The sequence below is a fragment of the Ascaphus truei genome, chromosome 5 (genome assembly GCF_040206685.1).
Source record: "Ascaphus truei isolate aAscTru1 chromosome 5, aAscTru1.hap1, whole genome shotgun sequence".
NCBI classification, from domain to species: Eukaryota; Metazoa; Chordata; class Amphibia; order Anura; family Ascaphidae; genus Ascaphus; species Ascaphus truei.
The window spans coordinates 298,009,610-298,081,698 of record NC_134487.1 but is presented as its reverse complement, the minus strand read 5'-3'; the positions used below and the strand labels follow the sequence as shown (position 1 = coordinate 298,081,698).

The 72,089-nt window shown below is 49.5% G+C and overlaps 1 long non-coding RNA gene across 1 annotated transcript; it reads right to left on the bottom strand.

Annotated features, from left to right (window-relative positions):
- Positions 1–41,921: 41,921 nt before the first annotated feature.
- On the bottom strand, positions 41,922–65,012 carry LOC142494610 (uncharacterized). The gene is made up of 4 exons (XR_012801562.1): positions 64,805–65,012; positions 63,257–63,389; positions 54,086–54,190; positions 41,922–43,322 (listed from the first exon to the last, which is right to left on the bottom strand). It is a non-coding gene; the product is annotated as an uncharacterized LOC142494610 (long non-coding RNA).
- Positions 65,013–72,089: the final 7,077 nt, after the last annotated feature.

Genomic DNA, 72,089 nt, shown 5'->3' with positions numbered 1-72,089 from the left:
CGCCTGTTCATTGAGCGTCCGGCCAGTTGAGGGAAAGGCGGTGAACTAATGAGCATAAGTGGCTCACCCCGATCGTATACAGGAGACACAGGGTAAGACCTTTATTCCCAGCTACAACACAAGAGTAACATCACTCATATTACCTTTCATGTGTCTTTTCGCTCAACCAACTCGGCTAATTCTATTATCGATACCTTCGTACTTATGCCACTTTGTACTACCCCATTATCCAGATATTAGAAAGATTTTGCACTATAGTGCTTTTCCTTGAGCTTGCTTTTGGCCTTTTTCACAACTGCATTATACTTTAGTAGATTATATTCAATTCTGAGCCAATAAAGCTTGACTTGCGCCCTTAGTAGCTAGAAGGTTGAAATGTAAATTGACCCATCTCCACAGTGGAGACAAAAGCGAAGTGTAAACAGACTATTTTGATAAGGTGACATTTCCCAGAATTTAAGACTAGATAAACCAGTCCTTACGAGAAGTGCTTGGGCTCTGGATCTGCCGTCCGATGTACAGACACGGAGCCTGTATCTGGCATGGAAATTTCCATTACAGATGCTTTCATTGAGCATTTTCCAGAATAAAAAATAAAACTAGAGCTTTATTTCTGATAAGTCTATTTTCCATCTCTAAAGTGATTCAGAAATTGATTTTTTTCAAACGGTTTTATAACTGCACGATGCACAAGCAGAAAGGAGCGGAGATTGTATTGATTTTTTTTTTGTATTGATTTATTTCATTATGAATTCCACATTATTGCCTTTCTCAGCCCTACCGGTGATCCAATAAAACACATTGTTTTGCAAGCGCTTCTGGCAGGGAAATGGTCAAAGGGAATCAACAAAGAGAATCTTTTCTCAGGGAACCAGAAGTGGACACTTAAATGAACACCAGCCTATTAAACCTCAGGGCTGTCAGTATACTTCTTTCTCACGATATATGAGACTAAAATCAGTGCTAAACGGAGTTAAGAATGACTAGATGTTCCTGATATTTATGTGATAATTTGTATGGTATTACCCAGAATCCTTTTCTGCAGTTTAACCACCATTTCACAGGGCAATGGGGTAAATGAAGCAGACTTGGAGAACCTGGGAAAGATGTGCAGATACACTCTTAATTAGAGACGGGCCAACCAGCCCAAATCCGTTTCGCGGAATTTCCCCCCAAAATCCGTTTTGCAGTGTAAAATCCGCAAACGGATTTGGCCGGTTTTAACCCGTGCGGATTCATCATAAACCGCCATTGGGTATAACCCGTGGCCGGATTTGTAGGATGCAATCCGCGGATTCAGCAACTCGGCAGATACTTAAAAATCCGTCAACAGATCGCGGAATCCGTGTATTGGAAATAGTAATAAAAAATCCGCAAAACGCAAATCGCCCATTTTGAGATTAATCCGCTGAAATCCGCGGGCCAAATGAGCCGGCCGATCCGCTGCGGATACAGATCCGCCTAAAGAATCCGCCCATCTCTACTTCTAATCATAAGTCCTTTGTCTGCTGGAGCAGAAGGTTTATGTCGCGTTAGGAACTCCCCATAACCTTATTGTGTCCAGTTAGCAACCACTACCAGTTTCACAATGAAGAGTTCATACCCAACCTCTGATGTGGCCTTAAAATGGAAGAACAGTCTTTGAGTTAAACCTGGGGGTGCACGGAGCTGCACCTTTGGGTTGTGACACGTGCCCTTATTGTTTTCTGATCTGAGCACCTCCTTGGGCACAGATATTTTCGAGTTCCCCTTGCCTTTTTGTCGCATTGTGTATTTTGGGCACTTCCTGTACTGCATTACACAGAGCACAGAAGCACTCAAGCCCTGTGGATTTTTGTCTTTGTTTCACATTTTGGTTATTAGTCACCAGTCTTTCTTCGGAGAGAGTAAAGACTATATGCCGGTCTGTAATCAGCCCTCTCTCCTCAGAGAGAAAAGATGACGTGGGGACAGTAGGCTTCGGCCGAAACAGCCCTGGTCCTTGGACCCTTCTATCCGAGAAGGGAACGAGTAAGAGGAGTCGGATTCTCCGGATGAAGACTCCATGGAACAAGCCAGAAATGTTCTGGGGCTTTTGGCTGAAGATAAACTGGACAGATTAAGGCCTGGACTGGACAGCTGTGAAAGCCTTACTGCCCAGGCAAAAAAAAAAGCTGTCTTTGAGTGGGTTTTGTTATTTTGCATTTCATTGTCTTAGACCAGGGGTGGGCAACTCCAGTCATCAAGGCCCACCAACAGGTCAGGTTTTCAGGATATCCCTAAGGTGGCTCAATCAGTAGGTCAGTCTTTTTAAGGATATCTGCTTCAGCACAGATGGCTCAATCAGTGGCTCAGTCGAACCTGACCTGTTGGTGGCCCTTGAGGACTGACCCCATGTCCAAAACCTTGCTTACACAAGATCTGCATCTAAAAGTAACTAAAGAATCTATGTTCACCGGAGGCGGAGACCCGCACAGTGTTTTTCTTGCACGACACTGCCCAGAATCATTGTCTATATTTAAACCCCGGTATTTTCTGTGACAATGACAGGTTTTGCGGACGGGTGACAGACATGCAGGTGTACGCTACACCTGCTGCTACTTTCAGTGGGGCTGGTTCTGCAGGAATTCACAGTGTCACGTTTGAAAGTAAACACATTACTCTGGCTGACGCAAAAAGGGAAGTTGAAGTTAACTTTCAGTACAGATAAAACCTTAGCGTGGCGTGAGGCCAGGGTGGAAATGGAACGGGTACACGGAGGTGTCCCCAGGCACTGCTGGGTAATATCGTTACAGATCACTGTTTATAGCTGAGATAAAGAAGACCTATTTATAGGTGGCTTGCAGTGGTGACCCTATGTGAAATAATGTTATCAATGTGTGATATCTCTGTAATGAATCTGTTTTAAAGCAGCAGTCCAAGCTACCGTTCTTTGTTTTATATTTTGTTATTTTTTCCATTTAATATGCACATCAATACAATCCACACATTGATAAGTAATTAGCTAAGTTGCCGATCGATCCGGTCTCCTGTGATCGATCAGCGATGATTCGGCTCGGGGGTTCACTAAATGGCTGTCAGTGCAGCAGAAGAGGACCAAAGATGCAAAGTTCTGTGTGGACGATCATGTGACCAGGCAGTCACTAGATACAATTGGTGCACTGCTAGAGAGAGGGCAGGGCTCAAAAAGGGGTGTGCCAGAGCCTGTTTCAGAAGAGGAAGGGGATGTGACTTTGTAAATGGTTGCTATAGAAACAACAAATTATTTTTACATTATAATACATTAAAAATGTCATTCTTTAAAAAAAATGCTACAAGTACTTTCTCATGGATCAGAACTGATTTACTAAAAAACACACGTGTAGGATATTGCTTGGTCTGCAGCTTTAACAATGTAATTTGTAATGCTTGTGCATTTACAATATTTGATGTGCACATTTTTAATGCAACTGACACATCTCAGAAACTATAAGGGCGCACATTAGTAAAACAGGTTGATAAAATGTTATTTCAAATAAATACACAGGTTCCTCTCCTCATTATTAGGTGGAAACCTTTGGTTGCCAGAAAGAGCAATGCAGTGCGTGGGTTATCTCCTTATTCAGTTTGCTTTGAAGCCACTTCCCAATGCCGGAGAGCGGTTCAGCTCAATTCAAATGACTAGGCCAAAACTCTTCCCTAGCGCAGGGGAGAGGCTTCATAGCATATTGCATAGAGGAGTAAGAAATATTGACTGAAACAGTTTTTTGTGGGAATTGTTTTAAATATGGCCAATGTAGATTTCCCAAGCATTGGCAGCTCGGATCATTATAGCTGTTAAAAGACTGCTCAGCTATGTGTAAAGGCCCATATTTACTAAACAATGCTATATCGTAAAACACCTTCCGACGCTGGAACGTGGAGAATAAATAAAGGAACAAGCGCACAAGTGGTGCCCTTGTGCCTTTCTTTTTCTCCTAGTTCTATGAGATGACGAGCCATCTTCTGTGGATAGCAGCAGACGTTCTCACATTTCTACACCTTAATTACGGGCATAACTATATCAACTTGTTGTAACACACTTTGCTGAATCATCCAATCACGTGGAATATACAGTATGTATATAAATATATATATATATATATATATATATATATATATATAAAATGTGTTTTTCACTCCACTTTCATACTATGTGTATTAATAACACTTAAAGTTTAAATCAGTTGGTGCGCTGCATTTTTCTTCACTATTTCAGACGCTGAACGTACCTTACAGCCCACTCACTTCAAATGTAAATAGTGTCACACGACAGAGGGTGTTTAATTCCTGGTCCCTCTGATATACTGTATTCTGCTCAGTGGGACATAGGCACAGTTTAATTGCACTGGGGTATACAGAACAGAATACTACAACTTTTTGATTTAAAGACCCAAAGTACCTCTAATTTTTGTGTGAGAACATTGTTATTCCATATTCTTTTTTTAAAGAAAGAAAATAATTTGGGGGAAATGTCCATTTCCTTTTCTGTTTTGGGGCGCTTGGTACGCGTTGCGTTGAACCCAGGGCCGGCTTTAGGGTACATTGATAGGTACGGTCAATCAGGGCGCCAAGCAGTTGGGGGCGCATTGATGGAGTGTGCTTCATAGCCTATCGACAGGCGACTTGGGCGGCACATTTTGGGGGGTGGTGGCGGAGGCAGCGTGTGGGGGGCAGGTGCAGAGCGCGCTGCTGTCAAAGCTACAATATCTCCCTACTGCACACCACTAATCAGGGTAAGGAGGGCGGCAAAAACGGAGGGGTGTGGGGTGCAAAAACAGGGGATTGGGGGATGAGAGAGAGAGAGAGGTGAGTGAGGGTGGTGGGAGAGAGTGAAGGTGTTGAGAGAGGGGTGGGGGAGAAAGGGGTAGGGGTGAGAGAGGGATGGGGATGTGAGGGGTGGGGGTGTGAGGGGTGGGGGAGAGAGGGGCGAGTGAGAGGGGTGGGTGAGAGAGAAAGGTGGGGGAGAGAGTGGTAGGGGTTAAGAGAGAGGGGTGGGGGTGTGATAGAGGGTTGAGAGGAAGAGAGGGGTGGGGTGTGTGAGAGAGGGCGTGTGAGAGAGACTGGTGGGGTGTGAGACAGAGGGGATGGGAGGTGAGAGAGAGAGGGGGTGGAGAGAAAGGGGTGGGGGGAGAAAGAGAGAGGGGGGTGAGGAGGGGTGAAATAGAGGGCGAGGTGGAGAGAAAAGGGAGGGGGGAAGAAAGAAGGGTGAGGAGGGGAGCATGTGGGGAGAAGCTGGTGAGGAGGCATGGCTCATGCAACCACTGGGCTGCCTAGGGTGGCACATTTTTTTGGGGGGGGCAGAGGGCGAGGCGGGTGAGGGCGGCAGGATTACTCGCTGGAGGCCGGGAGCAGTCGCAGAGCGGAGGAAGAAGCTCGCACTGCAGAAGGAGGTGAGAGAGGGTGAGGGAATGAAGGGGCTGGGGGAGAGAGAGGATTGTGTCAGGCCGGAGCAAGTCCAGCAGCATATATAAGAAATTTGGGGGGAATTTGGTTTGGGGACGGGGTGCCGAAAAAATTCTGCCAAGGGTGCGGAAGGAAGCTAAAGCCGCGATTTCTTATTTCTTATTTGTATATGTAAAGCAACCGTTTGCTGATCCTGTTATAAATCTGTCAAAATCCTGATTGTGTGACTAACATAATGGCTGCCTTTCAGTTTCAATGAATCCTTCAGTCAGTGTAACTCAGCAGCTACAATGTATTCTTATATTACTAAGGTAACAGGATCTATTGTTACAGCTCAAACTGCTGGGAATATTTGCAACAAATGATCCCAAACAGGAAAGTGTTGCAAAGATCTTGCACTGCTGGGGAGGTGGGCTAAACCTGCTATAGAAATCAAAGGATGCTCAGTATATTAAACCTCATTAAAAATGGCATTAAGAGTTGAATAATATATTTTTTTTAAATGCAGTAAGTATCTAATACTACAGAACTGATTTCTTTCAAAGAAACAAAACCCCCCCTAAGATTTCACGTTTTGCTGCTTTAAATAAATCCCCTCTCCCCCTTAGACCCCCACTTCTTCCCCTCTCCATAATTTACACCCCCAACTCTCCCCATCCACTCTCCCTCCCGTACACCCCCACGTCTCACACTTCCCCCTCTTATACTCTCCCTCCTCCATCTTTCCCCCCCCCCTTCTCTCTCACTTCCCCCCTCCCTCTCTTACTCCCACATCTTATCCTTTCTCTCCCCATGTTTTCCTTCTCCCCTCACTCTCTTACACCCCCTCCTTTCCCCCTGCCTCTCTTGCACCCCCACATCTTATCTTCCCTCCCCATGTTTTTCTCACCCCTCACTCTTACACCCCCATCTCTCCCCCTGCCTCTCTTACACCTCCCCCTCTTGCTCAGTCACTCCACCCCTCTCTCGCTCGTTCGTTCACTCTCCCGTCCTCCTCTCTCACTCAATGCCTTTCAAATCCCACTTCCTCTCTCAAATAACCCCGCCTCACACTCAATCCCCCCTCCCATCCTCACACTCAATCCCCCCTCCCATCCTCACACTAAATCCCCCCTCCCCTCCTCACACTCAATAACCCCCTCCCATCCTCACACTCAATCACCCCCTCCCATCCTCACACTCAATCCCCCCTCCTCACCTGACACTCAATCCCCCCTCCCTTCCTCACACTCAATAACCCCCTCCTCTCCTCACACTCAATCGCCCCCTCCCATCCTCACACAACCCTCCTCCCCTCCTCACACTCAATAACCCCCTCCTCTCCTCACACTCAATCCCCCCTCCTCACTCAACCCCCCTCCTCACTCAACCCCCCCACCTCACACTTAATCACCGCGTCCTCACACTCAATCACCGCCTCCCCTCCACACACTCAATCCCCCCTCCCCTCCTGACACTCAATCACCCCCTACCCTCCTGACACTCAATCACCCCTCCGCTCCTCACACTCAATCCCCCCTCGCCTCCTGACACTCAATCAACCCTCCCCTCCTGACACTCAATCACCCCTCCCCTCCTCACACTCAATCCCCCCTCCCCTCCTCACACTCAATCACCCCCTCACCTCCTCACACTCAATCCCCCCTCACCTCCTCACACTCAATCCCCCCTCACCTCCTCACACTCAATCCCCCCTCTTCCCTCCTCACACACAGCGGTGGGGCTTGCAGTGAAGGCTGGGCTGCAGCTGCAGATATTGGGCCTGACCTCTGTCCGGACTCAACTTCCAATGCCGCCCCCCCCCCCCCCCCCACATCCACCAGGCCCGGGACAGATGTCCCAGCTCTTCCCCCCTGTTGGCGGCCCTGATTATAGGAACCTATTGAAATCGACTTGCCAGACCTCATTCAGCACTCAAGAGGTTAAGCATAAAGCAACAATGTAACACCCCCCCCCCTTTAAAGCCCTTAAAAAGGGATGTGGTGGAGCTCACTGTGGAATTTTTTTCAGCTGTTTTAAGAGGAAAATGAACAAGAAGTCTGGACTGACTCACGCCCGTGTCTGGGGCGGCCAGAACACTTGTATCATTGTGTAACTCCTCAAACGCTGTGCCAGAAAATGAGCTCCTCTTACAATATTAGGGAGTGAGGTCATCCAGTGAAAATGCCACTCAATGTCAGACTCCCAGCCTGTCTGCTGATAGGAGACGGGGTTAGTGCAGCTTTGGTTAATGTTTCAGCTGGACAGACAGTCATGTCATTGCAGGAGAGCAACATTTACAGTGAATGCAACAGCATTTATTTAGCATCTAGAGCAGCGCTTTTCAACTCCAGTCTACAAGATCCCCCAACAGGTCAGATTTTCAGGATATCCCTGCTTCAGCACAGGTGGCTCAATCAGTGGCTCAGTCGAAGACTGAGCCACTGATTGAGCCACCTGTGCTGAAGCAGGGATATCCTGAAAATCTGACCTGTTGGGGGATCTTGTCGAAGACTGAGAAATTGATTGAGCCACCTGTGCTGAAGCAGGGATATCCTGAAAACCTGACCCGTTGGGGTGTTCTTGGGGACTGCAGTTGAGAACCCCTGGGTTAATGCATGTTTCCTGAATTTTTCTTGCGATCTTCCACACAAACCCTATTTATTTTTAGTCACAAATATGTTTGACATTTTTTTAAAACAAAATCAGTTCGAACTAACTAGTCTCTGAAACATCAAAGTAAACCAAAAGGCCCAGACACAGGTAACAGTGCTATATCCCAAACGTTCAGATACACGTCTTGTTGCTGTCTTTTTCCGTCTCTGATTTAAACAATCCAGTAGATCGATATCAAGGGAGTAAGGACAAGCCAAAATGTAACGGGCTGGATAGAATAGATAAGAACTGGGAAGGCAGCCATATAATATACAGATAATACTGGAAAACTTATAAAGACTAAAGTCTGTGGGAGGAGGAAAACATAATTATAATAACTATTTCATATAGCACTTTTCACCCAATGGGACACAAAGCGCGTCACAATTACAGTATAGCGCGCGGTATGCAGCACCTAGAAATTTTTACATACGCAGTCCCTGCCCAGATGAGCATGTTTTTGGCGCCTGAGGCACAGGGAGATAAAGTGACTTGCCCAAGGTCACACGGGGCTGACACCAGGAATAGAACCAGGTTCCCCTGATTCATACTCTGTGTCATTGTTTACATCGTTACTTGCTGAGAAGCTCCTTATTTAAAATGAAAGCACAGACTTGCAAACATCTCAAACCGGCAATACCACCTAACTAACGCTCTTGTTTTGACAGCATACAAACCAGGGGACCATCTTGAGCTGACCCTCTTGAGTTGATTTCAGTTCCAGGGATTTCGGAGATATTTAGCAGTTACGTTTCCAGTCTCCTCACTGGGATTTAAATGGCCACCCGAGCTGAATAAGTGAGGGGGCGACATGGCGTCATGCCGAGGACCACCTCTGGGTTGGTTGTTTAGTGGTTAATAGGCTAGTTTGGGCTAGGAGGAAGTGAGTTGGCATGCCTAGGTTGGGTAGGGGGGTATTTAAAGGAATTTTCACCTGCAATCCAGTCTCTTCCTCTGAGAATTTGGTGGATAGGCCTTGCCCAATGGGGTTTGGTTTAGCAATATGTTTTGGTTTTATTGGGACTAGGTGCATGCAAGGTAATAGGTTTTATTAAAACAATTACAATTCATGTGTGTGGAGGCATTAAAGTTATGTTGTGTCTTTGCATCTTGGCGGGATGGTGTTCGGTTGTGGGTGGGGTCCTTGTTGGTTTGGCTCTGTTGTTGGGAGGTTGGTGGACCTCTTGAGGTGTGGTCATGGGGAAAGCAATGTCATGCTAGGCTAATGTGGCAGGTATGGGAGTGACTTCCCAAAGTAATTTGTATTTGTAGTGTCATCAGGCTTGGGGTGGCCATTGGCGATATGATGTTTGAGCCATGGGTATCCCATGGGCTTGTGTTTCAGTGGTCAGAGGAACAGTTTTGTTGTGATGTGTTTTTTTTTTAAGATTGGGCAAGAGGAGAACATATTTGATGCTGGGTAAGTCAAGGATTATTTACTGTAAGAACAGTCAAAGTGTGGGATTGACTGGCGATGGCGACTATGATGGCAGATACACTATGTGTTTAACAAAATGTTAGACATATTTTCTAGAAAGGAACGTTATACGGAAATACACCAAATAAGACACAGGAGGGATGTGGACCCAGGGAGAATCTGATTTAATGGAGTCAGGAAGGAATTAATTTTTCCCCTTATGAGACACAATGGCAAGTGGCTCACTGGTGTTTTTGTGTTTGCCTTCTTCCGGATCAATATAAATACAAATATAGGATGAGTATCTCACCCAATAACATTTGGGAACCATATCTTAAAGCACTGCGGTTACTTCCGGGTTTGGGATTTAGAACGTGAGCGGTTCCAGCCTGCGCTCCTTGGTAAGTGCGCGCCCCCCACCAGCTTACATCCGGCAACGAGGGTGTTTATGTATTTTAGTCTGTTATTGTTTTATTTTGGCACTTAGGGCTTTTGCCATTACAGGGTCCTATAGTGCTGAGTGTTTGCTCATTTTTAGCAGTCCAGCAGCGGTTTAGCAACCGTTTGTATGGAGGAGTTGTGGTCTATTAGGACCCAATTTTAATTACTTTCAGTGTGATTTTATTATGTATGTTATGTTATATGATTAAACTGTGCTGTATACCATACAGTTCTCATGTGAGTTCTGGTGGGTCACAGTTACCCGTAGTATGCCCGTCACTCTATGAGCCAAGCATAGCCTATTAACCTATTTGATTAATACTGGTTTTCGTTATCACTGGTCTTTAACCCCCGGTGCGCTCTGTGCGCATTTTTTTGTTTATTTTGGGGACTCCATTTCTGGAGCCCCCTTCTAGGAGTACTTTGAGGAGGTGCTCATGCACATTTAGCAGCAAGGGGGGAGCTACATCATTGGACAGCTCGAGCGCAGATAGTTTATCTGCAGTCTCAGGTGATAAGTGCTGCATGTGGTAGGGGTGAGGAGCTTGTTCTGATAGACGGGTAGTTTGCCCAGAAAGTATTTGAAGGCAAAACGGGAAAAATGAACCTTGCGCCTAGACTGAAGTGATGGCCAATCTAGTTCTTTGAGCATTTTGCAGTGATGTGTGTTACATTGAAGGACAAAACGGCATATTGATTGTAGAGGGTGTCTAGTTTTCCAAGGTGAGTTTGAGGTGCTGTGCCATATACTATGTCCCCATAGTCTATAATTGGCATTGCATTTTCTCTGCGATGCGCTTTCTGACCAGTAGGCTTAGGGAGGATTTGTTCCTATAAAGAACACCTAGTTTAACATAGGTTTTGGATGTCAGGGTATCAATGTGCAACCCAAATGTTAAATGGAAGTCAAACCATATGCCCATATATTTAAAACCAGTGACAGAGACTAGACTGGTATTAGAGTTGGTTCTGATCTGTAGCTGTCACTGGTAGCTTTAGAAATGTAGCCTTAGTCCCAAATACCATAGTTACAGGTTTGTCAGTGTTTAAAAACAGTTTGTTTTGGGAAATCCAGATTTCAAGTGTTGAAAAATCGGATTGAAGTACGTGTCCAAGGTCAGAGAGGCTATGGCTGTGTGCATATAACATTGTGTCATCTGCAGACATGTGTATTGAAGCTCCCTTACAAGCTGTAGGAAGATCATTAATGAGTAGTAGTCCCAGAACAGAGCCTTGCGGGACCCCACAGGTGACATCCAAGGGGTTAGAGTTAGAGCCCAAGATAGACAGATATTGGGATCTACCCGATAGGTAGGAGTGACAAAGCGTGGTATGTCAGCAGGTCCCCTGGTGTGCCTTGCCAGGCCTGTGATGTACCTGGTACATTATTGCGGCACTGTAGAGGTTAACAATGCGTGAGCACTTCATTTAATGACCTTGAAAAAGGTGAGAAACATCGGATGTAATAAACCAAACTGCTCACTTTTACAGCCCACACTTCTGGGTCTCCTTTACTGTTTAACAGATACACAGAGGAACATTGGGACTTATTTTCTACTCCGAGCAAAGTACGAGCGAAAACCCAAGATTACCAACTAGTCCAGCCGGAGCGGCTGCCGGCACCCCTTACAGAGGTAAATATCTCGGGAAGCAGGGGTTCTCCGGAGGGCTGAAATCAATGCGGGTCAACTCCAGAAACCCCCTGCTTCTCCGGAGGGCTGAAATCAATGCGGATCAGCTCCAGAGACCCCCTGCTTCAAACCTATTATTTAGTTTTTTTAAGCTGTCCCTTGGAGTGCTGCTTTACATCCAGGCGCGGTGCAAAATGCAGATACAAGTTCTGTCTAACCAGTATATACACATTTCTCATGTTTCAACTGCGTATGAGTTTTTTATTTCAAAGTCTCCGTGAGTTAATAGAGGGGATTGACATGACATACTTGTGTAAACCATAAATACATATCGGAGGTATAGGTTCTAGACATCATTTAATCAGAAAGGAATTCAGTCTTGAATACTTAGGAGATATTCTTTGATATTTTAAGGCCCTGCCTTAAAAAAAAACCCCTCTTCTCTTTTCTCTGTCTTAGTTACATCATTTGTTACTCCTGTCTCTTTGACACTCGCCCCCGCCCATAGATATAGCACATCGAGCATATAGCATTAATGCCACGTATCCCGTAAGTAATATTTTATTCCATAGAGACTGTGTGAGCTGTGCCTTGCTGATTAAATGATGCTATAAACGGGAGAAATATATAGTCACGTTGTTTAGAATTGAACACCTACCCCTAGCATATAGTATGCTATATAGCCATATACTGTATAGCAGGGCTTACTTATCCAGTTCTCCAAAGGGGCCGGGTCAGAAAACATTTAGGATCAGATGGGCCACAAGATTATTATAATGTCATTTTAGATGCATTTAAAAACGTAAAAATAATAATATTTCAAGATTTTGCTAGCATGTATAATGTCTGTACTATATACAATGTATATATATGTATATATGCTTTAATTTTATATTAACTTATAAGTGAAGTAGTGTGTTTTAATCTAATTTCCTGCTAGTTGTTGGGGCCGCTGATACTCCCGAGGGCCAAATCGAAACCCTTTGCGGTCCGCCTTTGGCCAGCTGGCTGCCAGTGGAAGAGCCCTTTTAAATGATAAATGCAAATAGCTGGATGTGTTGACATTGGGGGGTTGTAGATTCCAAATTATGCTCAACAAATGTTCTGTACTATGACTATGAGAAAATACTTGTAGCATTTAAAAAATTAAATTTTTAATGTATTATAATAAACAATATATAATATAACAAGCATTTTTTTTTCTATAGCAACCATTTACAAAGTCACATCCAATTCCTATTCTGAAGCAGGCTCTGGAACACCCATTTTAGAGCCCTGCCCTCTCTCCAGCAGTGCACCAATTGTATCTAGTGACTGCCTGGTCACATGATCTTCCTCACAGAGCATCTTTGGTCCTCTTCTGCTGCACTGACAGCCATTTAGTGAACCCCCCGAGCCGAATCTTCGCAGATCGATCGGCAACTTAGCTAATTACTTATCACTGTGTGGATTGTATTGATGAGCATATTAAAGGGGGAAAGAGGGGGACGGGGGGACAGGGCGACGGCAGCTTGGACTTCTGCTTTAACAAAGTCCCAGCTCCGGGTCGGTAGCCTATTCCTGGAGCATCCTGTGCTGTTCATTGTAGGGAGGCCGTTCTGTATATAACACCTTGTGAATTGCTCCATTCAGCTGCTTTTCCCAGCACACAGAGCTGCTTTACATTGGCCTGGAGACAGTTTTGGGTGGGACGATCACGATGACTTTGGCTCACTCTCTATTTTCTCTACATGTCTGCGCTTGGGGCTGAAAATAGATACTTTGTACGTTAACTTTTGCAGAGTGCCAAATAATAAGCAAACTATAAATACTAGTGCATAACTGGAGCCGGGATGGACGGCCTTTTTTTCATGCACTGCAGCTGTATGGAGAGTTATAAGGCAGAATTAATCTCATACCATTCTCAGATGCCGTTTCTCTTGGCAAGTTACATTATTCATTGACATTAAATGACGCACTCACCCATGTTACAACTTCTTTCACAGTTTTATTAGTTGTGGATAATTTTATGTATTTGTAAAATCTTTGCAGGTTTTCAGACTGTAAATATCACAGTGATAAATATGAATTAATACACACTACATGAGGAGTGGGCAACTCCAGTCCTCAAGGGCCACCAACAGGTCAGGTTTTCAAGATCTCCCTGCCGAAGACTGAGCCACCTGTGCTGAAGCAGAGACTGATTGAGCCGCCTATGCTGAAGCAGGGATATCCTGAAAACCTGACCTGTTTGTGCCCCTTGAGGACTAGAGTTGCCCACCCCTGCACCACATACTGCTTGTGTTAGGGTTACCTGGGAGCGCATAGCTACGTGAGGATAGAATGTTGCCATGATTCCAAATCCTATTGAAGAATATTGCGTTATAATGCGATTTAGCAATATTAAGAAAGGCCTTCCGCATTCCACGTTTTGGCTATCTGAGCCCCAGAATGGTGTGCTCCATGTAATCATTAGCATATCATTCCCCAGGATCACTGGCTGTGGTTTTATCACCATATGACATGTGACAAATGGGGTGAATGCTACGTTTTTAGGGGACCTCGGGGAGACAAGTAAAAGGCACTCCAGAGTTTCTTCTTTATCCTGTTCTTTGTACAGTAGCTTGGGGGGTGTCATTGTATTTCCTTCAGCAACTACTAACTCTGTCACAATGCAGAATTAACACCCAGATTCTAATTAACGAGTTCTATGAGATGTGCTCCTTATGTGAGTTTTTTGATTCTGCAAAGGTGGCAGCCAAATGGGGTCATTGCTTTAAGGGGATTATTGGGATATCATTCTGGCAATTCCTAAACCATACCTATTGTAAGAATTCTGCCCGATCCGTGCCGGGATTTTTTCTGAGGTTCAGGGTTTTCCAAGTTGCCTGCCCTTTCTACTTACTTTGGCCATTTTGGGTAGTGGCAGTCTGCTATATAAGGCTGCAGTTCCTAATGGGAGTCGCCGAGCAAGGTTCTATGTTTGCAGGTCCTGTTGTCTACACAGTCACACCTTACCCATTTTGTCTATTTGGATTTCCCTGTTGCTGACCCCAGACCGTGACCCCGACCTCGCTGCTTTCTGCCTGCCCTGACCTTTTGCCTGTCTCCTGAACTTTGCACCACTGCCGCCAGCCCTGACCTCTGCCTGCTTACCGACTATGGATACTCTTACAGGATTGTGTCCCTGGGCTTTGGTCTGTTAATTTGCATCCCTACCTCAGCCCTGCGGGTTCACTTCCTGATTGGAGATGGGCACCCTCACACCTATTTAGCTTAAAGACCTACATTTGTAAAGTAATAACTCCAAACTCTTCTCACTCGTGGACTGCAGGACTTTACCTGCCTTCCCGATAGAGTCCACTTTCCTTCTCTACCCAACTTCAATTCCTGCCCTCCTACACAATCACCATTTTATTTTCCCCTTTCTCTATTGCCCTCTCCCCCACACTGCAGCCAAGATCTTCACCTCCTCTAACCTCCCCTTCCTACATCTCTAAAAGCTCTTGAAATGTCTTCAGTCTTCATCTACTCCTTACTTCTCCTCTGCGCGGACATCCTCCCGAATCTTGTTTCCATGCACATACTCATCCGTAGCCAACATGGTTCTGTACCAATGTGATATGGAATCAGTGGTACCAATTGAAGACTAATGGAGGATTTCACAAGGATGTGCGTGATCAGGATCAAAAATAACAAGTTAAAGAAGCAATCCTGCCCAATTTAGCTATTGTTTTCTTTCTCCAGAGCTGAACAGCACAATCTCATGTTTTGGGGACCTCTCCTGTGGTTTCGGTAACGGTGTTCCCTCATGGACATTTAAACAGCCATCCAATAGGAAACCACAATGTCATCCCCCTAATCATGTTATGGCTTCCTATATAGGACCCGTGAGATTTGACACCCATTCTGAATTCCCTACAGGAAAGGAAAACACGGGAAATTAGGCCACGAAGCAGGTAAATGTCACTCACTGCGGGAGCTTCCAAAGTCGCATCTCATAATGTCTTGCTGCTGTGGATGCAAAGCATTGTGGGGAGCGACTTTGGAAGCTCCTGCTGTAATCGACAGTGATATCCCCCATGCTAAGTTGCAATTTGGGGCCTTACTAAGTGCGCAGTTCCCACACGGGCTCAGGAACCCGCTATTCTGCCCGGGAGCCACCATTACAGATTTGTTTGTGCGAACCCCTTGGGATGTGCGAACACCCTGCTGGGAATCACTAGTCTCGAGGTAACATCAGTGAAGGAAATGATTCCAGTTCATACCTCAGGGAGAAAAAAATAGATTGTAAGCTGTACAGGACTGTGACATGTGCCTGGCAGCTTGTATATACAATGCGGCAAACAGAAGTATCCTGGAAGTAGAAACTGAGACCATTTCTCAACATGCCCAAGAGACTAAAAGCTGTGGGATGGCCCCTTCATCATGATTACAGGAATCGCCAGAACTCGCTTTGCAGCTTTCATCCGATATATAATTATTGCTTTTCCCTTGTAACGAATACCTGTGGGATGGGAGATAAGATAAACCTTCTTCTTCCTCTTCTTCCTGTGGTCCTCCTCCTGTACCTATTTAGCAGGTATACTACACATATACGGGTCCTGTTAGACCAGCTTTACCTATTAAACAGACGTTTTATTGTGTCTGGTTAGCTGTATAGGTTAAGGGACTTTCATAAGAATTGCTTAGATGTTCCTCCATCCAGTTGAAGCACACAAACTTAACAGCGGTAAATATTGTTATGTGCAAAATGTTGGAGGGTCTGCTGATCTCAGGGTGGGGGGGGGGGGGTCAGGACCATGTGATTACTACACAACTGATCGCATGGTTGCGGTGGCAGAATATGCAGGTGGGTCTGAGGCCGAGGCTATCCTGGCACCAAAAGCATTTATTTAGCCGAAATTTGACATCCAGAAAACAATGTGTTTTCTAAGTAGCATTGCTCTTTAAAGGTCTGACAGGACATCAATTCATAGGTTGCTGGTTTTTGTTATGTGCTTTATTGCATAAAAGTACCTTATTGTCTATATAAATCATGCTTTCCTTATTCCTGTGTGCTGGTATTATACATTGTAGAAAGTCAGTATGGTGACAAGTCATTTTAATTTATTAATCCATCTGGGCATGGAAAACCCAGCGGGGCTTATCTATTGCAGCATGTGTTGCAGGCTCCATTGCAGACCCTTCCACCAGCTAAGCAACTTAGAGTAGAACGCTATGAGACCAACTGATATGTCCTTATAAGTCCTCACTGTCAGGGAGTTATAATGTGCTGCTGACCTGTTCCTTGACCCCATACTCATCCTCTCCTGTGTAAATCAGTGACTCATGGAAAACGTCCACATTCCTTAAAAATAACATGCAGTGACATTTGGGGGGTGGGGGGAGTAGCTATGTATCAATATCCCATCAAAGCAGATTCATCAATAAAATACACAGCAACCAATGAGGGTTAATGATTAAAGTTTCTCACCTGCAAAATTGGGACAAAATTAGTACAAAATTAGTACAAAAGCAGCATCAGATTTAAAAAAAAAGGAATTTAATTGAAATCTGTGGAATTTGTTCCTTTGGGAAACATTGTGTAGTTGTATTTTGCTAAACCCTCGATAAATATATGTATAAATTTCATCTGGTACTCAGCCTATCGTCTCTATTTGCTTTTGGTGGGGATGTTTCTTAGATAAAACTGGTATTCTTTTTATTCTGCAATACCTGTGTACCTGAAACTTTTGAACAAATGACCCCTGAGTAGAGATGTGTGACCTTTTCACACGTGGGAGCGAATTTGGACATTTCTTCTTTATTAGGTCTGCGAAACAGTTTACTTTGACCCCAAAGTTCGCAAAAAGTTCTCTTAACGCTAAAAGTCAACGGGCATGTTGGAATAATTCCTAACTTTTTGGAAAGTTTGCACGAAACAGCGGCAAAGCAAATATCGCAGGATTGCCCATTACTACCACCGAATATCAGCGCCATGTATTGTTTGGCAAGTCATTTCATCTTCAGGTTATTATTTATTTATCAAATGTTTTACCAGGAAGTACAGTAATACATTGAGAGTTACCTCTTGTTTTCAAATATGTCCTGGACATAGTTAATATGACAAATAATACATGGTTACAAATACAGTTACATAAATGAACAGGGTATACATTATATACAATACATTGCATGCACAGTTAGAGAAGATGTATACAGTATTATAGGCTTATGTAACAGTTACAGACCAGATTAAAATGTGAGACAGCCGTAGTTTTGAAAGAACTTAAACTGGTGGCAGCTGTGAGAGTCTTCGGTAGGTTGTTCCAGTTTTAGGGTGCACGGTAAGAGAAGGAGGAGCGGACGGATACTTTGTTAAACCTTGGGACCAAGAACAGTCTTTTGGAGTCTGATCTCAGATGATACGTGCTGCATGTGGTAAGGGTGAGGAGCTTGCTCAGGTAGCTGGGTAGCTTGCCCAGAATGTATTTGAAGGCAAGACAGGAAAGGTGAACTTTGCGCCTAGACTCGAGTGATGACCAATCTAGTTCTTTGAGCATTTCGCAGTGATGTGTGCTGTAGTTGCATTGGAGAACAAAACGACAAATTGAATTGTAGATGGTGTCAAGTTTGCTAAGGTAGGTTTGGGGTGCCAAGCCGTATACTATGTCCCATAGTCTATAATTGGCATTAGCATCTGCTGTGCTGTGCTGTACAGGTTCTCTCTGTACTAACACTAAAGTAATAACTCTTCATACAGCGATAAATTGGGGCTCATCAACAATTTTTCTATCAATTTGTGGACCAGTTTTTGTACACTTGACTCCATTCTTTTAATTGCATGCAAATTATTGCAAATTAACTAATGGAGGAGGATCAAGCTGATTCAGACACACATTTACAATCAGGATAGTAACATACCTCTATAACCAGTCACTACTAACAGGGTTAGTTCCAGATGATTGGAGGTTTGCAAACATTGTCCCACTCCATAAAACTGGAAGTGGGGAAGAGACTGGTTACCACAGGCCGGTGAGCCTGACATCAATAGTGAGGGTGTCACGGGAGACCAAGACGAATACACGGGGATCAACTCGCCAGACAGAACTACAGAGTTAATAAAAACGAATTTATTGGAAAATCCACAACTGTCCAACACATAAAGCACACAAACCCAACTGGGGTAACTGGGAACACCCTACAGGCCTGGGTGCGGGGACCTCCGTTAGTAAGTTTTTCCCATTATGCTCCCACACAGTGTCTAGCAGGCACAGCAGTAACCCCAACAGGCACAACAGTAACTCTGCGACCTATGACTGGAACTAACTGGGGCCACCCACCCCACCTTATATACCCCATGGCACATCATGGATACACATAGGGAGGGATTAATGGCAGGTGCCTCCAATGTAATTTGGCTTCCTGATTGGTGGGTTAAATGCAACATACGTTTTGTTACATGAGAAGGGTTACATGAAACCTGCAACATTCCCTCCTGAACACAGGGTTAACCCCTGGCCCCTGAGGTGCTGGAACCGGGCTACACAACACATCAGCCGAAAGTGGGCACAGTATTCACAACTACATATTATTGACAGGCAGGGTTGCCACCACTCTGGGTTTGACCTGGAGACTATGGGTTTTGGCCAAGTATCTCCGGGCAATAGGTTTACCTTATAAACCTCTTGGTGGTGTCATGCAGCGGCAGTAGCGCCGTCTCTCTGCATCCTCAGCGTTCTCCCGGCATCTCCCCCTGCAACTCCTGTCAATATGGCTGCCAAGCTTCAAATGGCGCTGCATTGCCATGTGAATGGGAACGCTACGTGATGTCACATCACATGACACCCATTGCCATGACAACAAGACGTTACATGACGTCACGCGGCATCGCATTGCCATGACAATGTGACGTCACATGACGGCTCAACGCCATAAGGCGTCCTGTTGTCACGGCAACTTAACGCCACGTTATGTCGCGTATCCTCCTGTTGTCATGGCAACGCTGTGCCATTTGACGCCGCTCAGCCAAATTGAGAGAGATGTCCGGATGATGCCGGGAGATGCCGCCACTGAAGGTAAGTGCTACATTTAAAAAAAAACTTCTCTGGGTTAGCCTTCAGCAGAAGGTGGCATCCCTGTTGACAGGTAGGGGTAATAGCGAGCGTAACCTTTATTCAAAGCAGCCAAATCTACCCTTACCGTCACTAGGGGATTCATGGAAACACTGCTGAAAAGATCCAAGGTCGCATGGATTTACTGGGGAGGGTGGGGTGGCCATGTCAAGCAAACGATTTCTTTGCTGACTAGGTGAATAAAGTAGTAGATTGGGGCGGAGCAGTAGTAGTAGCTCACATAGATTTCAATGAGACCTTTGTCACTGTCCCACATACTGTAGAAGACTGATAACCAGGTTACAACGCCGAGAACTGGATTCCAAGGTGGTGTCGAATGGATAAGACAAAGATAGGCAACACAGAGTTGTGGTAAATGGAGTCCAGAAAAATGGGAAGGTGACCAGTGGAATTATTTATTTATCAAATGTGTTACCAAGAAGTAATACAGTGAGAGTTACCGCTCGTTTTCACGTATGTCCTGGGCACAGAGTTATGATGACACATACATGGTTACAAATACATGGATACATTAAGTGAACAGGGTTATACATTATTTATAAAGACACGTATGAACAGTTAGAGATAATATATGTTATAGGCGTATGTAACAGTTACAGACCAGATTAAAATGTGAGACGGCTTTAGTTTTGAAAGAGCCGAGACTGGAGGCGGCTGTGAGAGTCTCCGGTAGGTTGTACCTCGGGGGTTTGTAGTGGAGGAGTTCTTTATTGTTTTTATTAGTGACATTATACATGGATTGGAAGAAGACATATGCCATTTTGCCGATGACACAAAGATCTGTAACAGGGTTGACACTACAGGAGGGGTAAACAAAGGCATACTTCAGAGAAAGACAAGTGCTAGAACAGGAGGTCATGCTCTGAAACTGGAGGGTACGTGGCTTGGGGGAAATGTGAGCAAGAACGTGTCTCAGAAATAGTCTCCCAACAGTGGTTTTTCGAAGACTGAGCCACCTGTGCTGAAGCAGGGATATCTTGAAAACCTAACCTGATGGTGGCTCTTGAGGACTAGAGTTGGCCCCCCTGTGGCAGAATCTAAGGCCCTTTTGGGAAGTCAGGTCATTGGCAGATTTTAACCAATCTCATCTATATATCTATATATATATTTCTCAAACCGTTGTATGTGTGTTTGTCTGTCCGTCCTGTGTCTCCCTGTGTCTAGGGGCAATCACATTGGACCTTTGGCCCGTCACTCCGCCTCAGGCCAATGAGATGGCTCCCTTGGCCCGCCCGCCCCCGCACACCTCTCATTAGCCTGCGGCCAACACACCGGCACCACTGCCTCAGGCCAATGAGATAGCTCCCTTGGCCCGCCCCCGCACACCTCTCATTGGCCTGCGGCCAACACACCGACACCACTGCCACACTCTCCCAGCCCTCACTGAGCTTTGGGAACGCTTCACAGCACCTAACCCTCACTGCTCTGGGAACGCTTCACAGCTCTCACCTCAACCCACAAAACCCTCACCGCCTGATACCACCAAAAGAACTGCGGAATCAGTTAACTATATATATATTGTTTTCACACTGCAACACACCCCACCCTCACACAACAGCGCACGATCACTTCCACACACCGCACGCTCACGGAGCGCACACCGATGGCCACCGCATCTTAACAACCCCCCCCCCTCACCCCTCCACCAATGCAGACCACGACCGCACGCCAGACCTCTCCTGGTACCGCAGCCCCTCTACCACCCGCACACACTCCTGCCTACCCTGCCAACACCCCTCCTCTTCACCTCAACACAACCCAGTCAGTCAGTCACCCACCCACTCACTCAGTCAGTCACCCACTCAGTCAGTCACCCACCCACTCTGTCAGTCACCCACCCACTCTGTCAGTCACCCATCCACTCTGTCAGTCACCCACCCACTCTGTCAGCACCCACCCACTCTGTCAGTCACCCACCCACTCTGTCAGTCACCTACCCACTCTGTCAGTCACCCACCCACTCTGTCAGTCACCCACCCACTCTGTCAGTCACCCACCCACTCTGTCAGTCACCCACCCACTCTGTCAGTCACCCACCCACTCTGTCAGTCTCCCAGCCATTCTGTCAGTCACCCAGCCACTCTGTCAGTCACCCACCCACTCTGTCAGTCACCCACCCACTCTGTCAGTCACCCACCCACTCTGTCAGTCACCCACTCTGTCAGTCACCCACTCTGTCAGTCACCCACTCACTCAGTCACCCACTCTGTCCGTCACCCACTCTGTCAGTCACCCACTCTTTCAGTCACCCATTCTGTCAGTCACCCACTCAGTCAGTCACCCACTCAGTCAGTCACCCACTCAGTCAGTCACCCACTCAGTCAGTCACCCATTCAGTCAGTCAGTCACCCACTCAGTCAGTCAGTCACCCACTCAGTCAGTCAGTCACCCACTCAGTCAGTCACCCACCCACTCAGTCAGTCACCCACCCAGTCAGTCAGTCAGTCACCCACCCACTCAGTCAGTCAGTCACCCACCCACTCAGTCAGCCAGTCACCCACCCACTCAGTCAGTCACCCACCCACTCAGTCAGTCACCCACCCACCCACTCAGTCAGTCACCCACCCACTCAGTCAGTCACCCACCCACTCAGTCACCCACCCACTCAGTCAGTCACCCACTCAGTCAGTCACCCACCCACTCACTCAGTCAGTCACCCACCCACTCACTCAGTCAGTCAGTCACCCACCCACTCACTCAGTCACCCACCCACTCACTCAGTCAGTCACCCACTCAGTCAGTCACCCACTCAGGCAGTCACCCAGTCAGTCAGTCACCCACTCAGTCAGTCACCCCACTCAGTCAGTCACCCCACTCAGTCAGTCACCCCACTCAGTCAGTCGCCCAGTCAGTCAGTCGCCCAGTCAGTCAGTCGCCCAGTCAGTCAGTCGCCCAGTCAGTCAGTCGCCCAGTCAGTCAGTCGCCCAGTCAGTCAGTCGAGCAGTCAGGCACCCACTCACCCACCCACTCAGTCAGTCACCCCACTCAGTCAGTCGCCCAGTCAGTCAGTCGCCCAGTCAGTCACACGCCCAGTCAGTCACCCACTCACCCACCCATTCAGTCACCCACCCAGTCAGTCACCCAAAACCTCCCACCCACTCACCGACCCCACCCACCCACTTACCAACCGACCGACCAAAACACACTCAGTCACAGACCAAAACCCACTCAGTCACAGACCAAAACCCACCCACTCACCGAACCAACCCACCCAACCCAGTCACCGACCCAGAAAAAGTCACCCATCTACCGACCCAAGTCACCCACCCACCCACTCAGTCACCCATCCACCCACACATCCACTCAGTGATCCACACACTCAGTCACCCACCTAGCTGTCAAGGGGGGGGGAAACCCAACCCTGTCGCCCGCCCCCCCAAAATTACATCCCGGGCAACGCCGGGTATATCAGCTAGTGGGATATATACAAGACTGCCATAAATAAGAAAAAAGCAAATAATAGGAATCTGGCCTGGCTGAGAGGGGCATTTCTATGTTTCTGTGTGTTTGATGCATATCGTTAGCCAGAGAAGTTTACGTCACTTCAGGATTAGTGCGGGGTTTGTTTTTTTTACACAAATGACTGTTAAAAAAGTGACACACACAGATGCACAATTTAATGCATTTTATGATATATTCTGTGCTTCATTTAACGTACTGACTCTAACTCGCAAAGAGACGCAAGATGAAAATAACTTATTTTGCTGCAATTTTGCACCAAATTAGCCTTGATACATTTCCCTCGTAATTGTAACACTTTACAATCAACGATCACTAAAAAAAAAACATGAAAGAGACATGGAAGTTACTGATTAAGGTCTTTTGGCTGCAAAACAGGCAGAAAATTGCTCCAGATTTATTTTGCCTTTAAAAAAAAATATTTTTTAACAAATGTGGCAGTTTTTGTCTCAGTTTTTCAGCCAGGTGACGTTAGTGTTTTAACATAAAGGAACTGATTGTGCAACGGAGGAAAGGAAATTACAACTTTTTGATTAGAAAAGGTACGCCTTTTCCTCTACAGGCAGTCCTCGTTTTACAACGGATGGCTTATCCAACGCTATGCAATGCATACCTATGTTCATTTTTACAACGCCAAAACGGCTTATCCAACGCTCTTACGACGCTTTGCAAAGTTGTTTATGTGTATATAATATATATATTATACTATATTATAGTATATAATATATTTTTATATTATATTATATATTATGTTATATTATATATATATAATACAGTATATACACTATGGGCCTCATGCAGAGAGCAGCGCTATTTACAATCTCGCCATTTTCCGGAGAAAATCGCGCAAAAAACAGCTGAAAATGGCGAGGTAGGAAAAACGCGCCATTTATTTTTTTCTATTTGAAAATCTCGCCGCGCGGCTGGCGAGAAACTACATCTCGCCAGTCTGAAAAATATCCGAATTCAGAAAGGCGCGCTCGCCATCTAGCGGCTGTTTTTGGCGCGATTTTCTTCAATTTTCTCCGCCAACTAAAGTTGGCAAGAAGCAGGAGCTCGCCGGCTATAGGGGAAAAAAAAAATGCGCGATTTTTTTTTTCCCTTTCAGCTGCGCGCATCTCCTCATTTACAATTCTCCACATGCAGTAATGCTAAAAATAGCGGATTTCGCCCATTTCTGCATATGGAGAATAAAACTCTCCATTAAACCTACTTTTTATTCCCCTCTCCAATTTTAAAAAGCACTGCTCTCTGCATAGGCCCCTATATATTTATGTGTGTGCTGCATATCTTATTGCCTGCATAAAATATTTTGTGTATTTTAGCATTAAAAATGCCTTTAGGAACGGAACCTTTCATTTAAACAGTGTTCCTATGGGAAAACGTGTTTCGCTTTACAACGTGTCGCTATCCAACGCCATTTTGAGTAACGCATTGTGTCGGATAACCGAGGACCGCCTGTATTCGGTGCAGGAGAGCTCAATTCCAGTCCTCATACCCCCCTCTCCCCCCAACGGGTCAGGTTTTCAGGATATCCCTGCTTCAGCACAGGTGGCTCAATCAGTCTCTGCTTCAGCATACGTGGCTCTCGAACAGTGGCTCAGTCAAAGACTGAGTCCCTAATTGAGCCACCTGTGCTGAAGCAGGGAGATCCTGAAAACCTGACCTGTTGGTACTCCTTGAGAAAGTAACAACTTAGTGTGAAACGTGTTCGAGGTTTTTTGTCCTTTCGTGTATTTTGTTTTGTATTTTTTAGTATGTAACTAATAAACTTTTGGACTTTTTCTATTTTTGGTGAGTTCCAATACATTTTTATTCATGGGGTTAGCTGTTCATCCGATCATTATTTTTCCAATTCGGGGCCCACACTGCAAGGTTTCTATTGAAGATGTTTACCGCTCCCAATCCTGCGACGGGAGATCAGACTGATCACATTGCTGCTAAATCCCACCATTTGTTTTTGTTTGGGTTTTGCTTATTTCTGTTTAACGTCTGAGCTTCGGTTTGTCTTGTGAATCTATTCGTGAATTTGTGACGGCCGATTTGAAAAGTTTGCAGTCCTGGATAAGGCGGCGGCCCCAGTCCTCCCTGCTGCACGCACGCACGCACGCACGCACGGTGGCGCATGCAGAGACTACAGCGGCGGTCTGAAGGGGAGATTTTGGAGGAGCGCGGGGGGTGGGGCCATGATGGGGGGGCGCAGCCATGACGGGGTATATCTGCCCTGCCATTGGCTGTGCGCGGCCACGTGGAAGACTAAATTATTGTCTTCCCTGCCAGCGTGCGCGTCACAGCGCTTTGCGCGCCCAAACACACAGCCACTTGGGCCTGCCCATAGAGGGCTGTGCAGTGGTGTGTGTCACGCACGCCAGAGTGCGCGCCGCCGTGACCCCCGGGGACTCAGCCTAAGTGGTGCAGTGCGACGACTACTCACTCCAGCCCTGCCTGAAAACACTGCTTAATTCTCCCCTCCCCCCGTTTTGCAGACATTCCCGGCAGCAGAACTCCTTGGTATATGCAGATCCAGTCTCAAGCTACCTGCACAGGTGTCTTGTTACTGTTTTTCAATCATGTAACTGATACTGTAAGGTCACCCAGCAACCCATCCAATTGTCATTATTGAGAGCTAGCACTCAAAGCAAAACCCTGAATAACATGTTGCTTTTGAAAACCATTTTAAAAAGGAGCAGCCCCTACATCCTCAGAGATAATTCAGTATTAATATCACAATACACGCTAATGTTAATGCTCGTGAGAGTTGTGAAAACCTTATGATGTACAAAGATTGGCCACCAAAGGTGCCAGCAATGCATAGAAAAGCAGGGGTGATGGGGTTAAAAAATATTGCATATGGTATTTGATGGCAGAAGACCTTTACCACCAATTTTCAAAAGGTGTATGTTGGGGTCACGGGCTGAGGTCGGTAGCAGGCGGATAGCAGGAACGGTAGCAGGCGGCTAGCAGGAACGTCGGGGTCACACACAGAGGTTGGAGGCAGGCAGCAAGCAGGAACGTCGAGGTCACACACAGGGTTCGGCAACAGGAAGGCAGGAGCAGAACAGGGGAGCAAGGACTGAGACTATGGAGCAGGGACTTAGACTAGGGAACAGGGACTGAGAGCAGGGAACAAACAGGGACACGCCAGATTACCAGCAAGGGCCTTTAATAAAAGTACAGGACTCCAAACACAGAACAGGTACAGGAACAGAAGCTGTGGCAGAAGCATGGACATAAGGAGTCCGACACAAAACAAAGGCAAGGAGAAACAGGAAACTATAAGGACAGAGGACAGGAGCAACAAGAGACAGACAGACAGAGGAACCCCAGGGCAGACAGAAAACAGCAGACACACGCGGCTGCCATATTTGCTGGGACGCGCGCAGGACGGCCTTACACTGCGCGCGTCCCCGGCTATAATTTATTCACTTCACTTGTAGCTTGGCCACAACCTCAGCACTCGCTCCAGCCGTACCCACGCCCCCCTGCTTCACAGCTGATGCCGGTCCAGAATTACAGCGTGCACCTATTAACTTGCTCTCCACGGCACACCTCTGCTCCACCTTCCTCTGGGATTGGTTCTCCCACCTTTATTACCCCAGTTCTTCCCTGGAGTCATTGCTCTGCATAGCCTTTGCTAACCTCATCTGGATCTCCTTGTGCTTGCTTTGTGTTTCTCAGGTTTTGACCTGGCTTGGCTTACTACTCCTTCTCTGGCTCTCGACCCGGCTTGCTCCTCACTATGTTGACTCTCTCATCCCTCGATCTCGGCTTGGACCTCGACCTTCCGGACCTCTCTCGCCCTCGACCCTCGGCTACGGCATCAACCACGATTCTTCTATTCCGGATTCGGCAAGTATCTGTTACTACAGTTATAACCTTCTGGCCTGACATCACCTATACCACAGCCGGACACGCTCCCTCTGCTGCGGGTGCGTGTTACTATACGTCCCACCTCAGTACAGGGACGGGCCTGGTCTGCGGGCAGCACTACAGTGACACGTACAGAGCCAAAATGATGAAAATTGTGTCAGTGTCCAATTATTTCCGGAGCTAACTGTATATTTCAGGGCTATTTCCTGACAAATGTATTATATGCAAAGACCATTTACCAATAAAACACTTGTATTTCCGGATTTTATTTTTTATAGTAATATTTACATAGCGTAGAAATTACGATAACTTCAATCATTTATCAAATCAGATATTGATCTATAAGCTGTTGCAACCAGCTGAAGGTTTTGAGCTTCATCCAGTGGGAGGCCAGCAGTGGAACTCTCCTTGGCCCTCACACACAGGTAGAAATAGGTAACCCTAGTTTAAATAGGTAAAAGACGTAAGAAATAGGTACTGCTGGGGGGTTTGAAAATATTGTATTTGAAATCCCCTGCACCCCAATGCAAACTCATTTTATTTGTGTGTTTCATACTATCTAGTTACAGCTTCAATTGTACTATGTCATTTCCTTTCAGTTTTAACTTCCTCTTTGTCAATATTTGAATATATGTACATGTAACCCCTCGTTATCCACATATCCACACGCGCTATGAGTCCGTCCTCCCTTAGTACCCCACAATGTGACCCACTAGACCAATAAACCAGACGAGACTTGGGTATATATTAACCAGTACTTTATGGCCGGTGGGTAACCTTTACCCAGCAACCCGCACACTTAGTGATTCCCCCTATCAACTCAACACTATATATATATGTAACACTAGCTGATATACCCGGCGTTGCCTGGGATGTAATTTTGGGGGGGCGGGCGACAGGGTTGGGCTTCCCCCCCTTGACAGCTAGGTGGGTGATTGAGTTGACTGAGTGTGTGGGTGACTGAGTGGGTGTGTGGGTGGATGGGTGACTGAGTGGGTGGGTGACACTTGACTTCGGTGACTGGGTGGGTGACTTTGGGTCGGTGGGTGGGTGACTTTTTCTGGGTCGGTGACTGGGTTCGTCAGTGACTGGGTTGGGTGGGTGGGTCAGTGAGTGGGTGGGTTTTGGTCTGTGACTGAGTGGGTTTTGGTCGGTCGGTGAGTGGGTGGGTGGGGTCGGTGAGTGGGTGGGTGGGGTCGGTGTGTGGGTGTGTGGTTTTGGGTGACTGACTGGGTGGGTGACTGAATGGGTGGGTGAGTGGGTGACTGACTGGGCGTGTGACTTACTGGGTGACTGACTGAGTGGGCAACTGACTGAGTGGGCGACTGACTGAGTGGGCGACTGACTGAGTGGGTGGGTGACTGAGTGGGTGGTTGACTGACTGACTGAGTGGGTGACTGACTGAGTGGGTGACTGAGTGGGTGACTGATTGAGTGGGTGGGTGACTGAGTGGGTGGGTGACTGAGTGGGTGGGTGACTAACTGAGTGGGTGACTGACTGAGTGGGTGGGTGACTGACTGAGTGGGTGGGTGACTGACTGACTGAGTGGGTGACTGACTGACTGAGTGGGTGACTGACTGACTGACTGAGTTGGTGACTGACTGACTGAGTGGGTAGCTGACTGACTGACTGATTGGGTGGGTGACTGACTGAGTGGGTGACTGACTGAGTGGGTGGGTGACTGACTGAGTGGGCGACTGACAGAGTGGGCGACTGACAGGGTGGGCGACTGACAGGGTGGGCGACTGACAGGGTGGGCGACTGACAGGGTGGGCGACTGAAAGGGTGGGTGACTGACAGGGTGGGCGACTGACAGGGTGGGCGACTGACAGGGTGGGCGACGGACAGGGTGGGCGACTGACAGGGTGGGCGACTGACAGGGTGGGCGACTGACAGGGTGGGCGACTGACAGGGCGGGCGACTGACAGTGGGTGGGTGGGAGATGGTGGGTAACTGGGTGACATTGGGTGGGTGGGAGACGGTGGGTAACTGGGTGACAGTGGGTGGGTGGGAGACAGTGGGTAACTGGGTGACAGTGGGTGGGAGACGGTGGGTAACTGGGTGACAGTGGGTGGGTGGGAGACGGTGGGTAACTGGGTGACAGTGGGTGGGTGGGAGACGGTGGATAACTGGATGACAGTGGGTGGGTGGGAGACGGTGGGTAACTGGGTGACAGTGGGTGGGTGGGAGACAGTGGGTAACTGGGTGACAGTGCGTGGGTGGGAGACGGTGGGTGACTTACCTTGACCGGATGGTGGTTCCTGGCGGCAGACAGTTCCCCTCCTGGCACCGATATCCCTGTGGCATCTGGCTGGGGCAGGAGGTGGGTTCGGGAAGTTGCCGGGGAGGGGGGCAAGAGTGGCAGGCTGGCGCAGGAGGGCCGCGCCGCGCTTCCCCTCCGTTCCTCCTTGGGAGCGAGGGGGGAGTAGGCTGGAGTTTGCGGCTGGCGCAAGAGGGCCGCACCGCGCTTCCCCTCCATCCGGGATCCGGTGCAGGGCGGTGCACGTGAGTGTGATGGTGCGGCTGGGGATGTTGCGGAGCGTCCGGGTGAGGTGGGGGGAGAGTGAGGCCACCAGGAGGGGGGGGGGGGTTGTGTGCCACGGGAGGGTTTGGGGGGGGGGGTGCGGGCTACGGGAGTGTTTTGTGTGGGGCGGCCGGGATACAGGAGGGCTTGCGGCGTCCGGTTAAACACTGATGTGGCAGGAGGCTGAAGGTGAGGTGTGTGGCCCCCGGAGGGGGGTTGTTGCGTCCTACAGGAGGTGTTTGTGTGTGTGCGGGCTACGTGCGGCTTTGGGGGGGGGGGGTTGTGGGCCACGGGAGTGTTTGGGGGGGGGTGCGGGCTACGGGAGTATTTTGGGGGGGTGCATCCGGGATACAGGAGGGCTTGCGGCGTACGGGAGGGGTTGTGTTCCACGGGAGTGGTTGTGGTGTGTTGCGGGCTACGAGAGGCTGTGGGGGGGGGGGTTGCGGGCTAGGTGAGGGTGTGTTGCGGCCTCCGGAGGGGGGTACTGTGTTGAGTGATAGTGGAGGAGATGCGGGCGTTGTCCGGTGGCGATCAGGTTCTGTGGCGGTGAAAGTGAGTACCAGAGTGTGTGTATGTTTGCTGGGGGTGTGTCGTGTTTTGGCGGTGAACGTGCGGTCCGGCGTGGTTGTGTTGAGGTGAAGGGGAGGGGTGTTGGCAGGGTAGGCAGGAGTGTGTGCGGGTGGTAGAGGGGCTGCGTACCGGGAGAGGTCTGGCGTGCGGTCGTGGTCTGCATTTGTGGGGGGGTGAGGGGGGTGTTAAGAGGCGGTGGCCGTCGGTGTGCGCTCCGTGAGCGTGCGCTGTGTGGAGGTGATCATGCGCTGTTGTGTGAGGGTGGGGAGTGTTGCAGTGGTGAAAACAATATATATATAGATAAGAGCCTGTACCTGATTCCGCAGTTCTTTTGGTGGTATCAGGCGGTGAGGGTTTTGTGGGTTGAGAGGTGAGAGCTGTGAAGCGTTCCCAAAGCTCAGTGAGGGCTGGGAGAGTGTGGCAGTGGTGTCGGTGTGTTGGCCGCAGGCCAATGAGAGGTGTGCGGGGGTGGGCCAAGGGAGCTATCTCATTGGCCTAAGGCAGCGGTGTCGGTGTGTTGGCTGCAGGCCAATGAGAGGTGTGCGGGGGAGGGCGGGCCAAGGGAGCCATCTCATTGGCCTGAGGCGGAGTGATGGGCCAAAGGTCCAATGTGATTGCCCCTAGACACAGGGAGACACAGGACGGACAGACAAACACACATACAACAGTTTGAGAAATATATATATACTAGCTGAGAGACCCGGCGTTGCCCGGGATGTAAATGCGTAATAGGTAGTATTATTTATAAATCGTGGAACAATAGGTGACTATTTGTTGGAAAGGTTGGATAATAATATTGAAAAGAAAGATGGAAGAAAATGTAATACGATGTTGTTTAAAAATGGTTTATTGTAAACACACCACAGTACAATGTATATTTTGGTGACATAAGTGATGTGAAAATGTGAGGCGTGTGTCCTGCTAGGGTGTGAGCGTGTGTGAGGCGGCGGGTGGGTGTTCAGTACGGGTGGCGCATGGGTAGTGAGTGCTGGCTGTGGGTCGGGGTCCTGCTAGGGTGTGAGGCGGCGGGTGTGTGGCGAGTGCAGGTGACAGCTGGTCAGTGATATTGTTGCGTAGGGGCAGGAGGCGGCAGGTGTGTGTCGAGTGTGTGGGGTGGGTGAGAGGCGGCGGGTGTGTGTCGAGTGTGGCAGGTCTGTTTAGTGCGTGCGGCGGGTGTGTGGCGCGGGGATGTGAGCGGTGGGCGGGTGAAAGGCAGAAGTGCGGGTGGGCGAAAGGCAGAGGCGGGAGGGCGGACGAAAGGCGTTGAAGGAGGGGAGGTGAGGTCGGGGGGGTGGTGAGGGGAGGTGAAGGGGGGCGGAGGGGAGGTCGGAGGGGAGGTGAGGATGGGTGGTGAGGGGGGGTGGTGAGGGGAGGTGAAGGGGGGGCGGAGGGGAGGTGAAGGGGGGGCGAGGGGAGGTGAAGGGGGGGTGAGGGGAGGTGAAGGAGGGGTGAGGGGAGGTGAAGGGGGAGAGGTGAAGGGGGGGTGACGGGAGGTGGAGGGGGTTGCCGGGAGGTGAAGGGAGGGGGGGGGGGTGACGGGAGGTGGGGGGGGGGTGACAGGAGGTGAAGGGAGGGGGGGGTGACAGGAGGGGGGGTGACAGGAGGCGAAGGGGGGGGTGACAGGAGGTGAAGGGGGTGTGAAGGGAGGAAGGGAATGGGGAGGTGGAGGAGAGGAAGGGGGAAGAGGGAGGTGGGGAAGGGGGAGGAGAAGGGGGGAGGGGGGGAGGTGGGGGAAAGGGTGAAGGGGGGAGGTGGGGGAAAGGGTGAAGGGGGAAAGGGGGTAAAGGTGGGGGAGGGGAAAAGGGGGGAAAGGTGGGGGAGGAGGGAAAGGGGGAAAGGGGGGAAAGAGGGGTGGAGGGGGGAAGGGGGTGGAGGGGGGGATGGGGAAAGGGGGAAGGGGGTGGAGGGGGGGATGGGGAAAGGGGGGAGGTGGAGGAGGGGAAGTGGGGAGGTGAGGAGGGTAAGGGGGGAGGTGGTGGGAAGGGGGGAGGTGGTGGGAAGGGGGGGAGGTGGTGGGAAGGGGGGGGAGGTGGTGGGAAGGGGGGGGAGGTGGTGGGATGGTGGGAAGGGGGGGGAGGTGGTGGGAAGGTGGGAAGGGGGGGGCGGTGGAAAGGGGGGGGAGGTGGTGGGAAGGTGGGGAGGTGGTGGGAGGTTGTAAGGGGGAGTGAAGGGAAGGTGAAGGGGGGTGAAGGTGGGGGTGGGGGTGAAGGGGGGTGAAGGTGGGTGAAGGTGGGGTGGAGGGGAGGTGAAGGGGGGGTGGTGGAGGGGAGGTTAAGGGGGGGTGGAGGGGAGGTTAAGGGGGGGGTGGAGGGGAGGTGGAGGTGAAGGTGAAGGGGGGGTGAAGTGGAGGGGATGTGGAAGGGAGGGGAAGTGTAGTGAGGGGTGGGTGAGGGGAGGTGGAGGGGAGGTGGAAGGGAGGGGAAGTGTAGTGAGGGGTGGGTGAGGGGAGGTGAAGGCCGCTCACTCACCCGTCCGGCAGCTCCCACGTGGATCTGAGGCGGAAGGCAGCATGTTGTGGCCGCTCCCCCGCTGAGTGTAGCGGCGCCCGGGGGGGGGGGTGGAGGGGAAGTGAGTGAGAGGAAGTGAGTGAGGGGAGGTGATCACTCCGCTCCCCCGCTGAGTGTAGCGGCGCCGGGGGGGGGTGGATGGGAAGTGAGTGAGGGGAGGTGATCACTCCGCTCCCCCGCTGAGTGTAGCGGCGCCGGGGGGGGGTGGATGGGAAGTGAGTGAGGGGAGGTGATCACTCCGCTCCCCCGCTGACTGTAGCGGCGCCGTGGAGGGGAAGTGAGTGAGGGGAGGTGATCACTCCGCTCCCCCGCTGACTGTAGCGGCGCCGTGGAGGGGAAGTGAGTGAGGGGAGGTGATCACTCCGCTCCCCCGCTGAGTGTAGCGGCGCCGGGGGGGGGTGGATGGGAAGTGAGTGAGGGGAGGTGATCACTCCGCTCCCCCGCTGACTGTAGCGGCGCCGTGGAGGGGAAGTGAGTGAGGGGAGGTGATCACTCCGCTCCCCCGCTGATTGTAGCGGCGCCGTGGAGGGGAAGTGAGTGAGGGGAGGTGATCACTCCGCTCCCCCGCTGACTGTAGCGGCGCCGGGGGGGGGGGGTGGAGGGGAAGTGAGTGAGGGGAGGTGATCACTCCGCTCCCCCGCTGAGTGTAGCGGCGCCGGGGGGGGGGGTGGAGGGGAAGTGAGTGAGGGGAGGTGAAGGGGGGTGAAGGCCGCTCCCTCACCCGTCCGGCAGCTCCCTGACCCGTCCGGCAGCTCCCTCACCCGTCCGGCAGCTCCCACGTGGAGGGGGGGGGTGAAAGCGCGGGAAACAGGAAGAGGCGGAGCCTCCGGGACCGGTGGGGAAGAGAGCGGGAGATGTGCTGCTAATGTATGTAACACTGTGTGTGTGTGTGTGTGTGTGTGTGTGTGTGTGTGTGTGTGTGTGTGTGTGTGTGTGTGAGACTGTGTGTGTGTGAGTGTGTGTGTGAGACTGTGTGTGTGTGTGTGTGTGTGTGTGTGTGTGTGTGTGTGTGTGTGTGTGTGTGTGTGAGACTGTGTGTGTGTGTGTGTGTGTGTGTGTGTGTGTGTGTGTGTGTGTGTGTGTGTGTGTGTCCTTTGGCCCGTCACTCCGCCTCAGGCCAATGAGAGGTGTGGGGGGCGGGCCAAGGGGGTGGTGTGAGTGTGTGAGGCCAATGAGAGGTGTGGGGGGCGGGCCAAGGGGGTGGTGTGAGTGTGTGAGGCCAATGAGAGGTGTGCGGGGGCGGCCGGCCCAAGGGACCAATGAGATTGCCGCTAGGGACAACGGACATCCAGGCAGGCAGGCAAACATACAGTGCTTTCACTAATATAGTATAAGATAGAGATAGATATATAGATATATAGCAGGGCCCCTGGTATACGGCGGGTTCCGTTCCAGAGGCCCGCCATATAGTGAAATTTGCCGGAAAGCGGATACGGCGATTTTCACTACTGCGCATGCGCAAACCGGCATTTTTGCCGTTCTGCGCATGTGCAACCTATGGTATGCGCGCGCAACCTGCGGTCTGCGCATGCGTGTCAGGCGCACCCGCCCGTTCTGCGCATGCGCGAGTTACAAACAAAGATGGCGGCCCCCTTCTTGGTGCCGCCGTATCAGCGGATTGCCGAGAAGCGAAGCGCCGAGAAGCAAGGCCCTGCTGTATATATATTTCACAGTAAATTATGACGCTGCCCTTATATTTGCAGTGTTAAATGCAGCAGTCCAATAGGCCAATATTAATGTCGGCACAGTGTTGGTGCTCTTTCTTTTAAGATGGTGGTATTCGTGTTGCGGGCCTGATTTGAGTGAGATATTTGTGAGGTGCATGTACAGTTGTGTGAAAAAGAAAGTACACCCTCTTTGACTTCCATGGTTTTACACATCAAGACATAATAACAATCATCTGTTCCTTAGCAGGTCTTGAAATTAGGTAAATGCAACCTCAGATGAACAACAACACATGACATATTACACTGTCATGATTTATTTAACAAAAATAAAGCCAGAATGGAGAAGCCATGTGTGAAAAACTAAGTACACCCTTACTGCTTCCATAGGAATTAAGATGCTAAGTAGCAGACAGGTGCTGCTAATCAAATGCCCTTGATTAATTGATCATCAGCAAGTGTGACCACCTCTATAAAAGCCGAAGTTTTAGCAGTTTTTTCACACAACTGTATATGTGCTACACAATGATACTCTGTTATTCAGCTGTCTGTTATCCGTCTGTCTGTTATCGCCACTTAAACAGCACAGCATGTATCTGGATCTCTCTCGCTGAGAGCTCTCCTCCTTTCTCTTTGGCTGCGATTATACAGGAAAATGCCCGTGGTGTCGCCCGTAGCGACACCGCGCAGCGCAAAAAACAAGTGATATAAGTCCGTGAAAACTGCATATACCAAATGCAACTGTTTCTGCGCTTGCTACTGCAATGCAAGCGACAGTTGTAGCGTTTTTTAAATTTGCTTTCTGGTTGCGACTGCTGTGTCACGTGACACAGCCGTCCAATCAAAAAACATATTTCAGCCTGCAGCCGCGTGCGCAGTAGCATGTGCTTTTGCACATGTCGCACTGCGACGTCGCTATTGTGACATCACAGATGCACGCGCCCTGCAGTTCGGCTGTATATTCGCACAGTGTCGGGGATGTGTTTCTGCTGCTGTCTCTCACTTACTCGCTCCTTGGCTAGCAGTCTCCTACAGGCCTCCTTTTCCCCCTCAGTGAGTGTCACGCTGTCTCTTTTAAGCCCCCTATTACTGTCACCTGGACTGTCTCTCTTCTCTTGCTGCATCTCTCAGCCTGTCAAAGATACCTTTCATATAGCTTCTCCCAAATCCTCCCCCCAATGTATAGTCATTTGCTATTGTGCGTTGTGAGTAGCAAAGTTTGGTACAGCACATCCTTGAAATCAAGCCTTTTGTATATATAATAATAACTTTATTTTATATAGCGCCACACGTGTAGACTTATGAGTGCTGGATGAAGCACTCAGACATATGTCTCCCAGGCGTAACTGATAGGAGTTGACTTCACTCTGTCACAGCGCCTTTCTCCTAAAAGGACTCAAAGCGCGTCACAATTACAGTACAGCGCGCGGTACGCAGCACATAGAAATGTTACATACACAGTCCCTGCCCAGATGAGATTACAATCTATGATTTTGGTGCCTGAGGCACAGGGAGATAAAGTGATGTCCCCAAGGTCACAAGAAGCTGACACCGGGTTCCCCTGCTTCATACTCAATGTCATTGTTTACAGAGACTGTGTCGTTACTCCCTGTATATGGGTCAGTATTACATACATGTTCAAAACTTGCGTTAGAAGAGCTCAGTTCGCCTACGAAATGGGAGACAAAGTGTCTCAATTAGCGATATCTGTACATTTCTTTTCTAGGTGCTTTGTACTTAATTGCTATTTCTTCAAATGTGCGTAACCCATCAAAGAATAATAGGTCTCCTATTCTTGTGAATTCTTTTTTCCCACCATGAGAAATCATTTGCAATCAGTCCTGGTTTGAAAGCCAGGTCTCCATATAAAGGGGTTATGTTCAATTTTCTTGTAGTCAGTTAGTATTTACATTTGAGTGTTTCCCACAGTTTTGGAGAATGAGCTAAGACAGGATATGATTTAACAATTGGTGGCCTGTCTTCCTGGATAATTAAAGTAGAGATTTGGTGTACTGGGCTTTTATGTCTTCAGCTTCTATTTCAACCCATATAGTTTTTTTTTACCCTGATAAGTGTCATAAGGTTAGTTTGCCGTATCTGGCAGCCCTGTAGTAAGCCAGGAGATTTGGGGGTGCTAGTCCGCCCTCATTAGTGGTCCGTGTAAGATTTATTTTTTATTTTATTTATTCTAGGCTGTTTATTTTCCCAGATGAAGTTGGAAATCTACTTCTGAAGATCCTCAAGTTCCTTCCGGTTGGCATTGGCAGGAAATGGAACAAATATAATAATCTAGGGAGCAAATTAATCTTGACTGAGTATAGTCTACCCAGCCACGAGATCAAGTACAGTCCTTTTATGTAAATCATCTTGTAGCTTCCTCAGTAATATTTAAGTTATATTTGTACAAAAGGTCTGTTGATTTGGTAAATTTAACCCCTAAATATGGTAGGCAATGTTTTTTTCCATGAGAGATTGAAGTTTAGGGAAATTAACTTTGTTACTGCGTGTGGTATGTTTATACTCAGGACCTCCAACTTGGAGTTATGAACTGTTCAAATAGGTTTAGTAGTGAGGTCAGTGGTTTGGTTAGAGTTAGAAGGATGTCATCTTCAAAAATGCTGATTTTATATTCTTTGTGTCCGGTGTTGTATCCTGGTATATTTGCATTCATTCTAATAGCATTAGATAGTGGCTCAATGCACCGAGCAAGTAGAAGGGGAGATAATGGGCATCCCTGTCTGGTTCCATTTTTAATTTGTACTAGTCAGAAATATAACCTCTGCTGTATATTGCCTTCATAAATTTACCTCTGAAGCCAAATGTTTCTAGGGTTAGTTTTAGACATTACCAGTCCACTCTGTCGATTGCAGACTTGGCATCTAATGTTGGGACCATGAGAGGGGTTAGTTTGGTGTTGGCATTGTGTATTATGTTGATGGCTCTGCGGATATTGTTGAGTACTTGTTTGCGTGGTATAAACCCAATCTGATCTGGGTGGACTGAACACTTCAGATATCAGTATTGCTTTGTAAAATGGGTATTTCAGAGGATGGAACATACCTTTATTACGCCATATGGGTTATTTATTAAACTGTGATAGTGCTTATCCATCCAAGAGTTCTCAAGGAGCTAAGCTCCGTAATAGCCAAACCATTATATTTAATATTCAAGGACTCCATTTCCACAGGCTCAGTACCACAAGATTGGCGTAAAGCAGATGTGGTGCCTATATTTAAAAAGGGAGCTAGATCACAACTGGGGAATTACATTCCTGTAAGCCTAACTTCAATAGTGGGGAAACTACTTGAAGGTTTAATACGGGATAATATTCAGGAATACCTAATGGAAAACAAAATTATTAGTAATAGTCAGCGTGGATTTATGAAGGATAGATCATGCCAAACTAACCTTATTTATTTCTTTGAAGAGGTAAGTAGGAATTTAGACCAGGGTAATGCAGTTGATGTGGTCTACTTAGATTTTGCAAAGGCTTTTGATACGGTTTCACACAAGAGGTTGGTGTACAAAATAAAGAACATTGGACTCGGTAATAATATATGCACCTGGATTGAAAACTGGTTGAAGGACAGAAAACAGAGGGTTGTCATAAATGGAACTTTTTCAGGTTGGGCTAAAGTCGTGAGTGGAGTACCTCAGGGATCAGTACTGGGACCCCTGCTTTTTAACTTGTTTATTAATGACCTTGAGGTTGGCATCGAGAGCAAAGACTCCATCTTTACTGATGATACTAAATTGTGTAAGGTAGTAGAATCAGAGCAGGATGTAATTTCTCTTCAGAAGGACTTGGAGAGACTGGAAACGTAAGCAGGTAAATGGCAGATGAGGTTTAATACAGATAAATGTACAGTAAGGTTATGCATTTGGGATGAAGAATAAAAAGGCGACTTACAAAGTAAATGGGGATAAATTGGGGGAATCCTTGATGGAGAAGAATTTATGAGTGCTTGTAGACATCAGGCTTAGTAATAGTGCCCAAAGTCATGCAGTAGCTTCAAAGGCAAATAAGATCTTATCTTGCATTAAACGGGCAATGGATGGAAGGGAAGTAAACATAATTATGCCCCTTTACAAAGCATTAGTAAGACCACACCTTGAATATGGAGTATAATTTTGGGCACCAATCCTAAGAAAAGACATTATGAAACTAGAGAGAGTGCAGAGAAGAGCCACCAAATTAATAAAGGGGATGGACAATCTAACTTATGTGGAGAGGCTAGCTAAATTAGATTTATTTACATTAGAAAAGAGGCATCTAAGAGGGGATATGATAACTGTATACAAATATATTCGGGGACAATACAAGGAGCTTTCAAAAGAACTATTCATCCCACGGGCAGTACAAATTACTCAGGCCATCCCTTAAGGTTGGAGGAAAGGAGATTTCACCAGCAACAAAGGAAAGGGTTCTTTACAGTAAGGGCAGTTAAAATGTGGAATTCATTACCCATGGAGACTGTGATGGCAGATACAATAGATTTGTTCAAAAAAAGGTTGGACATCTTTTTAGAAAGGAAAGGTATACAGGGATATACCAAATAAGTATACATGGGAAGGATGTTGATCCAGGGAGTAACCCGATTGCCAATTCTTGGAGTCAGGAAGGAATTTATTTTTCCCCTTATGAGATATCATTGGATGATATGACTCTGGGAGTTTTTGTTTGCTTCCTCTGGATCAATAAGTAAGTATAGATACAGTATACGATAAAGTATCTGTTGTCTAAATTTATCATAGGTTGAACTTGATGGACATACGTCTTTTTTCAACCTCATCTACTATGTATCAGGGGAACATAAACTCCTAGTGATTTCATAGGCACCATCACACCTTAATGAGTAACCTCCCCATGGCTTCAATAACACATTCAGAATTATATTTTTACTAACTCGGTGCTACAAGACAGTGTCAGAGGGACAAGAAACACAATATGTGCAAGTATCTCTTTTGGCATATTATAACAATTTCACTGTTTCCTTGACAGCTTTTTCTTGTTCTTCTTCCTTTGATGTTTGTTTTCTAGTTGGATGATCTGACCCTCAATATAGCCGAACATGAGATTCCCAATCCCCTGCGGAAACGAGAAGAGCAAGTTATGTTAACTATATGGGAACCAATTGGATAAAGATGGCGGGTTCCGGCGCAACTGCAGATGACTGACTCAGAGAGGCTGCTGGGATACTTCAACAGCTTTATTGTTCCAAAACACACAAGGGCTAACACCGCATTCTCCCCCTCAACGCGTTTCACCCTTAGGAATAGGACTCCAAGACGAAGCCCTATTCCTAAGGGTGAAACGCGTTGAGGGGGAGAATGCGGTGTTAGCCCTTGTGTGTTTTGGAACAATTAAGCTGTTGAAGTATCCCAGCAGCCTCTCTGAGTCAGTCATCTGCAGTTGCGCCGGAACCCGCCATCTTTACCCGATTTCCTTCTGACGGTGGCACGCAGGAGTAGCCGAGGAGAGCAGGCCCCAGACTGGAGATGCAGGTGAGGTAAGCAACCAACAACCCCCTGCACCAGTCAATTCAGTGGCCCAGCGGAGCTCCCTCATGCGCTACCCCACTGACTGACAGCAATACAGTTTGCCACAGTGCACACGGAAGCGCAGGCAGATCCCCACATTCCCGGGAACCAATTGGAAACTGTTTATTAGCTAACAAGGTCAAAGGACATATAGTTTGCATGTCCCAATTAACCTGTGGATAAAAGCACGCTTTATATAGAATCACATTGGGGCTTATTCTAGTAGCTGCGAAGTTGTCATTTGCAAACCGCATGTTCAGAAGTAGTGGAATGAAATGTGAGAAAAAAACTCTATTCTCTATTGTAAACCGCTTCTAAAAAAAGGTTTTGCTCTCTCAGTCACACCCCATGTTTCAGACTGTGGATGTAACTCACAATACCAAGCTCTCACCCATGAGGTGGCGTGAAAAAAATTGGAGTTTTTAGAAGCGGTTGGCATAACAGAGCTACTGTACAAGAGTATCAGTTTTAGTAAAAACAAGTGCGAGTTGGAGGATTTTTTGACGAACCGATCGGATTAGCAGAGCCGGAGTGAAACCGCTTCTAACAGTATTTTTGTGCCGAGCACGCGCATTTTAAATGAAACTTCTTTGTCTTTCGTCTCTGTTTTGTCACAGAAATTGTATTTGTGATGGTGCTGTTTTTTATTCAAAATCAAAACCCAAAGAAGTTTAACTCTGCACACACCTTCTGTTTTAGCTATTTGCACTTCTATATTTATAATAACTGTGAATTCCTTGTGAGGGTGTGTGACTGTGTGTGTGTGACTGTGTGTGTGTGATTCTGTGACTGTGTGTTTCTGTGACTGTGTGTGTGATTCTGTGACTGTGTGCACGTGACTGTGTGTGCGCACGTGACTGTGTGTGCGCGCGTGACTGTGTGTGTGCGCGCGTGATTATGTGTGTGTGCGTGTGACTTTGTGCGTGTGACTGTGTGTGTGTGAGAATCTGTGGTTGACTGACTGACTTGGGTGGGTGACAAGGTGGGTGTGTGGGTGACTGGGTAGGTGACTGACTGGATGTGTGGGTGGGTGACTCATTGTGTGGGTGGGTGACTCACTGTGTAGGTGTGTGACTGGGTACATGGGTGACTGTGTGTGTGTGTGTGTGTGTGTGTGTGTGTGTGTGTGTGTGTGTGTGTGTGTGTGTGTGTGTGTGTGTGTGTGTGTGTGTGTGTGTGTGTGTGTGTGTGTGTGTGTGTGTGTGTGTGTGTGTGTGTGTGTGTGTAAGACTCTGTGTTTGGGTGACTGACTGACCTGGGTTGAGGTGACTAGATGGGTGACTGACTGTGTGGGTGGGTGTGTGGGTGACTGGGAGTGTGAGGTGACTGGGTGTGTGACTGACTGTGTGGGTGGGTGTGTGGGTGACTGGGAGTGTGAGGTGACTGGGTGTGTGACTGACTGTGTGGGTGGGTGTATGGATGACTGGGAGTGTGGGTGTGTGAGTGACTCTGTATAGAGGGGGACCAACTGTGCAGCAGAGAGATTGGAAGGGGTCCAGGCTGATTATGGAACTTGCGGCTGACTTCTGGGGTCCTGCACATGCGTGCGGTGCTGAGCGGGCCTACACGTGCGCGGTGCGAGCCGCACATGCTTGCCGTGCTGGCTGCGCATGGCGCCGGGCGTGCCTGCACACGACGTTAGACGCACCGGCTGTATTGCGAATGTGGGGAAGCGACTATTGGGTTCTGCGCATGTACGCCGTGGCTCACCACCTCTTCTGCGCATGCGTATAGTGTTAACCTCGGTGCGGCCTGGAATATTGTTTTTTTGCACTTGCGCATGCACAACGATGTGCGCGCGCCCATTAGGAGCGTGACATCACCCGCGTTATGATTTTTCGTTACAAGGTAAGGATTTTTTCCCATGAAATCTCTGTAGGTGCCAACAAAAAAATTTCACTTCAAGAATGCTACAAGTATTTTCTAATAGCACAGAACTGATTTATTAAAAACACACATGTAGGATATTGCTTGGTCTGCAGCTTTAATGGCAGTTACCTTAGCATGGCACTGCGATGCTATAACTGATGCAGTGGTTAGTGAATCCCAGCGTATAAATCTTATGACGGAAGAGTCCATTCAATTACTCTAATGCAGCGGTGGGCAACTCTAGTCCTCGAGGACCACCAACAGGTCAGGTTTTCAGGATATCCTTGCTTCAGCACAATCAAAGACTGAGCCACTGATTGAGCCACCTGTGCTGATGCAGGGATATCCTGAAAACCTGACCTATTTGGTGGCCTTGAGGATTGTGATTGCAAATCCGAATGTACAATTCATTAATGACGGAGTGATGTTGGTCCATACAGAAAGGTTGTCTGTGGGTAGTAGAATGACTGGAAATAGAGATGTGTGATCTCCTAAAGATGTGCAGGTGAAAGAAAGGGTGTAGGAGTTACTGCTGTGTGCCAGTGCAAACAGTAAAGTGCAGTGTGTGTGGCAGTCCCACCATCTGAGACAGTGACCGCTGCACGTTCACATGTAGAGGGGAAGCATGACAGCGATCTGGCACAGGCTTGTATATCCTAAGCAGTTATGGACACACTCTGATAATATCTACCATGGTCATTTCAGAAATGATTTTATCTGCGCAGACAGGAAGAACCTGTACTTCTTAATCCCTTTCCCAATTACCCAGACAGCAAACCCAGACTGCAATTATTCTGCATGTGATCTTTTCAAGTGGTTATTGGGGACCTGTTATTCATTGGTAGGCAGTCAGTGTATGTCAGAAGGCAGTGCGTGCGTGAATGGTGATGTAAATGCATTACAATTTAGTGGCTCTGTGTTGCAACGTAGGAAAGTCTCCCTAATAAACTCCCGGGGTAGATTTTCTCTCCTTACTTTTTGGGAAGAAACCAAGGGTTTGCAAATAACTGCAAGCTGAAAACAACATTTTGTCGCCATGCTAAATCTGATGCGCTTCCTTTGTCTCAGTTTTGCAGCAAGACTTTGATAAATAATCCCCCAACGTCCCTAAGAATCCTTTAACACAGCCAGAAACAAAACTGCTTTCAGAATTAAAGTGACGATTCCTGAGGAAGCTATTGAAGATAGCGAAACGCGTAGAATCGAGGCGATAGCGGAGCGACATTTAGGTGGACCGACGCCGAGTTTGGAGTGGTGTTTCTTGCGGCTGCATTTGGAAATACGCCCTGCAAGACGCTTCCGGGTTCCATCAAGCGCGGAGCGGTGAGGACGTCCGCTCCATCTGTCAATTCTTACATGCTCATTTTTACATTTTAAATTGTAAGTGCGCACTTGTGAAAGTGCTTCTTTATTAAATAGGAATATATATACGGTCTACGCTATGGTGTTTCTCCGCCTTCTGCCCGAGTACACCCACATCCATCTTCTGCACCCAGAGTGTGCTTCTGCTTCTGTACACCATTGAGTGTGACATGCTTGATTGACTCACACGTATGTGAGTATAATACCTACAGGTCTCTATCTATACTTAATCATCATTTTTATTACTGTGCTGTACTATTTGCATTTTTCTTGTTGTCTACATATGTGATCCCGCTCCCTCAATTCCATTCGCCCACTGTTCAGAATTAAAGTGCTGTAAGAATTAAAAAGGGGTAGATAACATTTAGGGTACAATGAAATGTTAGTATAATGCATCAACAATCGTAAACATACTAATAATGTATACACCATTGATCACCTTAAAGTGCGATTAATGCCATAAATGTGCTTTCTAATTGCGTTAAAACGTATTTTGTTGCTAGTCTGATCTGGCACAGGCCTTTACTTATTCCTTGTATCAGGGGAGCTGGGTAGTACTCACACACACACACCTATATATTACCAGTAGTGATGTACCGAGCACCGGGTAATTACCCGGTACCCGGCACTTTTTCAGCTACCCGGACCCGGCAGCAGGGGACTGGGACCCCTGGTCGGAACCGGCTTCGGTAATTTCAAAGTAGCTGAAAATACTTCGACACTTACCTGCAGCCGGCGACGGAAGGTGAGGAAGACCGGTGAGGAAGACGACGGCTCCCACCGGCATTAGCTGTGTGCAGGATTCCTGCTGCTCCCGCCGGCTGAACAAGGACATCTGCCGCTGTCACCGCCACCAGGATGTCTGTCGCTACTCCCAGATGGCGCTGCGGTCCTCCTCACCCTCCGCAGCATTCTTCCTCACCTTGCAGGTAAGTGCCGTCTGGGTAACTGGGTAACTGGGTAACCGGGTAACCGTTACCCGGTTTTCAGGAAATGTAGGACCCGGTATAACACTAATTACCAGCGTTCAGGGCACTGCAGATGCTGAAGCGGGTGCTATATCTTTGCACTAGTTTTGCTGCTGGAAGAATTAAAAAAAAAAAGATATCCCCCTAAGTCGGGGTTCTCAACGCGAGGCCTCCAGGGCCACCAACAGGTCAGGTTTTAAGGATGTCCCGGCTTCAGCACAGGTAGCTCTATCAGTGGCTCAGTCGATTGTGTATTGTGCTGTGACTATAAATGTGAACTGTGTTGAACGATTGTTCAGTAAATTCGTTTTCCTTTTATAAAGGTTCCTGGCGCCTATTTCTATACTGCACTTTTACCCACGCCCAGCCAGCACCTAGCCACGCCCAGCCAGCACCTAGCCACGCCCAGCCAGCACCTAGCCACGCCCAGCCAGCACCTAGCCACGCCCAGCCAGCACCTAGCCACGCCCAGCCAGCACCTAGCCACGCCCAGCCAGCACCTAGCCACGCCCAGCCAGCACCTAGCCACGCCCAGCCAGCACGTAGCCATGCCCAGCCAGCACCTAGCCACGCCCAGCCAGCACGTAGCCACGCCCAGCCAGCACCTAGCCACGCCCAGCCAGCACCTAGCCACGCCCAGCCAGCACCTAGCCACATCCAGCCAGCACGTAGCCATGCCCAGCCAGCACCTAGCCACGCCCAGCCAGCACGTAGCCATGCCCAGCCAGCACCTAGCCATGCCCAGCCAGCACTTAGCCACATCCAGCCAGCACGTAGCCACGCCCAGCCAGCACCTAGCCACGCCCAGCCAGCACCCAGCCACGCCCAGCCAGCACCTAGCCACATCCAGCCAGCACCTAGCCACATCCAGCCAGCACGTAGCCACGCCCAGCCAGCACATAGCCAAGCCCAGCCAGCACGTAGCCAAGCCCAGCCAGCACATAGCCACGCCCAGCCAGCACGTAGCCACGCCCAGTCAGCACCCAGCCACGCCCAGCCAGCACCTAGCCACGCCCAGCCAGCACATAGCCAAGCCCAGCCAGCACCTAGCCACGCCCAGCCAGCACGTAGCCACGCCCAGTCAGCACCCAGCCACGCCCAGCCAGCACCTACCCACGCCCAGCCAGCACCTAGCCACGCCCAGCCAGCACATAGCCAAGCCCAGCCAGCACCTAGCCACGCCCAGCCAGCACGTAGCCATGCCCAGCCAGCACGTAGCCAAGCCCAGCCAGCACGTAGCCACGCCCAGCCAGCACGTAGCCACGCCCAGTCAGCACCCAGCCATGCCCAGCCACATCCAGCCAGCACGTAGCCACGCCCAGCCAGCACTGAGCCAAGCCCAGCCAGCACCTAGCCACGCCCAGTCAGCACCCAGCCACGCCCAGCCAGCACCTAGCCACGCCCAGCCAGCACCTAGCCACATCCAGCCAGCACCAAGCCACGCCCAGTCAGCACCCAGCCACGCCCAGCCAGCACCTAGCCACATCCAGCCAGCACGTAGCCACGCCCAGCCAGCACCTAGCCACGCCCAGCCAGCACCCAGCCACGCCCAGCCAGCACCTAGCCACATCCAGCCAGCACCTAGCCACATCCAGCCAGCACGTAGCCACGCCCAGCCAGCACATAGCCAAGCCCAGCCAGCACGTAGCCAAGCCCAGCCAGCACATAGCCACGCCCAGCCAGCACGTAGCCACGCCCAGTCAGCACCCAGCCACGCCCAGCCAGCACCTAGCCACGCCCAGCCAGCACATAGCCAAGCCCAGCCAGCACCTAGCCACGCCCAGCCAGCACGTAGCCACGCCCAGTCAGCACCCAGCCACGCCCAGCCAGCACCTACCCACGCCCAGCCAGCACCTAGCCACGCCCAGCCAGCACATAGCCAAGCCCAGCCAGCACCTAGCCACGCCCAGCCAGCACGTAGCCATGCCCAGCCAGCACGTAGCCAAGCCCAGCCAGCACGTAGCCACGCCCAGCCAGCACGTAGCCACGCCCAGTCAGCACCCAGCCATGCCCAGCCACATCCAGCCAGCACGTAGCCACGCCCAGCCAGCACTGAGCCAAGCCCAGCCAGCACCTAGCCACGCCCAGTCAGCACCCAGCCACGCCCAGCCAGCACCTAGCCACGCCCAGCCAGCACCTAGCCACATCCAGCCAGCACCAAGCCACGCCCAGTCAGCACCCAGCCACGCCCAGCCAGCACCTAGCCACATCCAGCCAGCACATAGCCAAGCCCAGCCAGCACCTAGCCACGCCCAGCCAGCACCTAGCCACGCCCAGCCAGCACCTAGCCACATCCAGCCAGCACGTAGCCAAGCCCAGCCAGCACATAGCCACGCCCAGCCAGCACGTAGCCACGCCCAGTCAGCACCCAGCCACGCCCAGCCAGCACCTAGCCACGCCCAGCCAGCACCTAGCCATGCCCAGCCAGCACCTAGCCACGCCCAGCCAGCACCTAGCCAAGCCCAGCCAGCACGTAGCCAAGCCCAGCCAGCACATAGCCACGCCCAGCCAGCACGTAGCCACGCCCAGTCAGCACCCAGCCACGCCCAGCCAGCACCTAGCCACGCCCAGCCAGCACATAGCCACGCCCAGCCAGCACCTAGCCAAGCCCAGCCAGCACCTAGCCACGCCCAGCCAGCACGTAGCCAAGCCCAGCCAGCACCTAGCCACGCCCAGCCAGCACATAGCCACGCCCAACCAGCACCTAGCCATGCCCAGCCAGCACGTAGCCACGCCCAGCCAGCACCTAGCCACGCCCAGCCAGCACCTAGCCACGCCCAGCCAGCACCTAGCCACGCCCAGCCAGCACGTAGCCACGCCCAGCCAGCACGTAGCCACGCCCAGCCAGCACCTAGCCACGCCCAGCCAGCACCTAGCCACGCCCAGCCAGCACGTAGCCAAGCCCAGCCAGCACCTAGCCACGCCCAGCCAGCACGTAGCCAAGCCCAGCCAGCACATAGCCAAGCCCAGCCAGCACCTAGCCACGCCCAGCCTGCACATAGCCAAGCCAAGCCAGCACGTAGCCAAGCCCAGCCAGCACGTAGCCAAGCCCAGCCAGCACGTAGCCAAGCCCAGCCAGCACGTAGCCAAGCCCAGCCAGCACGTAGCCAAGCCCAGCCAGCACGTAGCCAAGCCCAGCCAGCACGTAGCCACGCCCAGCCAGCACGTAGCCATGCCCAGCCAGCACGTAGCCACACACCAGCTAAATAGCTGAGACTGTGCAATTATGTTTTATGGACTTGTAGCCCCCTTTCCCTATGCCTAAGGGAAACTACACGTGCTGCTGTACCTGTTTGCTCACAGGAGGCTAAGCCTCCACCACTGGGAGCCTGGGGTGAGCTCTTTCTCCTTATCAGTGCAGCGCCTCCACCTATGAGGGATCCCAGCGTTGGCCGGATAACCCCTCATAGGAACCAATCACAGTAATGAATGATACACACACAAGGTATATAACCAATGTTTACTGAACACACATACAATAACAATAATAACTGTAACTTTCAAGGTACACGCAGTACCCCAACATGTGATGGTTCCTCCAAGTACTGAGGGTGTGGTGGCACCAATACCCCTGGTGTCCTTCCCAGTCAATCTCACCCAATGTGAGGTAGCGCTACCTCTGTGAATGGTTGGTGCACTGATACCTTCCTGGCCACTCCAAGTCCCACGCCGAGGGGTCTTCAATACCAATCCCCTCACTCCTTAGGATCCTGGTCCACCTCGTGGGTGAGCTCCAGCTGGAGTGTCTCATTTGAATGTCCCAAATCCTGTGACCTGGTCCCCGGCCGCAGAGCGCCGCATGTCCGTCCGGTCACCGGTGCAACCGTACTACAATACACTAATGGGAAAGAGTCCCTATCTGGGGCTTTCCCTGCAATACTCAGCTGGGGTCACTCAGGGCCTAGCTGGGACCTAAGGGGGCAAGCCTAGGCCTAATCCAGGGGCACTGATCCCTGGAAACGACCTTTTCTCTTGCCACCCTCCGCCAGACTGCCTCGCGGGGTTTTTGCGCGCCAAGGATATTCTATATTCTCCAACTAAGCCTGCATCTCTCCCCCGAGGATTCTGGGACATGTAGTCCCGCTGTAGTGTATGCGGAGCCAAGCCTAAAATGGCCGCCGCACTACCTGACTGCGCATGCGCTGTTCACCGTTCTGCGCATGTGCGACGCACAAAATGGCTGCCCCCGCTCTCCCGATACTGTGCGGAGCTCCGGCGGGCATTGCATCAGCTCCCCCTCACCGGAGTTAAAGAGGGGGCTCTGCTACAGACTAATCTGATGTTACACCATTCATAGCCGGGAAACGGGGGCTACGTATATTAAAATCCTCTGTTCATCCAGTTTGGCTACCAACATATATTTTTATTATTGCTAAATTATTGGAGATCAAATACACAAACCCTGCGCCCCTCCCCAATTGGCTGGCAATTTATTAGTGAAATGCTACATTTATATCCTAGGTCTCATAACAAAGGAGTCATTTAGTTGCATCTTTTGATCAAAAAATGATTCAAGCCGTCAAAGTAAACTCCGTTTCAGCATTTACCTACATTAAATGCATATTATTTCTTCTTGTGCTGTGGGCTAAACTTTGTGAAATATGTGAAAGTGCCTAAAGGGTTAAATGACGGACGCATTAGGTTTTCTGTAATTTAGTGCAATTAAAAACTGGCAAAAGCCAGATTCAAGGCTATGCAGGACAAATGTGAAAAGTAATAATATATACACACATATTTCTCCTATTTCTGTCAGCCATAGACACTCACCGCCTCTTCAGTACGTGTGTGTGTGTGTGTGTGTGTGTGTGTGTGTGTGTGTGTGTGTGTGTGTGTGTGTGTGTGTGTGTGTGTGTGTGTGTGTGTGTGTGTGTGTGTGTGTGTGTGTGTGTGTGTGTGTGTGTGTGTGTATTACTCCTCATTCAGGAACTTGTGCACTCACATATTTTCTTCATTATGCTAAGGGAACTTTTTTCCGGGCTTTGCCAGTATTTAATTGCACTGAATCACAGATAGCATTATAATAATAATCGTTTATTTGTAAAGCGCCAACATATTCCGCGCGCGCGGTACACAGAGGGTACGGAGATGTGACAATTACATTAGCAGGACTTGCATACAAATATAAATAAGCACAAACAGATACAGAGGTAATGAGGGCCCTGATCCTCAGAGCTTGCACTCTAGAGGGAATGAGGGACAATGTTGAAACAAAAGGTAAAGTGGCTGCTCATAGTGAGATGGAGTATACCTCAGGTTGGGGTATCGTCCAGCCGCACAGCTGCTTCCAGTAAGATTTGTGGGTGTGGATGTTGAAGGGCGTTATATAGGGTGACGTTTGGAATGCGTCATTCATGTATCATTCCGTTATAGGGGCAGGACTGACCTCACCTCGTTCTACTTTGTTGAATTGCTAAATGATGACTTGCTATATCTGTGATATTAATCCCAGCGATAGTCACGTGCATTTACTGCACAGTTTAATTGCGTCTTAATTAACTGTAACCCTAATGAAATATGACTAACACATTTTCTTCACACTATGCAACCACATTCCTAATATCATTAGTACTTACTGCACCGACACACTTTATTCGAGCAAATACCCAGTATGTACCTGGCAGATACCTGGAATGCGCCGCTCCTCACCTCTGACAAGCCCCGTTGCGTTTGCCTTCCCAGCCTGGGTTCAAGCCTGGCTGACGGGCGGCTGATCTGTTAAATGATAATGATTAGGATTTAATAGGCTGCAATGCTTTGCATGTCTACCAGATGGCATAAATTCATGAATTGTAATGCAGTATATATATATATACTGTGCAGTATTGCAGCCAGCGGGAATAAAATGCTTCAATCCCTGCCTGGAAAATACCTCAATGCACTCGGGCAGAAAACAGTCACAAACCTCAATACACCCGGGTATACCCGAATTCGTGGGACAAGCCGAGCTCGAATAAAGTGTGTCGCCAGTGTATATCTTATTACATATTTGTGAAAGCACTGTATGCCTGTCTGCATCTCCTGTGTCCCTAGGGGAAATCTCATTGGTCCCTTTGCCCGCCCGCACCCGCACCTCTCATTGGCCTGAGGCGGAGTGAACACACACACACACACACACACACACACACACACACACACACACACACACACACACACACACACACACACACACACACACACACACATCTCCCGCTCTCTTACCCGCCGGTCCCGGAGGCTCCGCCTCTTCCTCCCCGAACATCAGCCTCCAAGTCATCGTGACACGCACGCACCTCCTCCTCTCCCCGTGTCTCCGTTTCCTGCGCTTTCACCCCCCCCCCCCCGGCGCCGCTACAGTCAGCAGGGGAGCGGAGCGAGCGCCCGGGACACCCCCCACGGCTCTCAAGGACGCGCCGCGCGCCCTCCTCCTCCCCGGGATGCCATGCGCGCACCTCCTCCTCTCCCCCTGTTTCCCGCGCTTTCACCCCCCCCCGGCGCCGCTACATTCAGCGGGGGAGCGGAGCGAGCGCCCGGGACACCCCCCACGGCTCTCAATTGTGTGCACGCGCCGCGCGCCCCCCTCCTCCCCGGGATGCCGCTGTGTCCGCTCCTCGCACTCTCCGCACTGTGACCCGCCTCCTGTACTGGCTGCACGGGTTCCCACACTTGCAGCTCTCCCTGCGGCCTGGGGGCAGCGACTTCAACCCCACGGACAGCGGCTACCGGCAGGTCAGTGCCACCCGCGGCCTGTGTGCAGGCGGTGTGTAAGTGCCATGGCCTTTGTACAGGACGTGACTGGGTCTGTCCTTAGCCTGGTAGTGGGTGCAGCTCTGTCTGTGGGACAAGGTGCAGCCTGTGGCTGTGAAGTTCCCTGTGTCAGTGGGTGCAGCCTGTGATGCCCCCGTGTCAGTGGGTGCAGCCTGTGATGCCCCCGTGTCAGTGGGTGCCTGTGATGCCCCCCCTGCCCTTTGCCCCTCCCTGCCCTTTGCCCCCCCGCTCCTCCCTGCCCTTTGCTCCCTCGCCCCTCCCTGCCCTTTGCCGCCCCTCCCTGCCCTTTGCCCTCCACGCCCCTTGGCCCCCCCGCCCTTCCACGCCCCTCCCCCCCACGCCACTCCCCCCCGCCCTTCCACGCCCCCCCCTTCCACTCCATGCCCCCTGCCCTTCCACGCCCGGGCAACGCCGGGTATATCAGCTAGTATTATATAAATAACAGATGTGATTGTGTTTTCTCAAAGCAGAGACTTCCCACCTCCCTTACTTTTTTTTTAGTATTGTTTTTTTGTAGCAGAATTGGAACAGGGTGGTCCTATGGAGATGAAACACCCTATGTAAAGGCCGGCTTTATGGCGGTACCATCGGTGGACCGAGCCCCCATGCTCTTCCCCACAACATTGAACCTGATTGCCCGGGGGAGAGTGTGGTGCCTCTGTAAGTACCTCTTACCTTCTTTGCGGAGTTGTAAGCTTCTTCTCCTGCTCCTCACCTCCGGTATCTTCTGCTTGTGACAACGCGACGCCACAACATCACATGTTTACGCATTGCCATGACAATGTGACACCGCAACGCAACATTGCAATGTGTTGCCATGACAACGTGACGTAGCGTAGGTGAGGAGCTGGAGGAAATACCAGAGAAAGTACGAGGCCCCACTTTCGACCCCAGCACTGAACACCCTGCGCGAAGATCAAATCGAATGTATGACCATGCTCATGTGTCAGGACATGCACAATTGACCCAAGGAACCCATAGTATCCAGCTTGTGATGCTAGGTGTATGATAGTTCTGCCAACAGTAATGTAGAAGGGAGCAGTAGGGCCAGGCTTGGGAGGAAGTATGAGGAACTCCGTCTTTGACATCTTAAGTTTGAGTCAGCGGAGGGCCATCCAGGATAATATAACGGAGAGACATTCAGAGACCTTGGTCTGTACAGCAGGTGTAAGGTCAGGGGTTGAAAAGTAAATGTGCGTGTCATTTGCATAGAGGTGATATTTGAACCCGAGAGATGTGATAACTGATAAGGTCACCTAGATATGTGAAAAAAGAAGAAGGACTGACCCCATGGGTACCACCACAGGAAGATCAACAGAGGATGAGGAGGTGTTGGCAAACGAGACACTGAAGCTACGATAGGAGAGGTAAGCGGTGATCCAGGACCATTTAAGTGGACAGCAGATGCACAAACAAAGACTATCAGGGAAAGATAGTGAAGACGAATGCAAACGGACCCTCTTTCCTTTAGTAAACCACATAATGTTTCAATGCATATTACTGTACCTCACTCAGGACATGCAAACTTGGAAGTAAAGACTTTAAAATACATGGTGATTAGCGGACGCCTAAGGTATTCTAGGATGTCTGTGTTTGTTTTTGCCCTTTTTTAACCTAAATAGTCCCATTTGTGCTCTGCGCCAGATTGCAACATTTAGAGCAACTTATTGTAAGTGTGGGGCAAGTTTTTGGATTGCAGAGGTCGCAGTTTACACTCCCTTTTACCAGGTATTTGGTGGTCTACCATACAACGCAAACATATCCATTTGCTCATTCACAACCAGGACGCTAAATCAAGTCTCCCTAAAAGCACGGAAAATGCGAAAAATTATTTATGAAGCAACATTTTTCCAATTAAAACCAATGGGAGTTTTCTCTTTAATATAACTGGTGCGGGCATCTTGTCCCGGATTTGCAGCTGGAAGACCTGAATTATATTCCCTATGAAGCCTACGAGAGCAGTGCATTGCAGGCCCCTGTGCCAATATTAACTATGGACAAAAGTATCTACTGCAGAGCATTGCACATTTGTACCCCTCGGTAGGGTGACCACATTTTCTAAAGTAAAAAACAATATTTCTGAAAACAAATGACATAACAAAAAAATAAATATTATAATATTTTGTCTAATAGCGTCACCATTTATGATGTATTATTGATTTATTTCAGTTTCCTAACATAACACAAACTCTCCCCTTTTTATTTCTCCCTTCATTCCCTCTCCCCCCCCCATCCCCCCTCTCTCTCCCCCGCCCTCACAGTTAAAAGTTCCCACCCGTCCCCACTGGAAGTGACTGAGTTCCGGGTCGGACACCGCCCCCACTCTCCTTTGCTGCCACCTCCACTACTGCCGCCATCCTACACAGCTGTCCTCTGCTTCCACCACCGCCATCCAAACCGGGAAAAGCTAAAACTCGGAACATTAACAATTTTGAGAGAGTTGTCAAAACACAGGCACGTTTTATGAAAATCCAGGACTGTCCCGGTTAACCTGGGATGCATGGTCACCCTACCCCTAGGAATATTTGAAGGCCCCACGCTTCTGTTTTTACTTTGCCGACCCTTCCAGCAGCAAAAGGGTTGAAGCTTTTCGTCTTCTAGCTCTCAGGGGTGCTCCACTCCAGTCCTCAAGACCCCTCAACAGGTCAGGTTTTTAGGATATCCCTGCTTCAGCACAGAGCCACTAATTGAGCCCCCATGTGCTGAAGCAGGGATATTCTGTCCTGGTGGGGGGTCTTGAGGACTGGAGTTATGAGCCCTTTGAGTTAGCTAACGCCAGCGACTGAGTTTTCATAGTATGCCCTGCTCTGTTTACAAAAATGTGGGTGTGGCTGCAGTGGAAGTTTGCTCTGAGGCATTTCACAAGACAGAACTTGCTCTGGCTGGTTTAACCTATGTGCCAGAAAGAGCGGTGGAATGTCAAATAACTCAAAAATGGTGCAGACATCAAAGGTTTTGAGTGTAAATACACAAGTGTGAAACACAAGAAATGACAAAGGTTTTCTGCTACATTTCTTCTGAACCTATTACAAAATGCGTCCCAATAACAAATTACACTTTTCTGTCCAGGTCATTTCTTATTATGAATGTTCGTTTGAAATAGAAATGTACTAGGTCATAATTAAGCCACCTGTGCTGAAGCAGGGATATGCTTAAAACCTGACCTGTTGGTGGCCCTTGAGGACTGAAGTTGGCAATTCTCCTGTTCTATTGGTATCTTTATTCAACCTGTACATTCCCCGCCTGATTTGTCAGACTGGTTCATCATACATTTTATAGGGCTTGAGTTGAATTTTTGCGTCACCATAACTTCATATTCATGCACTCTGGGGGACACTGCATTTATCATATAAGAAGTCACACGCAAACACATGTGCAAACAGACCTGCTTAACGACTCAGTCACCGGGAACGGGTCTTTAACTACTGAATCACAATCCGCTGTAATAATCAACAGGCCAATCATCTTCTCGACAGTCCAGTAATGAACACTAGTGAGGAAGAGGAGACATTCCAGATACTTTGCATTGCTAACAAACAACACTGTTTTGTTATTGACATTTGTATATATATTTTTTAAATTAAATTCGTCTTGAATTAAAATACAAATATATATATATATATGTAACGGTATTTCTGGCCCGGCCTGACCCACCCAAACTCACATTGGCCCCTGTGGTCTAACCGGTCCCCATTACAGTGTGATAGTGTATGGTGGTGACCTGTTGGCTACAGGACTCCTGAGTCTCCCGCATGATGGTGTGTGGGGAGGACCCGTCCAGACAGGCAGCTGAGGTAGTGTGCTGAGTCTCACCTAGTTCCAGTTCAGCGCCTCCACCTCACCAGGGTCCCTGCGTCCGCATGGGGATGATCCTGACGAGGAACTCCTCGGTGGTGCAACCTCCTGTGTAATCATTGGACTCTCACACACAGGGGTTTCTCTGATCAGCTCCATCTTTATTGTCACGGTGGGCATAGCTGCCCTCCACAATGGGTATATTCAGCCGATCATCTCGCCCGTGCTCCCCTTTGATAGGTATGTCACCTAGATCAGGGATTCACTATTCCCGCAGGAATCACTGCCCTGTGCCAGGTCCCTGGACACAGTCTCCCATGGAGTCACTATAACATAACTGACACTCTAGCAGAACTTGAACTACTCCTCTTAGCCGAACTCCTTCCTCAACTCAGACTTCAGGTAGAACTAACTTTAGAACACAGTGCTGTGCCTTATATAACTTCTGAGGCTGACACACCTCTGACATCACTAACCATGGAGTCAGAGCATGTGACCAGTCCCATCCATACACAGGGCACCCCACCAGGGTGTGAGGGAAAACCTCCATGATTACTGCTGGCATGCCCACACTTACCAGGCCTTACTGCTAGCAGGAGAGATGACTGTAGGCATTTTACATGACCGCTACATATATATATATATATATTAGGGTTAGCCCTTTGCCCCCCCTCCCTGTCCTCTGCCCACCCCCTCCCTGCCCTTTGCCCCCCCTCCCTGCCCTTTGGCCACCCCCTCCCTGCCTTTTGCCCCCCTCCCTGCCCTTTGCCCCCTCCCTGCTCTTTGCGCCCCCCCTCCCTGCCCTTTGCCCCCCCCTCCCTGCCCTTTGCCCCCCCTCCCTGTCTTTGCCCCCCCTCCTTGCCCTTTGCCCCCCTCCCTGCCCTTTGCCCCTCCCTGCCCTTTGCCCCCCCACCCTGCCCTTTACCCCCCCACCCTGCCCTTTGCTTCCTCCACCCTGCCCTTTGCCCCCCCCCACTCTGCCCTTTGCCCCCCCACCCTGCCCTTTGCCCCCCACCCCCTACCCTGCCTTTTGCCCCCCCACCCCTACCCTGACCCCCCCTCCCTGCCTCCCCCCCCTCCTTGCCCCACCCCCCCTGCAATCCCGGGCAACACCGGGTATATCAGCAAGTGTATATATATATATATATATATATATATATATATATATATATATATATATAGATATATATAATTTTATATATATATATTATATATATATATATATATATATATATATATATATATATATATATATATATAATGAAAAGAAAAGACCAGAATGGTCTAATTATCAGCACAAGACAAAATAGATGCAAAAATAAGGGTGTTTATTGACCCATAAACACACATGAGCCCGATGTTTCGGTCCCCAAGGGGATCTTCTTCAGGGGTTGATGGGGTTCAGAGGTTCCTTAATGCATATTACAGTACATACATATAATATATATACACGTGTGTGTATATACACAGTATATATATATATATATATATATATATATATATATATATATATATATATATATATATATATATATATATATATATATACTAGCTGAGAGACCCGGCGTTGCCCGGGATGTAAATGCGTAATAGGTAGTATTATTTCTAAATGGTGGAACAATAGGTGACTGTTTGTTGTAAAGTTTGGATAATAATATTGAAAAGAAAGATGGAAGAAAATGTAATACGATGTTGTTTAAAAATGGTTTATTGTAAACACACCACAGTACAATGTATATTTTGGTGACATAAGTGATGTAAAAATGTGAGGCGTGTGTCCTGCTAGGGTGTGAGCGTGTGTGAGGCGGCGGGTGGGTGTTCAGTACGGGTGGCACGTGGGTAGTGAGTGCTGGCTGTGGGTCGGGGTCCTGCTAGGGTGTGAGGCGGCGGGTGTGTGGCGAGTGCGGGTGACAGCTGGTCAGTGATATTGTTGCGTAGGGGCAGGATGCGGCAGGTGTGTGTCGAGTGTGTGGGGTGGGTGAGAGGCGGCGGGTGTTTGTCGAGTGTGGCGGGTGTCTGTTGAGTGCGTGCGGCGGCTGTGTGGCGCAGGGGTGTGAGCGGTGGGCGGGTGAAAGGCAGAAGTGCGGGTGGGAGAAAGGCGTTGAAGGAGGGGAGGTGAGGTCGGAGGGGTGGTGGGGGGTGGTGAGAAGAGGTGAAGGGGGGCGGAGGGGAGGTGAGGATGGGTGGTGAGGGGGGTGGTGGGGGATGGTGAGGGGAGGTGAAGGGGGGGCGGAGGGGAGGTGAAGGGGGGGTGGAGGGGAGGTGAAGGGGGGGGTGACGGGAGGTGGAGGGGGTTGCCGGGAGGTGAAGGGAGGGGGGGGTGACAGGAGGCGAAGGGGGGGGTGGTGACAGGAGGTGAAGGGAGGAAGGGAAGGGGGAGGTGGAGGAGAGGAAGGGGGAAGAGGGAGGTGGGGGAGGAGGGGGGAGGGGGGGAGGTGGGGGAAAGGGTGAAGGGGGGAGGTAAGGGTGAAGGGGGGAGGGGTGAAGGGGGAAAGGGGGTAAAGGTGGGGGAGGGGAAAAGGGGGGAAAGGTGGGGGAGGAGGGAAAGGGGGGAAAGAGGGGGGAAGGGGGGAAAGAGGGGTGGAGGGGGGAAGGGGGTGGAGGGGGGGGAAGAGGGGAGAGGGGGGATGGGGAAAGGGGAGGTGGAGGAGGGGAAGTGAGGAGGGTAAGGGGGGAGGTGAGGAGGGTAAGGGGGGAGGTGAGGAGGGTAAGGGGGGAGGTGGAGGAGGGGAAGGGGGGAGGTGGAGGAGGGGAAGAGGGGGGAGGTGGAGGAGGGGAAGGGGGGGGAGGTGGAGGAGGGGAAGGGGGAAGATGGAGGAGGGGAAGGGGGGAGATGGAGGAGGGGAAGGGGGGAGATGGAGGAGGGGAAGTGGTGGGAAGAGGGGGGAGGTGGTGGGAAGGGGGGAAGAGGGGGGAGGTGGTGGGAAGGGGGGAGGTGGGAAGGGGGGGGAGGTGGTGGTAAGGGGGGGAGGTGGTGGTAAGGGGGGGAGGTGGTGGGAAGGGGGAGGGGTGAAGGGGGAAAGGGGGTAAAGGTGGGGGAGGGGAAAAGGGGGGAAAGGTGGGGGAGGAGGGAAAGGGGGGAAAGAGGGGGGAAGGGGGGAAAGAGGGGTGGAGGGGGGAAAGAGGGGTGGAGGGGGGAAGGGGGCGGAGGGGGGGAAGAGGGGAGAGGGGGGATGGGGAAAGGGGAGGTGGAGGAGGGGAAGTGAGGAGGGTAAGGGGGGAGGTGAGGAGGGTAAGGGGGGAGGTGGAGGAGGGGAAGGGGGGAGGTGGAGGAGGGGAAGAGGGGGGAGGTGGAGGAGGGGAAGGGGGGGGGAGGTGGAGGAGGGGAAGGGGGGGGAGGTGGAGGAGGGGAAGGGGGAGATGGAGGAGGGGAAGGGGGGAGATGGAGGAGGGGAAGTGGTGGGAAGAGGTGAAGGGGGGGTGGAGGGGAGGTGAAGGGGGGTGGGGGTGGAGGGGAGGTGAAGGGGGGGGTGGAGGGGAGGTGAAGGGGGGGGGGTGGAGGGGAGGTGAAGGGGGGGGGGGGGTGGAGGGGAGGTGAAGGGGGGGGGGGGGAGCTTAAGGGGGGGTGGAGGGGAGGTTAAGGGGGGGGTGGAGGGGATGTGGAAGGGAGGGGAAGTGTAGTGAGGGGTGGGTGAGGGGTGGGTGAGGGGAGGTGGAGGGGATGTGGAAGGGAGGGGAAGTGTAGTGAGGGGTGGGTGAGGGGAGGTGAAGGCCGCTCACTCACCCGTCCGGCAGCTCCCACGTGGATCTGAGGCGGGAGGCAGCGTGTTGTGGCCGCTCCCCCGCTGACTGTAGCGGCGCCGGGGGGGGGGGGGGTGGGTGGAGGGGAAGTGAGTGAGGGGAGGTGATCACTCCGCTCCCCCGCTGAGTGTAGCGGCGCCGGGGGGGTGGAGGGGAAGTGAGTGAGGGGAAGTGAGTGAGGGGAGGTGATCACTCCGCTCCCCCGCTGAGTGTAGCGGCGCCGGGGGGGGGGGGTGGAGGGGAAGTGAGTGAGGGGAGGTGATCACTCCGCTCCCCCGCTGAGTGTAGCGGCGCCGGGGGGGGGGGTGGAGGGGAAGTGAGTGAGGGGAGGTGATCACTCCGCTCCCCCGCTGAGTGTAGCGGCGCCGGGGGGGTGGAGGGGAAGTGAGTGAGGGGAAGTGAGTGAGGGGAGGTGATCACTCCGCTCCCCCGCTGAGTGTAGCGGCGCCGGGGGGGGGGGGTGGAGGGGAAGTGAGTGAGGGGAGGTGATCACTCCGCTCCCCCGCTGAGTGTAGCGGCGCCGGGGGGGGGGGGTGGAGGGGAAGTGAGTGAGGGGAGGTGATCACTCCGCTCCCCCGCTGAGTGTAGCGGCGCCGGGGGGGGGGGGGGTGGAGGGGAAGTGAGTGAGGGGAGGTGATCACTCCGCTCCCCCGCTGACTGTAGCGGCGCCGGGGGGGTGGAGGGGAAGTGAGTGGGGGGAGGTGAAGGGGGGTGAGGGGACGTGAAGGCCGCTCACTCACCCGTCCGGCAGCTCCCTCACCCGTCCGGCAGCTCCCTCACCCGTCCGGCAGCTCCCTCACCCGTCCGGCAGCTCCCACGTGGAGGGGGGGGGGAGTGAAAGCGCGGGAAACAGGGAGAGGCGGAGGAAGAGGCGGAGCCTCCGGGACCGGTGGGGAAGAGAGCGGGAGATGTGCTGCTAACACTGTGAGCCCCGCTAATTGTAACACCGTGTGTGTGTGTGTGTGTCTGTGTGTGTGTGTGTGTGTGTGTGTGTTTTTATTTTATTCTTTTTGGACCTTTGGCCCGTCACTCCGCCTCAGGCCAATGAGAGGTGTGGGGGACGGGCCAAGGGGGTGTTGTGAGTGTGTGAGCCCAATGAGAGGTGTGCGGGGGCGGGCGGCCCAAGCGACCAATGAGATTGCCGCTAGGGACACCGGACATCCAGGCAGGCAGGCAAACATACAGTGCTTTCACTAATATAGTATAAGATATATATAGAGGTATCAGTACCGTGTTAGCCGAGCTTCAATAATCAAAAAATAAATAGACGATACTGTTCTGTGGCTAACGAAATGCTTTTATTTGTGAGAGCTTTTGAGATACACTGATCTCTTCTTCCGGCGATGTTACAATGAATGAAGCAAGCAAAAGCTATACTTAAAAACAGTGTCTCTTGGAATGTTATCTGTGCTTGTCCTTCCCCCGGTGTGTCTGTGCTTGTTCTATATATATATATATATACACACACACCCGCACGTACACTCTCACTACTGAATTTTCACAGAAAATACAGCTTTCCCGGGGCCAAGGACTGAAGTCCTGCCTCGGACCCAAGTTGGGGGGGGAAGGAGTTGCAGCCAAACTTATTGGGAGGGGGAAGAGGCGGCATAAATTGTTGAATAGGGGTGGTTCGACCGAAGGGGGTTGGAGCCCGCTCATGTATTCAGAGTCATAAAAAGTAAGATATTTACTTCACGGATTTCATTAAAATGAGACCTGATGTTTTAAATTCTAAAACTGCTGCAAAGTACTGGAGATTTCGCTGGAGTTACATCAGAATGATTTATTTAAGGTTTTTAGCCCATTTCTAGGCCAGATTTACTGCGCTCTTTTCCGTTGTGGCAGACGCTTTTTAATCACATAAAAATAAACCAAAAGGGGTGTATTTATGCACGTTTGGTGATCCTCGCTAAACAAAACAATTAAAAGTAATTAAGAGTAAAAAGTGAGCAATTATTTTTTTGCCTATTAAAATATAATTGGGTCCTTTACTAATGTTTTTTTTTTTCTTCGTCCAAGTTGTCTTTCGAGTTTACCGTGTTTCTGCAAGACTTTATATACCATTCTGACTGAATCAAGCAACTCGAGAAGACCACCAAATACCCGGTGGTAGAAAGTCTAAACTTCTAGTGATAAAACTTGCCCCATGTTTACTACAATTTGCTTTTGGTTGTTGCGTCCTGGGACACATCCCGAGTTTGCATGAACACACCCTTTGATTCCTTGGCATGTCATTAAAGGAATGATAGAACCGAGGGCAGCAGAGCACACAATGTGATCTAATAAGTGACGGAAACCCTGTGAAAATGGCAGAAAAATGACACGCAATGTGCTGGGCCGTGGAAATCTGTGCAAACTTCTCCAGTCGCTTCATTCCGGGTGGTAAATCAAGTCTTGCAAAGCAATGAAAAAGGCAATAAATGGGTGGGCTTCTTTAATTATGAGCTTAGTTCATGACCCCGTCTGCATCTCCTCTCCTAAGGCTGCGTCCATAGGACTGCAGCCGTGCGGAGGCGCGCGGAGGCTGAGGGAAAGCGGGTGCTTTCCCTGGCCTTGGTCCACGCGCCGTCCGGGGGCGTGTCGGGGGGAGCCTGTGACGTCATGGAGCTGGTTCGCCGTCGTTGGGCGAACCGCTAACGTGACCGGCCCTGAATTTAACATTTTTGTAAGACTTACGCTTCCGCACGCTTCCGCACGCTTCCGGAAGCGTGCGCGAGCCCCTGCTAAAGCCGCTCTCATTGTGGCTGCAGGGGCTCGCTGCCGAGCAGCAGCGCGCCTCAGCATAAGCGCTGACCATACCCGAGGCCTAACACCTCCTGACTATTTAACGGAGTAATCACTTCCCAAATCACCTGCTAGCACACAAAAGGAAACAAGAAGTACGCTGCTATGTTGACAGACTTGGACGACCGCCTGCTCAGCCATTGTGCTCCTTTTTATTGTTTTCTAATTAAGTGTTGATTTTATTAAATTGTACCTTTTTTTTTTTCACTCCACTTTTCTAGTCTCTTTGACATTTTTTTCATTATTGTGACATTACCATTCATGCAGTATTTACAGTATCACACCATGGTGTGTTTCTTTTCTTCCCTTTTCATGTTGGGACCATCACCGGGACTCTCCCCTGCGGTGTGGTCAGGGCTCATTATCCAGGACATTCTGTGGTTGTATTCATTTTCCCATACAGTGTGGTCCATATATTATATACCCCCACTAGGCGTCGTTACAGTCATATTCTTTTGTTATCTACACTTGAGCACATTAATATAACCCCCTTGCTTTATTTGTAATACCCCATCTGCCTGTGCTTTGCAGGCTCCTCTAACCCTGGTAAGGTGAAACCAGGTTAAAGCAGGCTATATTATGTGGGCATTGAAGGAGTTAAAATGTGTGAAATGTTTACAGCGATTGCTATTTCTGCGAGGGGTGTTTGGATTCTGTTAGAATGGTTATGAGGCCTTATTTCAAACCGCAGAAAACATATATTATTTCCTTAAGCTGAATTTACACCTAGAAACGCAGCAGCATCACTGTATCCTTTCTCCATTCTCCTTACCTAAAAATGGGCTTATGGATGCAGGCGTGAAGATTAGGAAGGCAGGAGTGGCTACAACCCCCATGGGTTTCCACATAAGGGTGCTGTGTTCGGAATGGGCCGTTTTGCTGCAACCAAATCAGCACAGGCGCTCAGCTGCAGACACACACTCCGCCGCAGCCGATCTGCTGCTGGAATACCCGCCGCTGACTTCTTCTAAGTGTAACGGGTATTCCCCCACCCAATCGCATATAGAGTGTATGTGAGGGGGAACCTATATGTTACCAGGTGTGGTGCGTTACCTGTTGGTTCACAGGAGGGTTGAGCTTCCGCCACGGGGAACCTGGGGTACATACATATAACACAATCTCGTGGTGCAACGCCCCCACCTGCGATGGCTCCCGCCAGAGGAGGAGTGGTTCCTCGCAGAACAAATATAGATATCTCACTCAACACACTGTATGTAAAATAACCAATGACTTTACTGTTGCAATACGTATTCATGTATAACAGGTGTCCCCCTCTGGAGGAGACACTAACTACTGCGTCTCGCAGGACGCTCCCACCTACACCGGGTGATCCCACCCCGTGTCCAATAACCCCACACAATATGTCCCGCACTCTTTAGGTGAGATGATATGAGTGACTGCGCAGCCACCGGTGAATTCCAGCGTGGATAATATCACCTTAGTCTCAGGGTCTTTGGTGGCGTTCCGCGCCCAGAACCCACCTCGCAGGACTGCACGGCTTCAGCGCTGTGTCCCTGACTATCCAAATAGCTAATGGGGCAGTGTCCCTATCTAGGGCCTGTCCCTATAGCACCACAAGCTACACAGTGACTCAGGACCTAACTGGGACCTAGGGGGCTGCTGGCCTTATGCAGTGGGTCACTCACCCCTGCACTCACCTCTTTCCCCTAGCTTGTCCTGGTTCTGACTGACTGCGTAGCTGCAAAACCCGCGAAATGTATCTTTTCTTGCCAGCAGGGCAATACTTCAGCCCTATTGGCTCCCTGGCATCACGTGGGGCGCAGCTGAGGCTCATGGGACTTGTAGTCCCTTCCAAGAGCCTGTCCCTGGTAGGCTAGGGTTCGCGCGCTATCACTGCGCATGCGCAATGTCCCTGGCTGGCCACCGCACCAAAATCTGCACTGCGCATGCGCTAATACTTAGAAGCTGGCGGCACCCTCGCCGCCCTGCTTCGGGAGCCCTAACGACGCGATCGCGGCCCTGACAACCGGCCGCACGCGTCCCCGGTAACCCCCGAGCAGGACTCTGACCGCCCCCACTCTTCCGATCGGCCGACGGGACCGCCATTGGGCTCGGCGGCACCCGCGATCGCCAGGAAGGTGAGGGAGGGGCTTGGCAGACAGGGGGGACCTGGCTACATAAGTTTTAGGGGGTTAAGGTTTTTAGGGTAGGGGGAAGCATTAGTATTAGGGATTATTAGGGGGTTTTAGTGCAAGCGGTAAGGTTAGGGTCTTACCTTACCAACGAAGCAGTCGGCAGCTGATTGTCCCGGCGGCGAGGTGAGTTGCGGCCAGGCACCAGCAAAAAGTCCGGCACCAAATGTCCTAGAGTCCATGCGGAGTTCCCCCTCCTGCTTTTTACTTTTCCAACTTGAAAAAAAAAATGTAAATTCATTCCCAATGATTTTACACAGCTGCTGTTTTCACCATAGGCATATTTCATCAGTAGCATACAGCAGAAAATGGAACAGGTGTCCAAGATATATACCCTATATATAGGGTGACCATACGACCCGGATTTTCATTAAACGTCCTGATGTCCCGACAATCTTCTCAAAACCGTTCAAATGTCCCTGGTTTTTAGCTTTGCCCTGTTTGGACTCATTTAAAACTCTTAAAACCGTAAAAATAGACACTGTATGTTTTTATGTGATCGATCATATCAAAGAATATATTGGTAATCTCTAATTAAACAATTTTTTAATATGAACCAAATCGTCATTTTGCTACACTCGAGAGTTTGTGTTATGTTAGGAAACTGAAATAAATCAATAATACGGGGGGACGTTATTAAACAAATACCTTTATGTATCCATGGCTTGTCCAGACTGCCTCTCTGCCTCTTGTCACTTAAGTCCTTAGTAGCTATAGGCTGTGGTAGGCTATCCTAGGGGTATTGACCCCCCTCATGCTGACTCTGAGTGACAGGAGTGGTGGTGACACAGGGTCTGTGTATAGACAATTATGGTGCCGACCTTGTGCCCTCCCCATCTGGTGTCTCAGAGAGGAAACTGCTAAATTAAAATGGTGAGTTCTCTTCCAGCCCTCCTAGAGAGAGGTGGTGAGTGCTGTCTCCTCCTGGCTGGGGGTGAGACATGCCAGTCCGTCCCTCCTGGGCTGTGATAGAAAGATCAGAGCTGAGAGCAAGGCCTCAATATTACTCTAAGGCCAAGCATCATCCAGAGGTCTGGGACCCAGATCAATCTACTCTGCATCCGCTGTAAGGGGCATTTAGTCAAACTCTTTGGTCAAAGCGTTATAATCCTGCAGCCCCACCAAGGCATGTCCCCTTTGCAGGTCCTAACACTATCTGTAAAAATACCATTATAATATTTATTTTTAAGTGATGTAATTTGTTTTATAAATAAATTTTGTTCATGTGTCCCGGTTCGTATTTTTGAAACTCTGGCTACCCTACCTATACTACCCATTCCTTAGCCAGCTCCCAACACCCCCCAGCTTCCCATGGTGGCGCTTGTAGTGAGTGTAGTTCCAGAATGCATCTCCGTGGAAGGCTTTATGAATTTGTGCTACACTCAACCATATTGTTCTAACCAAACTAATTGCTTCTGCTAGGTGGGAACAATCTTTTCATAAATATTATACTAGGTGCAGGGAGAATGGGTTTAAAAAAAAGAAATGTTTTTTTTTCTTAGCTGGTTTATGCATCTTAGACAGCAGACTTGCATGTTTATATTATGTGAATATGCGTAACATGTTGCTCACTAAACTCAACAGCTGTCTTTTATCATACTACCTACCAAGTGTAGGAAAGCAGTACTCACCACACACGTTCTGCACTTTCTGCTTAAACTGGTTTGACTATTTAATTCCTTTCTTCATAAAAAAACGTTTCATGCTTTGAGCTTGAAGCTGTCAAATTCTGCTACTCCCACGATAAATACAAGTGCAATTAGCATTGCCCCACGCCAGGTATACATATTTGTAATATGACAGTACTCACTCTCATACTATGGGGGCAATTTACTTAGAGTCAGTTTGCTAAGGCTTGTTTTGTAGTAAATAGGAAAATGCACTGCGGTTGTATCAGATCTACAAGTAGACTAGTAAATTAAAATACCACTTGTGGTGCATTTGCACGTCTCAGACAGGTTTGCAAACCTGTCTATCCCCATTATCTCTTAGCATACAATGCTTCCAGTGTAGCCAGGGATTCTGGGTAATGACATGCAATGGAGCACAGTGTGTCACTCTTTACTTCTCATCCATTTTAACATGGATCCTATATAAACTTATGCCTGCCGTATTACACAGCTTTTCAGCATCGCTTGGTTTAAAGAAGTGCAGAGCCGGTAACCCTACTCACAGATAGTTATTTCGACCTTTTGGGTCTCATCAGTGTGAGAGGTTGGTTACTGGCGATGTAACGTGAAGGTTGTACGTGGGTATAATCAGACTAGTAAATGAAACTGTACTTGTATTTGTTGACAAATAATGATAATAAATGTAGTGAGAACACAAAGCATATTATTAAATCGGTTGTGTTGTGAATGCCAGTAAATCAAACAAAATATATAGAGGTGTGTGTGTTATTTTTTTTAAAAATAAGATGACATTATCAAGGTTTTATATACTGTATATGGACGATTGATTATGACTTACTCATTTACTAGTAATACCACATATAGTAAGGAAATAGTCATATTAACGACATTATATGCGGCTTGATAAAATTTAAGTAAATAAGGCACCTGGCCCCCATAGCAAGCACCCAAGAGTTCTTAAGGAGATAAGTTCAGTAATAGCCAAACAATTACATTTGATATTCAATGACTACTTCCACAAGCCCAGTACCACAAGATTAACGTAGAGCAGACATGGTGCCTATATTTAAAAAGGAAGCTAGATCACAACCAGGGAATTGCAGACCTGTAAGCCTGACATCAATAGTGGGGAAGCTACTTGAAAGTTTAGTATGGGACAATATTCAGGAATACCTAATGGATAACAAAATTCTTAGTATTGGTCAGCATGTGTTTAAGAAGGATAGGTCATGTCAAACTAACCTTATTAGTTTCTTTGGGGATGTAAGTAGGAATTTAAATTAGGGTAATGTAGTTGACGTGGTTTACTTTGATTTTGCAAAGGCTTTTTGGACTTGTGAAAATATTTGCACCTGGATTGAAAACGGGTTGAAGGATAGACAGCAGAGAGTTGTAATAAATGGAACCTTTTCAGGTTGGGCTAAAGTTGTGAGTGGAGTACCTCAAGGATCGATACTGAGACCAGGGGTGCAACCAGAAATTCATATTGGAGGGTGAAAAGTTTTTTTGATTAAGTGTCAATCTGTCCATAATGTCCATCCGGCTGAGCATGCAGGCAACTGTGTCCGGGCATTTCACTTACTTACTGGCCCTCGTCCCGTGACCTCATGTGACAGCGCGTTGTCATGGCAACACATTGCCATGTGACATCAACTTGCCATGATGATGCAGCGTCACATGACCACGCTGTTGATGGAGGAGGGCTGCTCTCTCCACCAGCAATCAGTTTCATTGGTGTGGAGAAGAGCACAGGGCCTCTGTAATTCTTGGTGGGAGGGTTGTGCAAATGCACCCTTGCACCTCCCCTTGTTGCCCTACTGACTGGGACCCCTGCTTTTTAACTTGTTTATTAATTACCTTGAGGTTGACATAGAGAGGAAAGTCTCCATCTTTGCTGATGATGCTAAATTGTGTAAGGTAGTAGAATCAGAGCAGGATGTAATTTCTCCACAAAGAACTTGGATATAATGAAAACTTGGGCACGTAAATGGCAGATGAGGTTTAATACAGATAAATGGGAGGATATGCATTTGGGGAACAAGACTAAACAAGCGACTTGCAAATTAAATTGGGGCAATATTAGGTGAATCCTTGATAGGGAAGGATTTAGGAGTGCTTGTAGACAGCAGGCTTAGCAATAGTGCCCGATGTCCTGCAGTAGCTGCTAAGGCAAATAAGATCATATCCTGCATTAAACGGGGAATGGATAGGAGCACTCCATATAACTCCTATGAGAGACGAAGCATCAGCGCGCGAAACGCGTTGAGGTCACGCAAAGGTTACACAAGTCTAGTAGCAGCATCAGCAGTGTGAGACGAGTTCTGTGGGAGCGCACGCAATTATCCGCCAAAGGTGATCTCCGGAGACACACTATTCCTGTTGATCAGCTCCCCCAGCCTCAGCTCACCACTACGCTGCCTGTCTCACACTGTGAGTCTCTCTATTGGATTATTTGTATTGTGCCATACTTTAGGGGTTTATGCTGGTTTAGCCACCATGATTATTTAAAACTTTAGTTGTTCTCTGTACAGTGTTTTTTCACATTGATGTATATTGTGTATTGTTTTTAATCATATATATTTTGATACCGATTCCCAGTGCGCTGATATTTTCTATCTATCTACATCTATATCTGCTATTCCTTAAAAGCTGGTAAAATATCTATCACTCAAATTAAGCTTTTCACATATGAGAATAGTGCAACACAAGCAAACATGGGAATAAACAAATCAGATACAGTAATCTCTTGCAAAATGCAGATCTGTTGATGTGTGAGATAATCTAAGAAATTGCGTTGGTTCTCAAGGATTTCGACCGGCTTTCACTTTCTTAAATAACTCTGTGTGTGTTTGAGGAGGCGAGAGCATGAGCTCACTTTTGTTCTTTAGCCATCTGGCTTTTCCAACTTTGCAGAGGTTTTATTGTCTGCCAATGTTAACAACTTTGGCTACTCCCAATGTAAATACAAGTATAATTAGCATTGCCCCACTTCAGGAATACATATTTGTAATCTGTCAGCCCTGTCATACTACGAGTTGGTGAGGGGGCGAAAGCATGAGTTTACTTTTGCTTACAAGCCATCTGGCTTTTCCAACTTTGCACAGGTTATACAGTCTGGCAAAGGTCATGTTAATGAGTGTGCGGCAAGACAATATAGCAATAGAGTTGTGTGAATTCATTCACCTTTGGTTTGCAAAAGTTTTACAGTTTTCTTTTAAATTCTGCGTTACTGCAAAACGTTCACAAAAGTTTCATTGCTTAGATTTAGGTTTAACATTTTTGCCAGATTACCATGAATTGTTGTTACTCAAAATGTAACAAAAATAGCAGTTTATTAAGGTGACGTAAAGTGATTTTCTTCTGTGCAGGAATTTGAAATGCAAATAGACTTTTCAAAATGTGCCTTTTTTTTTTTTGTTAAAGAAAAAAATTAATTATTTGGTTTGTGTATGCCACTTAATTCGTGAAATTCAGCGGGGAAAAAACCCTACATCTCTACCAAGCAGCAGGGCCGCCAACAGACTTTTTGGGGCCCAGGACAGGCGTGAAGAATGGGGCCCCTGGAAATGTTACGCCATGATCACATTCGCTCTACGTTGCCCCCTCATGTCTGTCCTTTCCCCCCCTGGTGTCTTTCTCACACAAGTTTGTCATTCCATCTTTTCTCCTCCTCTGTTATGTCCCTCCTTTCCCTCCTCATGTCTCTCTCTCCTCCCCCTCAGCATGTATCTCTCCTCTCCCCACCCCAGCCTGTCTCTCTTTCCCCCTCCCCACCCCCCAACAGCAGGTCTTTTCCCCTCCTCTCATCCTCTCTCCTCTCCCCCCCTAGCATGTCTTTTCCTCTCCTTTTACCGCCAGCCTCTCTCCTCTACCCCCCAGCATGCATGTCCCTTCTTACACATCTCATTCTTTCTGTTCTCCCCTCATGTATTTGTCTTTTTCCCTCCCTCTTCTCTCACACATGCCATTCTCTTTATTTAATGCTCCGTGTTTCTTTCTCCCCCCCTCTTTTTCTTACAACCCCGTGTCTTTTACCCATCATTGTCATCCTCCCTGCATTTTCTTTCCCCCTCATGTCTCTCTTTACCCACTTATGTATTTCTCTTTGTGCTTTATTTTCTCTGTGGTTCTCACTTCCTTTCTGTCTTCTTCCCTTCTCCCAGGGATGTAACCCTCCATCACCTTTCCCTCAGGTTGCACCCCTGCCCTAGGCCACGCCCACCCTCATAGGCTCAGCAGACACAGGGATTTCTCCTCTGTGCTTCCTGCTGTATCTCAGGGCTCCGCCCCCTGACCCCGCCCACCACATATAGAGGCTCTGCAGAGGCAGAGATTTTCCTCTGTGTTTCCTGTTGCATCTCAGGGCCCCACCCTCTGACCCCGCCCACCTAGAGAGGCTCTGCAGAGGCAGGGATATCCCCTCTGTGCTTCCTGCTGTATCTCAGGGCTCCGCCCCCTGACCCCGCCCACCACATATAGAGGCTCTGCAGAGGCAGAGATTTTCCTCTGTGTTTCCTGTTGCATCTCAGGGCCCTGCCCCCGGACCTAGCCCCCCCCCCCCACCCACCCCCTCCCCATCCTACAGAGGCTCTGCAGAGGCAGGGATTTCCCCTCTGTGCTTCCTGCTGCATCTCAGGGCCCCACCCTCTGACCCCGCCCACCTAGAGAGGCTCTGCAGAGGCAGGGATATCCCCTCTGTGCTTCCTGCTGCATCTCAGGGCCCTGCAGGGAATTAATGTGCAGGCAGCAGGAGGAGGCCGGGCCCCCACTGGGCCCGGGACAGCAGTCCTGACTGACCCCCCTCTGTCAGCGGTCCTGCCTAGCAGTACATTTTCTTGTAATGGATTACTCTCCTCTCTTGCAGCAAAGGCCATCATGTTCGTACAATATAATCTGAAAATGCTACGTGGATGGGGCATTCTAATTGACCCGGCAGCTGAGGAGGTGGGGCACCTCTCATCACTGACAATAACAATACTGTTCAATGTGTTTTTTTGATGATAAATCACTTTAACCGTATGACCTGTAATTGTTCCCAGGCATGTTTGCTTCTCCAATGTCTGCCACGTAGAGAAATGACTCATGTTGAGGGGGGTAATCATGTCACTGAGCGAGGAAACATAATATAGATGACTATTCCCTCATTTCCAGAAATTTACATAAAGAGAATTTCCAAAGGCTACCAAGATCTGTCAACTCTCACTGCCTTTCTGTGAGTAATACTGATTTAAAGTCGGTCCCACTGATTTTAAGCACCAGCATTTTACATTATACACTTCAATGGAGTAATTAAAAAACAATATATTTCCATTGAGGTGCAATGTTTTGGTCCCAATCACCCAAATCTCAGTGATTTTCATCCTTGGAGATTGACATCTCAGAGGTCTTTGGGAACCACGACTTGAGTAGCACTGGTGTAGGGTTTTAATATTATGATATTTTCCATTTGAAGTTATGGTAAAGCAGCAAGCCCGCAGGCGCCTACCTAGGGTTGCCTGGTGGCTTGTCCAAAAATACTGGACACAATGGTAAACGATGCAAGCCGCCCCCCCCCCAACACATATAAAATATACCCCCACACACCCCATACATATAAAAATATACCCCCACACACCCCATACATATAAAAAATACCCCCACCACTGCAATACATATAAAATATACCCGCACCTCCCCAATACATATAAAATATACCCCCACCTCCCCAATACATGTAAAATATACCCCCACCTCCCCAATACATGTAAAATATATCCCCCCAATACATATAAAAAAATACCCCCTCCCCCAAATACATATAAAAAATACCCCACGCCCCCCAAATACATATAAAAAATACCCCCACCACCCCAATACATATAAAATATACCCCACGCCCCCAAATACATATAAAAAATACCCCCACCACCCCAATACATATAAAATATACCCCCACCTCCCCAATACATATAAAATATACCCCCACCTCCCCAATACATATAAAACATACCCGTACCTCCCCAATACATATAAAATATACACCCACGCCCCCACATACATATAAAATATACATCCACCTCCCCAATTCATATACAAAATACCCCCGCCTCACCAATAAAATTCAGACTTACCTTGGGGATGGTGTCAGGTCGGGCCCGGTGGCTGCGGAAGGGAGGGGGGGCAGTGTCTGCGGAAGGGACGGGGGGGGGGTGGAAGTGGCTGCAGAGGGGTGGGGCACTGGATGCAGAGGGGGGGGCAGGGAATGCGAAGGGGCCTGGCCAGGGCAGTTGCCGCCATGACCGTCTGTCCCCCAGCTACAGACTTCTCTCTCCCTGTCTGTCCCATGCCGAGGTGTCTGATGCTGACGGGCGCTGGGCCTCTCTCACCGGAAACTGACCCCAGCTGACATCAGGGGACCAGGCGCGCGTCAGCCTGCAACTGGGGGAGCCGGGCATTGCGGCAACTGCTCTGACCGGCCGCCGCACCACTCCCCCCCACCCTCGCCCGCAGCCACCCTGCGTTCGGAGAGAGGTAATACCGGACACATTCCCTTTAATTTTATACCGGACGCAGAGGCAAAATACCGGGCTGTCCAGTTCAAAACCGGACACCTGGCAAGCCTACGCCTACCCCCTAGCTAGTGTCAACCATGCAGGTTTTGCTCACTTTAGTATAGTCCAGGCCAGTGGTTTTCAACCTTTTTTTGGTTAGGGAACCCTAAAATTAGAGTGGGAAATTCTGGGGAACCCCAACATTTGTGCGTCTTTCTCTTGTCCCCCCTTTCACACTCCCCCCTCTCTTCTCCCCTTAAACTCTTCTCCTGTGCTTCTCTGCTTCCCTCACTCTAGGGAGCCTAACTCAAAGGAAACTTCCTGTGCTACTTATTTACATTGCTATATACAGGTGAGACCCCTCCACTGTCTCTCCTCCAGGGATCAGAGGGCAGAGCTATTCCTCCCTCCTTCTTAGGGCTCGTCCAGGGTGGCGCTGAGCGGGCGCGCACGCTCGACACGTTGCGACAATGCACGTGTCCTGTGTGAGCGGGCGGGTGCGCCTGCTCGGCGCTCAGCCGCTTGCCGAGCGAGCAAATTTGAATTTGCTGCCCGCAAGCGCGTCATGTGAGCGGTTCGCCCAATGAGGGTGAACAAGCTGTGACGTAGAGGCCGCGCCCCCAGGCGAGCGCGTTCCTAACCGGCTAGGAAAAGCACGGCCGAGCAGGGCGCAGCGCTGGAGCGCCAGCACGCCTCTATCCACCCTGGACGAGGCCTAAGGCTGCGCTTATAGTGCCGGCGACAGAGACAGCAAC